General features: G+C 38.9%; 2 pseudogenes; both read left to right on the top strand.

The window, feature by feature from the left end:
- The first annotated feature begins 23,011 nt into the window (after positions 1-23,011).
- Positions 23,012-28,735, top strand: LOC150039575 (vomeronasal type-2 receptor 116-like; annotated as a pseudogene).
- Positions 28,736-28,822: 87 nt separating this feature from the next.
- On the top strand, positions 28,823-48,910 carry LOC150039574 (vomeronasal type-2 receptor 116-like; annotated as a pseudogene).
- Positions 48,911-72,089: the final 23,179 nt, after the last annotated feature.

Here is a 72,089-nt window from a genome sequence, read left to right as displayed (position 1 = left end):
AGTGGCTGTTTAGATGACTTCGAGTTAGGGCCAGCTCCCACAGTGTCTGTCCTAAGTGGTTGAAGTCCAGTCCTGACCCCTCTGGTCCAGGCTTAAGAGATTGTCATGGTGGCTGACAAGTCTTTCAAGAGTCGCTATCGGCATCACATCATTTCCTCAGCCTGGAGGAGAAAGGAGCCAACCGGGATCCCTGGTTACCCAGGCCAGAAAGCTCTTCAGGGGCTTGGTATCAGGCATCCACATCACAGTGGGCTCTGTGGTGGAGGCCTTTAGGCGACAGGCCCCCCCCCGCCTCTACCTGGGCAGGCTGCACACTCTTTTGGTGTTGGGCATCTGCAAAGATTTTGTTCTCCTTGCTCTCTTCAGTGGTGGAAGGGCCTGGCAGGTGTGAAGTGGCCTTAGCAGCAGGGGGCTCGGGGAGTGCTGGCATCTGGCCCTGGCACTCCTTGCCTTCACCCACAAACAGCACCAGGAGTTCCTGCAGCTCCTTCTCTTCTGCACTTTCTCCTGGGTCAGCTGCTTGACACACTCACCTTTCTCCTTACACAGCTGGTCCAGGACTTCAATCTGTTATTTGCACAGCACTATGAGGTCTTCCAGGGCTCTGATGGGTTTGTACAGCTGGGCGCACCAGCGCTGGAGGTCCCCCACTGGACTCTGGTGCTCCACCTGGTCAGGCATGGCCTGCAGGAAGCAGGTTTTCATCTTCTTCTCAGACACCCGCGTGTCCTGTTTGCTGTCCCCTGATGGACCATAGTTCCTGCTCTCTGGGAACAGGGCCTGCTGCTCCACCTTGGTCGGGCACTGGATTGCCAGGTTGTCCAGGCACTGGCAGCGGGCATGCTTCTCCTGCAGCTGCTGGCTGAGTTTAACTTTGGTCACCTCAGCACCTGATTGGGCTTTAACGTAAAGGGCCTGCGTGACTTGTGGGTTGTCCACAGCCTCTGGGATGGTCACAGCCACTGGAGTTGCCGCCTCAGCTGTTGCTTCTTCCTTGTCCCCTTCTCTGTCTTCTCTGGGGAAAGCCAGGAAGCTCAGCTGGGCCTGGACTTGTTCCTTCCCTTGCTTACTGGCTTCCAGACACTGGGTCAAGGTCAGGTCCTGCTCCTGCCGCTCCAGCAGCTGGGTGTGCCTCAGCAGGTGCTGCTGCAGCTCCTCCTTCTCTGCACTCAGCTGCTGAATGGAGGCCCTATTGTCTTCACAGGTGGCTCTGAGTTCCTGCAGCTGGGCCAGGTACTGGGCATTGAGCTCCTGTAGACTCTGGGCTGCTTGCCAACTTCCTTCAGCCACCTCCTTCCACTCTCCTAACTCCATGTCTCGCTGCTCCAGCTTCTCCTGGAGATGTTTCTTCTCCCGCTGCTCTGAGGTCAGGGGAATGGTGAGCTGGTCCTTCTCAGTGCTCAGCCTGTGGACAGCTTCCTGCAGCTGCTCCAGCTGCTCTTTTAGCTATCTGGTAGGCAGGGCAGTGCAACTCTGGGTGTCAGGGAAGTTGGGCTGAGCCTCGTCATGACGATCCCACTCCTCCACCTTCTTCTGCAGTATCAGCAGCCGTTCTCGCTGCTCCAGGTTCTGAACACTGAGGCTCTGGTTTTCCTGAGTATAATTGAACACCTAGATATTCAGTATTGCTCAACAGCCATCAAGTGTAGATCCATGCAGTATAAGGGTTGAAAGATGAACAGAGGAGTAGAGATAGTAAAATAGAATGAGAGAGATCAGGGGAAGTACAAGAGGATTAACATAGGAGTGTAAGATTATTATAGTAATGAAGAAAAGGTATAGCATAAGGATAACTGACATGAGTTGGTAAGTAGGTAGTATATTTGAGTATAAAGTTTGGAAAGTATTAGATAAAACTTATGTGTTGCTACACCACTAGCTCTCAGTCCAACCAGTGGCCTCACAGTAGGCCGTGGGATGGATCTGTGAGCTTCAGTCTGAGTGCGGTGGGCAGATGTTTTCCTGTGCTGCTTCCAGAGGCGGCCCCTGGCAAAGTGTCTGGGGTTTGAGAGTTTCCAGGGGCTCTCAACAGGACCAGCAGGAGACCTCTCTGTTCCCAGGATTGGGGCCCAGCTGAAGAAGTGGGCTCCAAGGGCCGAGCCAAGCCTTTCTGATTCTCAGAAGGCAAACTTGGCTGCTGGTTGGCCCTTCAGATCTCTGCTGTGTTTCCACTGCTTTGTCAGAGAGTCTGTGACTGTGGGGGGGGCCTCGGTGCTCTCTTGCTCAAGATTCCTAGATGGAGGATGCCCCGCTCTAGATTTGAGGGGGACAGATGCTGGCTTCTATTTTCCCACACACCTCACCCGCTGTTGTAAGGCATGGACTCAGCGCCATCCACTCTCCAGATCCAGTGGCCTGGGAGAGGGACCTATTGTGTGGTTGGGAGCTGGGACAGCTCTGCCTCCCCTGGTGGTGTGCTGAGTCTTAGTGTAGCCAGCCTGTCAGTCTCCAGTCAGAGGGCTGGGTGTTGAGCCTGTTGGGCTTGTGGGAGTTAGGACAACTCCGCCTCCCTTGGTGGGGTGCTGGTTCTTCGCACTGCCCGCCTGTCAGTCTCCAGTCAATGGCCTTGGGGAGGGGACTCAGAGCCAGTGGCGAGGGGTGCGGGAGGGGTCCTCGTGTTCCAAACACTTGGAGAAAGTTGGATGAGAGCTTTATCTGGATTTCTTTTCCAGTTTGAGTTCTTCTCCATTGCTTTTTGAGTTTGTTGTTGTGTTTTTCTTAAGGCTCTTGGGACTCCCTGGTTCTCTCTTTTTGTGAGAGAGAGCTAGGCAGCATCCCTATTGTCTCAGCACCATCTTCCATTCCCCCAGATATGGATGTCTTAAAAATAAATAAACGTGAAGAGACGTAGACATAAAGGCATAACAAATATATTTATGTGAAACTGTTTAAATCATATCTCAGGAAAAGTAGGACTAAAGGAATAAAGGGACTAATTACGATTACAGTTTTTTCGTAAAAATACACTGATCTTTAATAGGTTTTGTGATAAAAGGTATGCTAAAGTGACCATCAAATCACAAGAAAAAGAGAAAACAAAAATCAAGATCCATAACTCTATGTGGTGATTTTGAGGCATGTAGATTAGTAATAGATTAAAAAGTCTAGAATGTCAGAAATGACATTGCTGCAGTTCATAGAATATTCCATCTATTGGACTCATTTAACATGACAGAACATTTCATGACAACTGCAATGTACACAATCTATCAAACAACATGGTGCATTCACCACCAGATGATGCCGTATTCTACAAAATACATTATAGATTTTAACTTTCATAAATATTGTATTATATGCTCTGTATCTATAAAGCTATACTGAAATAAAACTAGAAAGCAGCAGGTTTAAATCCTCTAGAGAAGCAAACAAGTAATCACAAATTTTAAACTGCACACACAAAGGGAAGCCTTCAGGAAACTTAAAGGTTCAGAGGATACAGAGACAAGAATGTAGGTTACTAACAGTGAGCTCACTTAGTACCCAGTATGCTTGAGGAAATAGGGTCAACCTAGAACACCATACAAAAGTGTCCAAGTATATGATAACATATTTTAAGAAGAAAAGCATCTTTGTCCACATAGGACATTAGTGTCTATATAGTAACATGTGCAAACATTCCTGGAACTAATGGATTGTATCAGTATCATATCATACAAAACCAGAATAATACACAATAATGCATAATTTGTTTTCTTTTGTTAATTATATTAACTCAATTATCTTAGTTATATTATTACATTACATTATATTAACTTTTTATTAACTGTGGGGATTAATAATTATGCTAGATTTATATTGAAAAAATTCAGATAACATGCTATATAGTATATATGATATACTTTGTGGACACTATACAATTTTATAGTATATAATGTCTATTACATAATGAGTAATATGTATTACTATATAGTATGTCATATATACTCTATAATTGTATATACACTATAGAATGTGTATAGTATAGTATATACAATTGCATAGCATAGAATATGAATATTATATGATGTATGTGTATCATATAATTTTAGACAAAATTATTATGCATATGTATGCATTATTACATATTATATTATATAATATTAAAATAATATATTAATTAAATGTATTGTTGTATTAGCATTCCTTATACACTATATAATTTACATGTTATTTATAGATGTAAGTATAGATATATACTTCTCGGTGCGGGTCCCAGGCCTTGAACTCAGTGCCTGGATGCTAAGCCTGACCTTTATTGCTCAAGGTATTTCTCAACCAATTGAGCCACATCTCCACTTCTGAGATTTTGGGTTTGGTTTGGTTTCATTTTGAGGTGTGTGTGTGTGTGTGTGTGTGTGTGTGTGTGTGTGTGTGTGTGTGTGTGTGGTATGTAATTGGAAATTAGATTCACATGGCCTTTCCTACCCAGGCTGGATAGGAACTCTGATCCTTGGACCTTAGCCCCCTGAGTAGTTAGGATTATAAGCATGAACCACAAGTGGTTGGCTATAATAAATTATCTAACACAAATAATTACTGTATAAATATATAAACTCCTTCCTAAAATTAAAAGACAGTAATAATTCAATTTCCTCTTCTCTTCTTTAAGTCAGTAGATTGTAAGAAAAGGACAGTGTTCACTTCAAATCAGAAAGAGATACATTCAAATGTAGATTTGAGTCAAATGATATCATTTTGACTTAATTTATAGAAATGTAGAATAACTCATTGTCCTTGCCTTCATAGCTCTAGGGCCTGAGGTATAGAAATAGTTCATGAGAATATTTTTGCTACATTAGCAGGATCTAAGTATAATTCTGACTCATGTGGCCAGGTCATTGACATGAATGAAGATGTACCCATTTGAAGAGTATAATTCCAATGCCTACCAAAGCCACTCCCTCAAAGATAAATAGGTCTATCAGTAGTGTTCTTTTACAAATATCTGGATTCATAAATGTGCAAATATATATATATATATATATTTAAGAATAGTTAAGGACCTGATGGCAGATTGTGGTAGAAAAATGTATTTATCCTCATCATTTGTTCTGCAAAATAATGTGAGGCTTGGAGAAGTGTGTGTGTGTGTGTGTGTGTGTGTGTGTGTGTGTGTGTGTGTATGTTACCTGTGTCAGTATGTGTATCAGTGTTGGGAATTGAACTCACGGCCTGGAAACTGTTCCTGTAACAATTTGCTTAAGGCTAGTGCTCTAACACTTGAGCCATTGGTCCACTTCCAAATTTTTGTGGGTTACTTGGAGAAAAAGTGTCTCACAGACTATTCTGCTTGGCTGGTTTTGACCTTGATTCTCATATCTCAGCCTCCTGAGTAGTTAGGGTTACAATCATGAGCCACTGGGACCCAATTAGGAGTATGGAGAAGCTCTGTGCTAAAAATTGCAGAGCTGAAGAATGGTCTGACCAAATGTAACTTCTGCTTTCTTATGGCCAGAGCAAGCACCAACATTCTGTTTTAACATCCATCGTTCTGATTCTGTTCCAGCAGATCTCAAATTTCCCCATTTTAAGTAGAACAACTTGTTCTCCTTGTTCTTAATGGGGAAGAAATAGAAGTGTTTAGAAAATACACTATGAATCTAGGACAAAACAGCTTAGAAAGTGTGCATTTTACCAGGCATGCTGGCTAATGCTTGCAATCCCAGCTACTTAGGAGTTTGAGATCTGAGGATCAATGTTCAAAAACAGCCTAGGCACTAAAGACCATGAGATATTCCCTCCAATTAATCAGTAGAAAAAGGGAAGTAGGGCTTGGATCAAGGGTAGAGTGATAGCCCTGAACCGAAGAGCTCAGAGACAGCGCCCAGGTCCAGGGTTCAAGTCGCATGACCCTAAAAAATAAACTGTGCATTTCATATTATGGATAGCATATAGCCCCAGAAATTTTAATCATGTAAATGAACAAGGAAGGAGGATTCTGGGAGAGATGAGAATTAGGCTCATTCTAACCACAGCCATTACCTTTTATGTGTCGTGTGATCCCCAAGAGCACAGAACAACTAGGTCAACCAAACATAAGTAATGGGCAAAGATGTCCCTCTGGTGGCTTTCTCCAGACACTGTAGCCAATATCACAGGCAGCTTTCAAGTTCAAAAGAATTCATAAAGACAACCTGAGGGTCTTTGACCCTAGAAAGGAAACTGTTTCCTTGGCAACAAGATTTCATTTTGCAAGAATAGAGGGAGGAGTTATTGAAAACAAAAACTAAGACTTTTTTTCTGATAGTCATAGACTCCATCAACATATAATAAACTCTAAGAAAATGAAGATTGTGTGAGAATAATTTGTTCAATGTGGCAGCTAAGACAGAAGTGAATCAACAAACAAAATAACTTTTGTTTAACTTTTCCAAACATAGTGTACTCATGGACAGGATCAAGCTGTATTTGATACAAATTCAGCAAATATTCATTCAGTATTTTATATGATTTAACTGTGTGTGTATGTGTGTGTGTGTGTGTGTGTGTGTGTGTGTGTGCTCACGAGCCTTTTGTTTCTGGGGGTTGAACCTAGTGATCTTTGAACTTTTGTGCTCAAGGCTAGTGATGTATCACTTAAGCCAACCACTCCATTTTTAACATGTTTAATGCTACATTGGAGATAAGATTTTCAGAGGCTTTCTTCCAATCCTCAGATCTCAGCCTCCTGAGTAGCTAAGGTTGGCAGGTGTGACCAACTGGTTTCCACCTAAATACGATTGTATTCCCCAAAGCTCTGTCCTAAACGTTTTTGCCCTAAGATTGATAAATGCTATTTTAACTTTGAGAAGTATTGCCTAGTTGAATGTTACTTGAAAGTTACTGAAATAATATCCTCAAGATGGATTATAAATTCTCTCTCTGTCTCTCTCTGTCTCTCTCTGTCTGTCTGTCTCTCTCTCTCTCTCTCGCTCTCTCTCTCTCTCTTTCTCTTTCTCTTTCCTTCGATTCCTCTCTCTCCCTCTCCTTCCTGACTCAAAATGTAAATACTCAAATACATATTCCCATCTTTATATGACACCTTCATGATAGACCCAAATCTTGGAACTGTGATTCAAAAGAAAATTTTCAGGTATTTTATCATAGTCCTGTGAAACTAATATAGCACTTTATATAAAGCTCTGTACTAGGGATGGGGGAGGGAAATGGGGACCAAGACATGAGAAAGGGTATCAATGTTTGTGAAGTAATGCACTTTCTATCTTGTCAATATAATGTAACCCTCTATTAATTACAATATATATATATATGGATGAAAAAAGCACTTTACTAGTTAATTTCACAGAAATTCCCCCCTATTCATTCAAAGGAATATTAAACATAGAGACAACATTTAAGAGAGTCATTTTATTTTAGGAGAACTTTTAGTAAATTATCAATATCATTTTATGCTTTTCAATAAAATAACATTCTTTAAATGAGTCTAACTATTTTCTTTTTTATTTTTTCTCATAGCTTGTTATTCTTAAGAAATTACTGCTACTCAACTACTCACTTGTCTGGGATCTGAGGATCTCTATTCAAAGCTAGTGAGGGCAGGAAAGTCCATAATACTTACCTTCACTACCTGACAAATGTAACTGTAACCCCTCTATATATTACCCCTACAATAATATACAATTAGAAAAAAAGACTTACCTCCAATTACCTAGCCAAAACCTGGGGGTGAAGGTATGACTGAAGTGGTTGAGTACAATCCTTGAGAAAAATAGCCAAGGGACACTGCCCAGGCCCCAGTACTGACAGGACACAAAAACGATTTCAAAAATACCATTGGAGGTTATAGCTATGCAAATATTTATATTGTACTTTGTAGATTGTTCAGGTCAGGAAACTTTTTCAAAGAAACTTTGATTATAGGTCTTTCATAATTTGCTGGCTTACTTTAGATTCTAACGCCCTAAGGAGAATGTGCCTCTTCTCAATAAGTGCAAAACAGATCAGATTATAAATCACTGATCAGAATGAGAAGATAAGAAAACAAACCCAACAAACTAAAGATGTCTTGCTGGAAAAAAGGAAAGCATTTTATTTGAACCACTCATAGATGTCTGAAGGGTTTGTCATTTTAATAAATGAAACTTATGATCTCAATGCACCTCTGGAGTCTGTTACAAAAACTTCCCAGAACTCACTTGGGCAGGAAACTTTATTTTTATTTTATTTTTATTTTTTGTGCCAATCTTTGCTTGAACTCAAGCATGGGCACTGTCCTTATACTTCTTTTTGCCCAAGGCTAGAACTCTACCATTTGAGCCACAGTTGAACTTCTGGCTTTTTCGTGGATCTTTGCAGATATGAGTATCACGTACTTTCTTGCCTGTGCTGGTTTCAAATCATGATCCTTGGATCTTAGGCCCCTTGAGAAGAATTTTGACCATTAGCTACTGGCAACCCATTGGAAATTTTTATTCACACATAAGGCACCTATGTCATTTAAATTATGTTGAATTTAATGTAAAAATCTGGTGTATTTCTGAAAGAAAATTGTCTTCTAACCAAATAATTCTCAAGTCTTCACTTTAATTGTAACACATTTCCCATTATCCCTGACCTAAATTCTGTGATCAACAGCTTTCTTCCTCAGATATTTCAAGTACCAGATGTTGATTCATTTAGGTAGAAGAGAATGTATAAAGTCGGCATATAATCAAAGAAACACAGCCAAGACAGATTTTGCTCATCTAGGAAGAAACTGCCAGGGCTTCCCTGACTGGAACATGAATTATAAACAACACACCTCAATACATCTCACCTTTCAATGGCACGTCAGAAAAAACAATTTTAGAAATGAATCTGTCATTGTAACAGTAAGAGAAAGTGAGTTCCAGGATTTTACCTCATTTTTGGAAAGCTGGAGCAGTGGACCAGGAGGGAACATAACAGAGGCCATATTAAAGAAAAATGGATGAATTCATAGAATCCACAAATAAAAAGTTGACCAAACTCCAACAAATGTCCAAAGAAAATAAAGCCACTGAGCTAAAATCCCTTTATGTTAAAACCTCTGGAGAAAGTAGAAATCCATGGAACACTCCTCAATATAATGAGGGCTGTGTATGACAAACCCACAGCTAGTATTATAATTAATGGCGAAAAGCTAAAGCCACTCCCTCTAAAATCAGGAATGAGACAATGATGCCCACTCTCTCCACTCCTCTTTAACATAGTATTAGAAATCCTACCCAGTGCAATAAGGCAAAAAGCAAGCATAAAGGGGATCCAAATAGGGAAAGAGGAAGTAAAACTACCCCTCTTTGCAGATGACATGATCCTGTATTTAAAGAATTCTATACACTCTACTCCCAAGCTCCTTGAGCTGATTCAAAACTTTGGAAAAGTAGCAGGCTATAAAATTAACCCTCAAAAATCAACTGCCTTCCTCTAGCCAATAGTGACAGGAATGAGGCAACAATCAGGAAAGCAACTCCTTTTGAAATACCTCAAAGAAAATTAAATAGTAGGAATTACCTTAATTAAGAATGTAAAGGACATTTTTGATGAAAAATTTAAAATCATGAAAAAGGAAATTAAAGCAGAACTGAGGAAATGGAAAAACCTCCCATGCTCCAGGATTGGAAGAATCAATATTATCAAAATGACAATCTTCCTAAGGGCTATCTACAAATTCAACACAATACCCATCAATACGCCAATGTCATTGTTTAAAGAAATAGAAGATACAATTCAAAATTACATATGGAATAATAAAAGACCCCGTATAGCAAAAACACTTCTTAGCAGAAAGAACAGCGCTGGAGGAATTTTAATACCAAACTTTAGATTCTATTACAGAGATATAATTATCAAAAGAGCTTGGTACTGGCACAAGAACAGCCCGGAAGACCAATGGAATAGAACTGAAGACGCAGATATTAAACGACAGACCTATGGCCACCTAATCTTTGACAAGGGACCCAAATAAATAGAGTGGAAGAAAGATAGCCTCTTCAACAACTGGTGCTGGCAGAACTGTTTAAGCACCTGCAGAAAACTAAAATTGGATTCTTCTTTGTCACCTTGCACTAGAATTAGCTCCAAATGGATCAAAGACCTGGATGTAAAAGCCAATACATTGAAAACTTTACAAGAAGGAATAGGAGATACACTAGGCCTCCTTGGCACAGGTCGAAACTTTCTTAATAAGGACCAAGAATCACCACAAATCAGAGAAAAGCTGGATAAGTGGGACTGCATTAAATTTCAGAGCTTTTGTATGGCAAAGGACATAGCTAATAAAATAATTAGGAAGCCTACAGAGTGGGAGAAGATTTTCACCAACCAAACAATGGGCAAAGGCTTCATATCTGAAATATATCAACATCTCAAAAAATTCATTAAATCCAAAACTAATCTCCAAAGTAACACCATCCCATTAAAAGATGGACCAAAGACTTAAAGAGAGTCTTCTCAGAACAAGAAAACCCATGTCCTATAGACACATGAAGAAATGCTCAACATCTCTGGTCATAAAAGAAATGCAAATCTAAACAACTCTAAGAATCCACCTCACCCCAGTTAGAATGGCCAGGATCAAGAAACCTAATAACAACAGATGCTGGAAGTGATGTGGACAGGAGGGATCACTACTACACTGTTGGTTGGAGTGCAAATTCATTCAACCACTATGGAAAGCAATATGGCAGTTCCTCAAAAGACTAAACGTAGGGCTCCCCTATCACCCGGGAAATCCACTACTTGGCATTTACCCAATCATCCAGAAATAAGGACATACTAAATCCGCTAGCACAACAATGTTCATTGCATCACTATTTACCATAGCAAAGACATGGAACCAATCTAGATGTCCCTCAGTTGATGAATGGATCAACATGATGTGGTATTTGTACACAATGGAATTCTATGCTGCTGTCAGAAAGAATGACATTGCCACATTTGTTAGGAAATGGAAAGACTTAGAAAAAATCATATTAATGCAGTAAGCCAGACTCAAAGGAACTTAGGCTCAATGGTTTCCCTCATTCATCATAATCAGTAGAAACCTTGGGCTCTTCTAGCAGAGATTTGCAATAGAGCAAAACCTTGATACCTTTAGTGTCATATAGTATGACACTAAATGATGGGATCATTAGGATGTAGAAACATAAGCCATATAATGAATGATTGCTGTCCATAAGGTACTATGTTATCTCTCATCTCTTTTGTTGTCTCTTGGCTATCTCATATTGTTACAGTATCTCGCTTTGTTACCTGATATAATGGATATATTTGTATTTGGATATTTGAAATTGGATAGGGAAGGGGGAAAACAAGATAAGGGGTGGAGATGGGGGAAGGGAAATGGGGACTAAGAAAGGTGGAAGGGAATCAATGTATGTGAATTAATGCACCTGGTATCTGGCAAATATCATGCAACCCTTCTATTAGTTACAATAAAAATATATGAAAAAAAGAATCCCTCCTTGAATACTTGTTTATTAAACCTGAAAAAGCAATCCACTTTTAATTTGACTTCTATAACTGTAACCTCTCTGTATATCACCTTTACAATAAAAATATTTGTAGCATGACAAAACTTTAAAAAAAAGAAGGATTCATACCTACATCCTATTCTTAGTTTTAGATACATAACACACATCTGTGTGTGCAAGTGTGTTTGTGTGTGTGCATGTGTGTGTGTGTGTGTGTGTGTGTGTGTGTGTGTGTGTGTGTCAGTGTGTACCAGTACTGGAGCTTGAATTCAGAGCCTAAGTTCTGTCTCTTAGCTTTTTCACTCAAGGATGGTACTTCACTCTTGAGCCATAGCTCCACTTTAGGCTTTTTGATAGTTGTAAATAAGAGCCTCATGATCCTCTCTACCTGGGCTGGCTTTGTACTCAGATCCCAGTCTCCTGAATAACTATGATTACAAATATGAACCCCCAATGCCTAGCATTCAATGTACTTTCAAGGAAGTGAATTCATTAGTATTATGTCTTAAGAAATGTCTAGTATGAGGATGTCTTTTAAAAGAAACCACACTAAGGGATAGCAAAATTGATGAGTGATAACTTAGTACATTAAGGGCAACAATCACATGGCTTTTGTTTCTATATCCTGGAAGTCTTTCATTTAGCGTCATGCTGTATGGCTTTATGTACCTAGGTTTTGTTCTATAGTAAATATCTGATAGGAGAGTCCAAGGTTTCTACTGATTATGACAAATGAGGGAAACCATTGAACCTATGTTCCTTTGAGTCTGGCTTACTTCAATTACTATGATTTTTTTCTAAGCCTTTCCATTTCCTTACAAATGGAGGGATGTCATTCTTTCTGATAGCAGCATAGAATTCCATTGTGAATAAATAACACAGGTAGCATTGTACCACTTGAACCACATGTTCCTCCTTTCTTTTTGCTAGTGAATTAGAAATACATCTCCTGAGGAGCTAAAATTCCACTTGTGAGCCAAAAGCACCAGCTCAACATGCATTTATATTCTATTTTCATTTTTCATTTCCTGGTAGTTTAAAGAAAATAATTATTAAAGGTAAAAATCTCAAAAAACTCCATTTGTATACTCCACTTTTGCTTCATCTTTGCCAAGAAATTGGACAATATTTCCCATTATCTTGAGTTCTTTTGTTTTAATATTACCAATTTGATATGCTCATAAATCCAGTGTCTTTATATAATTTTCTAATACCAAACTTGACATTTAAACAATATCACTCCACTCCTCCCACCCTTATTTGTGGAAAACAGTAGAGGTCCAAAAGTGTCCCAACTTGAGTCGTTGTTAATCTCGATGGTCCTGTAAGTGCTGCTAGAGGTTTGATCTCTCTCTCTCTCTCATAAATTAGTAGTTTGGAATGTTATACTTCCCCAAGAGGCTGTTGAAGGGATTTTTAAATGCTTTCCAAGCCTCACATTGAACATTACATACATCAAACCCCAGACTCAAGCTATATAAAGATCAGGGTTTTCATTGATCTCTTCTTAGCAAAAGTCAAGGCCAAAGCAAATTGGTAGTTCTTAAAGCTAAATCTGTGAACAGAGCACTGAAATTTATAAGTACTTCAATATACATCTGAGAACGAAGTATAGAAATTTAGGAGTACTTCAAAGCTCATGATTTTTATGGATTGAATGCTTGCTCCTTTGCCAATGAGTATGTGTAAATATGAACCACAATGGGAATGGAACATTAATGCAGTGTATATAGGATTATGTAAGGACTTGAAGAGAATTTTTCATGAATGAGATTCAGAAACTTATTTCAGCAGAGAAAGTGCTCTATTAACAGATGCACACCTACAAAACCTGTCATCCATTAACAATAGAGTGGGCTTTCAGCAGATACCATATATTCTATTACCATTATCTTGGAGTCACTAGCTCTACCTGTGTGAAAAATCTTGTTTTGAGACACTCCAGTTTATGTTATGATGACATGAAGCCTATAAATATGAGGAGATATCATCTGAGCTGGAGTTGCATGCTAGACACAAGGTATTTAAATGCTGTTCTTCTGTTGTAGACTTTAAGGTATATATATTTCTGGTATAGTATTTAATTTTTAATTAAATACCTGCAACCTCAAGTGAAGAAATAACATTGTAAGGAGAGAACTTGCAGATTAGTACCTCAAAGAGTCCCATAGAGATAGTATGAGTTTACATTTTCATTGCTTATTTACATGGTGGTAAAGTTTGTCATGCAAATGCCATGAAAACTAGAAGCTTCTCATTTCATTGATAACATTAAAAATATATTCATAGGTAGATAATTTACAGTCCAACTAGTCATTTATGCACATTTGTATCTGGAATTATCTCCAAAAAATGAAATAGTCAGTGTTCATGCTAATGATCTGGATCACAGAGCTTGATTCTGAAAATCATTGCTTGATTTGTTTAATATAAAATATATGAAGGAGAATATAAATTTAGAAAATAAATTTATTCCAAATGTAGTAGGCACTTCTAAGGAAAAAAATCACAATGGAACCCTTTCAAAATATAATTTGTACTGTCACAGACAAAATAAAAATTATAAAAAAGAATAGCAGCGTTTTTTGATGGTAAAAATTACAAATTGGAGATACCTCAAAAAGTTAAAACTATTTGTTCCTGTAATCATAACTGACCAAAAGGATGATATCCAAAGAGCCTCAGTAAAGACAAGCTGGAGCAGAAAATTCCATGATACCCTTTTTTAAACTTTTAAAAAATTTTTCATATATTTTTATTGTAATTAATAGAAGGGATAAATTATATTGTACAGATAGAAGGTGCATTGATTCACATACATGGATATCCTTTCTCCTGTCTTGGTCCCCACTTCCCTCCCCCCGGCCCCCACTCCTCATCTTGTTTTTCCCCATTCCCTATCCAATTTCAAATAACCAAATACAAATATATCCAATATATCAAATAACAAAGTGAGATATTGTAACAATATGAGATAACCAAGGGACAGCAAAAGAGATGAGAGATAACATATTACATTAAGAACAACAATCACTCATTATATGGCTTTTGTTTCTATATCCTAGAGATCCTTTCATTTAGCATCATACTGTATGGTCTTATGTATCTAGGTTTTGCTCTATTGCAAATCTCTCCAAGACACTCATATATGCAGTTAACCAATGGTATGCCAGAAGTAGATGCGTGGCTCAAGTGATATGAGAGAGAAAAAAGGATGTGTGACAAGGTATAAATATGGCCATAAATACAATCAAATTACATGGCGTCTAAGGTAGAACAATATGAATCAGTTAGGTGGCAAAAGTACCCTACTGTATAACAATTGAGAAAAAATTTCGACAATCAGTGGATGTAGAGTTGAGTCAAATCCATAACTTACCAGTTTCTAGTTGCAGCAATGCACTTATCTATAGGAATAACTTCATGAATAAATATGTCTGTAATCAATACCAAACATAAAATTTTACCTAACCAAGACCATACTTTTCTTCATTTCTGCAGATAGATAAGAAACATCCATCTGTTGAAACTATACTGCTTAATATGTCTATCTTAGCACTAATGTGCAAAATGACTAAAACATGTTTGGGGAAATTTAAGATAAGGAAAATTAGAAAAACATAGGCAGATATTGGTGAAGAAACAAAATAAGGTAAGGCAAAGATGTGTTATGTCTGTAAACTTAACTACTCAGAAATCTGAGATTTGAGGACTATGTTTGAACCCATCCTCAGTAGGTGTGTCTAAGAGACTCAATCTCTAACATCCAAAATATGCCAGATGTGGAGCTGTGGTTCAAGTGGTAGAGCACTGGCCTTCATCCAAAAAGCTCAGAGAGATTGTGCAGGAGCTGGGATCCCAGGGCCAGCACAAAAGAAATAAAGATAAGAAAACATCAGTGACATATAAGATAAAGACATACATGTAATATATCAGGTTTATCACTGCCATTTTAGCTCCCAAATGTGGGCACATACCCAATGACCGACTTGTCACCCAAGCAGTTGAAAAATAATGAAAATGATAGAGGCAGTGACATTTTTTCTTACAATACATGTGGAGTAGGCTGTTAGAGTTTCTTAGAGTTCCAAATAACCATTTTCTTATGCCTCCCCCATCCCATTCCATACCCTCCCTTCCCCTTCTCTTCCCTTCCATTTTCTTTGTATAGGCATGTATTACTGAGGGCCTCTGTTCCAGGACAACAGCCATGGTTATATACGTACATGAGTAAACCAGAAGTTACTGAGGGCAGACAAAAGTCTATCATAAAAGATCTTTTACAATGCCTGGTCATGCCTGGATCGTGAAGTATATCTGACATAAAATAGTGTTACAGTGGTTAGTTCTTAAAAGTAAGTTTGTCTGCAGTAAAAGAGAATGTGTGTGTGTGTGTGTGTGTGTGTGTGTGTGTGTGTGTGTGTGTGTGTATGTGTATGTCTTAGGGCATGAAATCAGAGGCCAGATATTGTCTTTGAGCTTATATTCTCAAGGATAGAACTCGGACACATGACCCACAGCTCTCCTTCCAGATTTGGATGGTTAATTGGAGATAAAAGTCTCACAGATTTTTTTGCCAGTCCTGGGCTTTAGCTTAGGGCCTGAGCACTGTCCTTGGATTTTCTGAAGGCTAGAGCTCTACCACTTCAGCCTCAGCACCACTTCAGGCTTTTTCTATATATGTAGTACCAAGGAATCGAACCTAGGTCTTTCTGCATGCTAGGCAAGCACTTTAACCACTAGTCCAAACTCCAAGCCCCAAGTCTAACTGATTTTTATGTTGGTGCTTGCTTCAGACCTTAGTCCTCAAATACCAGCCTCCAGCATAGTGAAGAATAGACAGTCATGAGCTACCAGCCTACAATAAGAATTTTTGTTGATGTCCTCACAATACAAGGTACCAGAGAGATCTTCTCAGACAACTTGTCTGTGAGGAAGGAAATGTTTCTGAAGCCTTTTAGTATAGATCTCATACCACTGACTCTGGTTGGTAGTAATAACATCATTTAATCCCCTACAATGACAATTTGGATGGAGTGGATAAAGTAATGCTGGAAGTGAGGAGCTTACAAATATGGAAGGAAAGGAAAGCAGAGTGCTCTCCTACTAGCAGGCAGAATATTACCACAAACAGATTGAAAATAAAGCAATGAAAATAAACTGTTTCCAGGGCATAGGGAGAAGGATGTCATAGTAGTACAGATGGATAACATCATCTGTGTACCTAGACTTCCCTCACCTGCTTCCCATCTTGAGAACAAAATGGTATATGGAAATAAAATATTGACTTACTTATGGCTTGTATGTTCAGCCCCAGTAGCATCACTGCTACTGCCATCTGTTTCCCAAGTGTAAAGAAGGAAAAACCCAGGAATCATCACATTTCCATCCACATATGCTCAATATTTCATTGTAGAAAAGCAGCTAGTTCCAGCCAAGGACCTGACAGCAAGGGGAAGCTGGAGAAGACTGAATGTAAAAATCAAAGGACACATCTCTGAAATATCTGTCCAGCTGAAATTCTGGCTAGACGTTGCCCACAGTGTCAGGTATGTATGCTCATATATCTTTGTATAGGTGCAGTTTTGTCTTTGTATTGACACTGTAGCTCATCTTCCACCAAATCCTTTGGTGAAGCCACAGGCAGAATATGTAAAACTCTTTTGTTGAGGCTCTGCAGCTGTGGCTATGCATCCTGGAGAATACCACGACTTGGAAAACATGTTTTCAGATTCTCCTTGTTCATCTCAGGTGATATGGATTTCCTCCAAAATCACAGTGAGGCCCCAGGAAGGAAGTTAACTTTGATAAATTTGGTTCAACATCTGTGCCAAGGAACTACTTTTCACGAAAGCCATTTAGGATGATGCAACTGGATTGCATCAGATGATGCTACATCAGATGCACATAGAAATGGCTAGAAAAAATTCTTTCCCAGTGACATGTCAACTAAAGTTATTAGGCCATCATACACAGATGGTCAATTTGCACACCAAATTGCCATGAGATCCACAGATTACTATTTGATTCAAGCTATTGTACAGAGGCCTTCACAAAAGCAGCCATATGCTATTGCCTAATTCAGCAATGACGTTGGTGAACCAGCAATTTCATGTCAATAAAGTCATTGTCATAAATGTGTTGCATGTTTGTATTGTGAAATTGCTCCTTCAAACTGTGCCAGAGCCAGCTGACATCAAGGCAGGATTCCTGATTTAGGGGGTGAGGATGAAAAGAAAAACACAAGACACAGATGGGGTCGGGAGGTCTACAGCTTAAGACTGGAGCCTAAAGAGATTGCAGATTTATACTGTAACACCATTTATTTTTGGTTCTAGTCTTATATAATATCTTAGAAACAACAAACATCCAGGGGTTACTTTCATAAAAAACAACAAGTAAGTTTCAGACAGAGCACCCCAGCAAGAAGCAATAAAGCCAGAAAGTTTACAAAAACAGCTCAAAGTTGGTAAGCATGGCATCATTCATTATGATACAAGTTGTTTTTCGTGGCAGCTCATCTCCTGTGTGCTTAGCTCTAAGCAATACTGCAGGTGGAAGCTCAGTCTGACCCCACACTTAGCCCCCAACTAAACTTGTATCTTTTACTGAACTTTCTACACACAGAAATCAGTTTTTTCATGATATACTTGTCTGAGAACATGTGATAATAGAAGAAAAAGTTCTCTATTACAAGCCTTAATATTATAGCTAACTATGATTTCTACTTGTCAAAATATATTAGACACATTTTCAATGAAGACATCTCAATGGCCTTTGAAAACAGATTTACTTCAGGATTGTAATCCCATTCTGTACTTTCTAATGAGAATTTCATTCTATTGTAATAGCCTATTCATTACATTTTGTATGATCATATTTTAGAGTCAGAAATTTTTATGTCTATATAGTTGTGTTTATATTTCTAATACCTTGTCCATAGCATTGGGTATGGAAATATGAAGTCACTGCTCTTATACTGTTTGGATCAAATAGCCCAATATTAAGGACAGCATGCACTTTTCGTTCCTTTGGTCTTGTCTTATATCACTCAAAATGATTCGCTCTAGATTCATCCACATACCTGCAAATGCCATTATTTTATCTTGTCTGTTGGTTATGTAGTATTGCATTACATATATAGATATATATGTATATATAAATATATATACATATATATCTATATATGTATCACATTTTTTATCCATTCATCTGCAATAGAGCATCTGGATTGTTTCCATCCCTTGGCTATTGTGAATAGTGCAGAGATGAACATAGCTGAGCAGGTGTCCTTATCATATCCTGGGTTATGATGTTTAAGATAGAAAAGAGAGACTTATCAAAAGAAGAGGTTAAAATGGCAGAAAGCATATGAGAAAATTCTCATCATTCATGTTCATAAAGGAAATTCCAATAAAAACAACCCTAAGATACCATCTTACCCCAACAAGAATTTCCAAGATTTTGAACTCAGACAATGGCAGATGCTTGCGGGGTTGTGGAGATAAAGGAACCCTACTGCACTGTTGGTGGGATTGTAAGCTAATTCAGCCACTCTGGAAAGCAGTGTGGAGGTTTCTTATCTTTTTATCACTTAAAATTTTAAATTTTCATTATTGTAAGTTAACCGAACAAAGAGCTTATACAGAAAAAATACATATATACGTGCAATGGGCCTCATGCCAACAAGTTACTTGCCATGCTTAATATCATAAAGCTCTTTATACTTCCTTGTGTAACCTACTTGAATCATGTGTAATTGTTCCTTTGCCCTTAATGTCGGCAGCATTTGTTATTAGACTTCCTGAATGACATTGTGATCAGAGTGAGAAAAAATTCGATATCAAGTAGGAGAAGTTGATGGAAAGAGCAGGGAAGAAATTATGTCTCCAATGAGCAACTATTATCTCTCCATAGAAGAGTTTTAGGTGGGCATTAGGCTTTCCAGTCTATGGAGTCACATCAAGGAAGCTATAATGATACAGAGGTCTTCTCCAAAGAAACAGTGAGCCAAGCCAGAGGTGGCAACAGTAGCAGAGTCAGCCCAGCTGGAGGGCTTTGCATGAATTTAAATGGGTGGAATAGGAGCCCACTGCTCAGTCAGCCACAGTCCAACATAGAAACCGTTCAACTGTCCTGTGAGGACTAGTTCTACAGATCATGCAGGTCTCAATGTCAATCATGTGTATTTCCCTGATCAAGTGTTTTATCTTCCAAGTCTATTCTCCTACAATTCTCCACCCACTTCTGACACCTCTCCAAGTCCTGTGGGATCCTGAAAAAAGCCAGGTCAGAATGCAGGCTCTTACTTGAACAGTTGGGAGCCCTCCCAAAAATTCAGCATTGTTGTTGGCCTACTGCCAGCCTTGCTCTCCCCTCCCCACCATCATTGGGTCATTGGTCACCTGTTGGGGTCAGGGAGGGGAGCCAGGCTAGCTGGGGGGTGAGCAACCAACTGTATGGATGAGCTTTGGTCTCCCTTTTTTCTGGTTAAATTCAAACTGAAGGAACAGCTGAAGCCCACATGCTAGGCCAATGTTGTCATGGTTACTTTCCCTGAATCAGCTCACCTATTCTTTGGTTTATATCTGGAGAATTAAATCTTACTTGGTGTGAGTTCCTAGATGCATAAATCCTGAGGGGAAACTAAAACTCTGCTTCTGGGGAGAGAGTTTTACTTTTCCCTATTCTCTTTTGGCCATCATCTCCTACTCAGCATTGAAATTTGTTTATGCTAGTCTTGCAGCTTGAACTCAGGGCACTATCCTTGAGGTTTTCCAAAACTAGAAAGGCACTATTGTCATCTCTGGGTCTGATTTACTGATCATAATAAAAAACGTTCCCAGTCTTTCCATTTAATTATAAAATTTGCAAAGTATGTCTTTCTGATAGAAAAATAGAAATCTATGGTGTATAAATAATATACATAGCCAAAGCACTTCTATTTCCGTTGAAATGTCCAGATTGAGGTATCCTCAAAGAACATCAGAAGACCAGCACAGGTGCAAAAAGCAAAAGGGTCTTTATTGCAGGGCAAGCTCCCGCCTGGACTCACAAGAGCACATCCTAAATAGCAGGGCCAGCTGGGAGTGAATCTCAAATGGCGATGGTAGGAGGTTAGGGGAGATCCCATCACAGTATACCCTGGATGGATAGAATTTGAACAAAAAGATCATTTGTGTTTTGATTGGTTCCGAAGTCTTCCCCAAACCGTGTTTTATGCCCATATTCTCTGCCTTCCTGTGGTTGTTGCTGGGGGACCTAATATTATAGTATGGCAGAGGACTATAAGGGAACTGCAACTCATTGGCAGGGAAGCAAAACTTAGGCTTGGGCCTAGTTCTTTGTTCTTTGCAAATTTACAGCCTGTCATGGCAATACTTTTAGCAGCTATGTTCCTTTACAGGAAAGCTAGATGAATTAAAATAGTTCATCCTGATCCCTCACTGTGGCACCAAGGACTCAGATTCAGGGCTTTGTGCACACTAGGTAAGCACTCTACAACTAGGTCATCCTCCCAACACTCAACACTGTCTTTTATCTCACTCCAGTGACAATCTCTATGAAGAAGACTAAGAATATATGCTGCCAAAAATAAAGGTAAAGGGGAAACCAGCACATGATTAATTCAAGTTAATGCATGTGCTAAGGACATTGGTTCTGTTCTTCTGCTTTTGGGAACTGTTCTTGATCTTATTGGCTCAAGGATATTGCTCTACCACTTGAGCCACAGGTTCATATCTGGCACTTTTGGTTGTTAACTTTAAATTAAGAGTATCCCAGACATCAAGCCTAAGATGAGTTCAACGCATAATACTCAGATGTCAGATTCAAAGAAATTAGAAATACAGGCATGAAGTATCAGTACCCAGCTTAGCATATTTTCCTTACTCAACTCTATCTACCCATGTTTTGCTGATTTTCCTTCTCTTAATTGCCCAGAATATGCCTGACTATTTTTTATTAGTATTCTAAGAAACATTAAATGTTATACATTCAGCCGGTGGGTGTTTCTTAGAAATCAATAGATATGAAGAGAAGTGTAGTTTGGATTCAATACAATTTTATGTGTGGTATTGAGCACAGATGGCAATATTTTCTCAGGGAATACTTTCCTGTAGATAAGTGGACTACTGCAATTAGATATTAGTAGGCTAGATATGGGAGTCAATTCTACCCTCACTGATGTTCCAAAAATATTGTTATACTTTTATAAATTATGGTACTCTGCCAATTGCTTTGAAGACCCTATAGGATTCACCTGTGAATCCATCTGGCCCTGGGCTTTTCTTAGGTAGAAGTCTCTTTTGACATTTCTATTTCAGTGCTTAAAATAGGCCTGTTTAGTTGGGTTAGGTCTTCTTGCTTCAGTGTGGGTATGTTAATATTGGCTAGAAATTCATCCATTTCTTCTAGATTCTCAAATTTGTTGGGATAAAGGTTTGAGAAGTATGCCCTCATGATGTTCTGGATCTTGAAAAATTCTGTCGTGATACTACCATTTTCATCTGTGATTTTGTTTATTTTGGTATGCTCCCGTCTTTTTTTGGTAAGATTCGCTAAGGATATGTCAATTTTGTTAAATTTTTCAAAGAACCAACTCCTTGTTTTGTTGATTCTTTCTATCGTTTTTTTGGATTCCAATTCATTTAATTCTGCTTTGATTTTAATAATTTGCTTCCTTCTATTGGGATTAGGGTTGGTTTGTTGCTCTTTTTCCAGGAGCTTAAGGTGACACATTAAATTGTTGGTTTTCAATTTTTCCAATTTGTTATTGTAGGCACTCAGATTTATAAATTTTCCTTTGAATACTGCCTTTGTTGAGTCCCAAAGGAGCTGGTATTTTGTGTGCTCCTTTTTGTTAAATCTCATAAACTGTTTGATTTCTGTTCTGATATCCTCGATGACCCACTGGTGATTCAACAATGTGTTGTACAGTCTCTATGAGTTACATGGTTTTCGTTGGTGGAGATGGGTGTTCAGTTCCAATTCGATGCCCCTGTAGTCTGAGAGAGTGCAGGGAATAATTTCAGTGTTTCTGAATCTGCCCAGGTTTGTTTTATGCCCTAAAACGTGGTCTATTTTGGAAAATGTTCCACGAGCTGCTGAAGAAAAAAAACGTATATTGTGTTGTTGCTAGGTGGAATAATCTGCAGGTGTCTGTTAGATTTAGTTGGTCTACACAGTAGTTCAAATCTAAGGTTTCTTTGTTTAGTTTTTGCCTGGTTGATCTGTCCATCACTATGTATGGTTTCAGGGACAGTAAGGTTTGCTTGATGAAGTTCGGTGCTATTGAGCAATTTTTAATGAGGGGAAAGTTTTTTATTATAAACTCACAGCAGAATTTAACCATCCGAAGAAGGCATTTCATGGTAGGCTCATTCCAAATACCTCTCATTTTCTCACACCACCATGAAGATATTACCAGATTCACAGATTTTGTCAGGACAGTTAACCTTCCAAAATTCCCAGAGGATTTTTCTCTTGCAAGGCTGGGGTTTCTCTCATTTAATTGTTCAGTTTCTGAGCCAGACTGTGTTACATGGGAGAATTGTCTTCATGATCCTTCCTTATGGTGGTCGTGGCATATTTTTGACATGGCCATGTCTGAAGAGAGTTACAACATATATAATGCTGTGTATGCTGTGGCCCATGCCATCCATGAAACGTTTGTTGATAAAACAGAATTGAAACTGATGAGTAATGGGAAAGGGATGCTGCCTTCCCCTACACAGGTAATTCCCTTTGTTAGAACAGCAGTGTCACATTTTTTTTGTTTGTTTCTAGTCTGTTTTTTTTCTAGTAAATAATTTATGCCTTATTTTTATTTTTATATTTTTATTGTAAAGATCATGTATTAGTACATTTATTTTTAAAAGTATCACCCCACCCTCCTTTCCCCCTATTCCCCCATTCCTATTGTCCGCTCCCCAAATTGTAAACTTCATTTCTAACATAGAGTGTAGTGAGTATCATGTTTGTATTGGTTTAAACTATTCGCATCATTCTGTAAGGGGATTCTATAGAGAATTAAATGAAGTACTTTCAGATCATTTTTGTAAAGGTCAAGAGAAGCTTCTTGTCTTTTTATTTTCTTCGTCAGTATTGGGGCTTGAACTCTGGATACTTTCCCTGAGCAATTTTTCCTCAAGGCTAGAGCACTACCATTTTGAGCCACAGCATTCACTACCTGTTTTTTGAGTAGTTACTTGGAAATAGGTGTCTCAAAGGGTCTTTTTTGACTGGGTTGGCTTCAAGTTTCAATTCTCATATTTTAGTTTCTTGAGTAGCTAGAATGATACAAATGTGAGACACTTGCAACTGACAAAAGATACTTTTATTGGTTTACATATTTGAAGGTACTCTAACCTGTGTTCATGTGCACTTAAAGACAAAATTGAGACAAAAGAAATTGATGTCACATTCCATTCAATTTTTTGTGTTTCAAATGAATCAGCATGCTCACAGCTATTATATTGTAAATTAGTTATCTGATTGTAGTCTTTGAGTTTGTGTAATATTATCTGCAATTATAATCTGTAATTATATATACCTTTAATAAGCCCAACTTTTTTGTAGGTCATGGGGCTTGAACTCAGCCTGGATAGTGTTCCTGTGCTCTTCATCTCAAGGCTACCATCCTACCCCTGATCCAGGGTATTTCCCTTGAGCTCTTCAGCTCAAGTCTATCACCCTACCCTTCAGCCAAGCTCTACTTCCCATTTTCTGGGTTGATTGGAGATAAGAGTCTCTGGCTGGCTTTGAACCTTAATTCTCAGATCTTGGCCTCCTGAATAGCTAGGATTACAGATGTGAGCCACCACACCTGATTTAATAACTGCACCCTTTTTTTTAAAGAGTATCCAGTTTCACAATCTTGCTGGAAACAATCATATTTTGGATGAAGAAAGAAATTAAAGGCAGAGTATGATATTTTCAACATTTGATATTTTCCAGAAGATCTCCAATGCAAAGTGATTCCACACATGGTCATCAGCTGTCATTATCGGAATATAGGATAGAGTGGGCCTTAGAAAGTACCGAGGGGGGTTTGATAAAAATCATCATAATTTCAATTACACAGAAGTAAGCAAAAATCTGAAATTTATGCCCCTCTTTCTCATTTATGCCCTACCATTGTACATTTAAGTATATCTAACTTCAAAAATTTTCTATTCTTGAGTCTTGGATGGAAAGGACCAGTAAGCTTGAGAATGTTGATATATAATCAAAGATAAAGCCTGCTTTAACAAGTTTTCATCTTTGTGAAAATATTCCTGAGTATCAATTTATAAAGCTGAAAGATTCATTTGATCGCTTTTGTGGGCAAGTCATTCACTGGTTAGTTGGCCTGTAAAAGGGGTATCTGTGGTGACAGAAATTAATGTAATGGCAAGATATTGCTTGTCTTTGTACATATCTTCACCTGAATGGTATGTAGGGGGCTTGTTGGAATTCTTGAAAACAAATAAAATGAATTCCTCTGTCAAAAATGGAAGAACTCCTCAGTAGTAGGGCATATTGATGTTTTCCTTGACTGTTCATGGCAGAATGTGTTGGTGATGGCATTGGCTGACAACCACATATTCCCATCACATATGTCCATAGGGAAAGCAGTAGCCACCATTTTCATGCACACAGACAAAAAGTCCAGACTTGACAATTACATCCACTCAAAGCACAGACACTGATTTCTGAATTAGATTATAAATCAGTGCCAGTGTATGACTTCGAAAGTCCAGACTAAATCCAGCAAATGTGGCAATTCATTGTGCAGATGACGAGTCACTTAGAATCACCTTTCACCTGTGCATTTTTTAGCTAGCATGGGACATGGATTTGTATTTATATGTGATGCCAATTCAAACAAGACAGTTTATATACTTAAAGCACACAATTTCTAATGTTGACCTGAATAGTCAAATCAAAGCGCTATCTTGTGACTGCTTCAGCAGAGAAATACATGAAGATCACAGACCTCTTAGGAGACATGCCAAGTCTTATGCATTCCAGGAGCATGCAAATGGGAGTTCTATTCTTTATGTTGCCATATTCTAATGTTTATACTTTGTGAGGTCAGAAAGCAGGGTTTCACGTCTAGAATGTAACCATTATCTCCATAATATTTGAAACATCTGAATGATGTGAGAGGCTTAGAAATTCCCAAAGCTCATCAATTAGTAGACCTCTGAGAAGCATCAATTCACAGACACTAATGAAGTCTTTGTTAATGAAGATCACAGGATTTTCTTATGTTGAAGCTGGCCTAACAATGTCTCATCAGTACATAGAGATGACCAGAGGACCAGAAATAAAATTCATTTCCTACTGCCTGGTGTGTATTTATGGGGGAAGATACTGATAATATAGAGCTTGATTTTTTTTGCCATTACCTGGGTAGTATCTTAGAGTGTTTGTTGGATTTCTTGCCCAAAAAAGAACAATTTCATCACATGGTAACTGAGAAGCATAAAGAAATATTTGAAGGGCCTTGGTTTCATATACCACTATAAAAGTTATATCTGTGATTTAGAGCATGCTTTGAAAGCTTCAATTTGGGTTCTTCTTCATCGTCCTTCAGTATTTCACATATGAGCAAGACATAACATATAATGACAGAAAATCAAGGAAATCTCATAAGTGTTGGCTAGAAAGACATACTCTTTCACCCTTATCCATTATCTTTAAAAGCTCCACTTTCCTCAATAGTTCAATAAGCTGAATGTCAAGACTGTAGTATATGAATTATGTGGAATTTATATTTTGGAATCTATAGCAGAATTTAATGCAATGATTAGATTTAGGCACAAAGTATTATGATTGACAGTTGAATTATTTCACAACAGTGAACATTTGGGATTTCTAGAAAATTTCTAAATAGCTACTGAAATCTTTCTTCCTTTCTTTTTCTCAGATACCTCATTCAGTTTGCAGTGACAGTTGTGAATCTGGATTCAGGAAATCACCCCAGGAGGGAAAGGCTGCCTGTTGTTTTGATTGCATCCCTTGCCCATAGAATGAAATTCTAATGTGACTGGAAAGCATATGTCCTATGTAGTCATTTTCCAACTCTCTCCACATTTTTCTCAATTCATATAACTTGATAAAATAGTTCTAAATTACGATGGTAGGAAAAAAATAATTCTTTCCTTATGATATTTCTTGTCTGTGTGTGTGTGTGTTTGTATGTGTGTTGTGTGTGTGTGTGTGTGTTATGTGTGTGTGTGTGTGTGTGTGTGTGTGTTGTGCCCGGGCACTGTCCCTAATCTTTTTTATTCAAGGTTAATATTTTAACACTTGAGGCATAATTCTACTTACAGCCCTTTTGGTGGTTAATTGAGAATAATTCTCAGAGTATTTTCTGTCCCACAGAATTCAAAGTGAGATCTTGAAAATATCTTTCTAAGTTTCCGTAAGGCCTGAGCCACTGGAACTTGGGAAAACTGCTTTTTATAATAACGCAAACTGTGGGGTTTGAATGTATAGGTGTTTATTTCAAGAAATTCTCTCCTCTCTCTATTCAGCAAATTGATATGAACCTCTATCAAAAATAATGTGAAGTATTATTTAGAATAGTGTCTCCATGTTTTGTTAAATTAGGTTTCAACTACGATAAACATATAAAAATTTATTCCCACTGCTTACAACTGCTGTTTCCACAGAGCAAGTGATCAGAAAGCTGAGTTTACTTAACAAAGTAGATAAAACTGTTAAGCATACATAACATGACTACAGAGCTTTAATGAGTTCTTTGGTTCTTTTTCTACAGTATGTGAGGTGAGAAATAAACGTGCTAAATTCAAGTGAGGGCTAAAAGGCTTCTATTAATGTTAGCGAAAAACATAGGAAAGTATAAGTTTTATTATCGATAATTTTGAATGGTGTTCACTTGTTTGTGTATACAGTAAAGAACATTAATATTGTAGCATCATAAATTGTAATAATTATCGTCAAGATACTAGAAATTACAAAACTATCACAATATCACTGTGTATGATAAGAACTAAAGGTAAAAAGGAGTTGTATTCAGAAAGTAAAAAATAGAGCACGGTGTCTCTCTCCCTTTGACAACACCCAAACTCTGACAGAGTGTTTCCCTGCATTTCTGCTTATCCATGTGCTTCTTTGCTTACCTTCTTGCTTATTTATTCACTTAATAAAGATCTGGAAAGCTTTCTTAACACTAAAAAATAGAACACAGGAATCAAGGTGAATTATGGTGGTAGAGAGAGATAGAAATAGAATAGCAAATATTTCTTGAAGTATCTGAGAATTCTTGCTTTTACCATCACAAATACTGCCATGCTTAATTTACCTCTAAATGGTGATTGCCAAATTTCCTTTGAAGAAAGGAAAGTATGGAACACAGGTTAATGATAATTCATATTCCTCACTAGATATGGAGCAATATGTGAGGTGTCCAGATAATCAATATGCCAACCCAGAGAGAAACCATAGCCTCCTAAAATCTGTAAGTTTCATGGCTCATGGAGAAACCTTAGGGATGGCCCTGAACTGTATGACTGTTTGCTTCTCTATTCTCACTTTTATTGGTCTAAGAGTTTTAGAGAAACACCACAACACTCCAATTGTTAAGGCCAATAACCAGGTTCTCAGCTACATCCTGCTCATCTCCCTTATGTTCTGTTTCCTCTGCTCCCTTGTTTATTGGCCGTCCCAACCCAATCACCTGCATCCTGCAGCAGATCACATTTGGAATTGTGTTCACCTTAGCAATTTCCACAGTGCTTGCAAAAACTATGTCTGTGGTCCAAGTATTCAAGGTCACTTCTCTAGGAAAAAGAATAAAGTGGCTGTTGTTATCAGGGGTTCTTAATTTCATTATTCTCCTCTGCACCCTTACCCAGGTGGCAATCTGGATTGTGGGTCACAGCCTCTCCTCCTTCATTGACACAGATGCACACTATGAATATGGCCACATCCTCATCGTGTGCAATGAAGGTTTTTCACTGCTTTCTATTGTGTTCTGGGATACCTTGGCTCCCTGGCCCTGGCCAGCTTCATTGTTGCTTTCCTTGGCAGGAACCTACCTGCTGCTTCCAATGACCCCGAGTTCCTAACATTCAGCATGCTGGTGTTCTGCAGTGTCTGGGTAATTTTCTGCCTGTATGTCATAGCACCAAGTGGAAGAAAGTGGTAGCTATGAGATATTCTCTATTTTGGCTTCCAGTGCAGGGCTCTTGGGCTGCATCTTTGCCCCCAAATGTTACCTCATCATGTTAAGACCAGAATGTAATTCTGTCCATGGCTTCAGATATAAAACACATACTACAGGAACAAAGCCTACCCTACATGACTAATGTGAATGGTCATTTGATAGGAGATCTGAACTTAATCCGTATTTCTTTCCTGGAATTACATTAGATAACAATACAGAAATTACTTCAATGAGGAGGAGATTGGCGGAAGATGGCAGCAGTTCAGTGTAAGTTGTTCTGAGCTCCTACAAAGATACAACTTCTGGCTGCCTAGGGGACAGTTCTCTACCAAAAGTTGATTGGCGCAGAAATGCTTAATGCAGACAGAGGCACACAGAGCCTGCGGTAGCCAAGAACCGACACACGGCCGTGCACGGAGCTGCCAGCTTCATGGAACCTGAGAATCCGCAATTTGTGAGTACCTCCGAAAAGTTTCCACTTCTGCTCACAGAACGGCATTTGGAGAGTTCCCCCTCAGGCACTAGCTGAGAGCAGCACCATCTTGACTGCTGGCAAAGACCCGGCCAAAGCAATTGGAGCCTGAGAGGTGGTGCTGGCAGTGCCATCATTCTAACTGGCAAAGGATTTCCCAGAGTTACCTTAGCCGGAAATCTGACCCTGGTAATTGAGAAGTCAGTCCCCATTGCTGCACCACAGACCTGGTAAACAAAGCCACCCGCAAATATTTCAGCTTTGTTTTCCCAATCAAGCCATCTGATCCAAAAAACCACAAAGAAAAATCAGAAGAGAAAAAGACTTTGTGAAGTGTTTGGATCTCGAATTTAGTGGAGACACAAGTTTCCTACCCTGCCCAACCCCCCCACAAAAAAACTGAAGAATACCCTTTTTTGTTGTTTTTGTTGTTGTTCTACCCGTATTCATTTGCATTTTTAGGAGTTCTTATTTTCTGTTTGCCATTTTACCTGCACCTTTTATTAAAAGTTGTGTGATTCATTCCTTTTTTTTCTTTTTTTTCTCTTCTTTTTTCCCGCATATCTTCTGCCACTGTGGTCGTTCCTAGAAACACAATGACAGTGCTGGGTGTAGTCTAAATAAAAATTATATCTATATTGATACTGTCACCTGCTTTTTAATCTCCTGGTTCTCAACCCTAGAATCTCTTGGGTAAGAACTCACAATACTGAAGAATCTCCCCCAACCTTTTTTTTCCTTTTTTGTTGTGTTCTGTCTTGTTTTGTTTCCTTGTTGTTTTATTTCTTTTTTCTTTTTAAAATTTGTATCATTGATATCTCCAATATCTACCTCTCTCTTTTCTCTACATATTCTTCTAATTACTCTTCTAATTTTCTTAAATTTTATCTAAGTTCTTCTAAACTTTGAACAAAAATATTATACCTGTGTATCACCCTAGGTCAATTATCCTTACACTATACCTATTATTCATTACTATAATAACTTACGTTCCTGTATTATTCTTTTCCTACCTCCCTTATTGTATTTCATATTATTTTTCTATCTCTGGTCCTCTGCTCATCCTTCAACTCTTATGATGCATGGATCTGCATTTGATGGTTGTTGAGCAATGTTCTGTATCTAGGTGTTCAATTACATTCTAGGTTAAATGGGACTTAAATACAATAGAGATTGAATTGAGGGGCTTACTGTTTTGGTCATAAATCAGTAATTTGTGGTTATATTAGATTTGTATGTAAGTGCACAAAAAGGAAGAGAGAGTGATATTACCAATCTAAAAGTGTGAACATCTATTGTCAGCCAACTAAAAAGGTCTAGGTTGGGTATATATGTAAAATTATAACCTTGTTTAGTATTAATCTTGCTCCCATTTTCAAATGAGCAAAACAATAAACTCAATAAAATTGTCAAATCAAGGAATAGCATCTCGCACCCAATATAAACACGTAATGGAACCATCAGTGGCCAATCTAGAGGACAATATTCCAAGTGCTATACAAATGCAATTGATAAACATCATTAATGAAAAGTGTGAAAACATAAAGAAAGAGATAAGGGAGGAAGCCATGGCTAAACAAGAGGAAAGCATAAACAAGGTGATATGTGAAAAAAGGGGAAGCCATAAAGGAGGCCATAATAAAGGTTTTTCAAAGAAAAATTGATGAATTCATAGAATCCACAACAAAAAGGTGACCCAAATCCAACAAAGATCCAAAGAGAATAAAGCTGCTGAGATAACCACTCAAAGGAAAATCAAGGAGCAAAAGAAATCCATACATGATCAAAAACGAGAGATGCAATGCATCAAAAATGAGCAATTACAAGCAAGGGAGATGAAGAATAAAGTACAAAGCAGGTTATACCAGGGAGAAGAGAGAATTTTTGAGGTTGAATATAGTTTAGTTGTTATAGAGAAAGAAGAGAAAATGAGTCAATTCAAATCTAGGCAATATGAGAAAATGCTTTGGGAGGTTCAAAATACAATTAGGAAGCCTAATTTAAGGCTAATTCGTATTGAGGAGGGTCTAGACAAAAAGTTCAATTGTACTTGAAATGTACTTCAGGGAATAATCTTAGAGAACTTCCCAAATATCCAGAAGGGCAGGCCCATCCAGATACAAGAAGCTTTTAGAACCCCAAACAGACCTGATCAGAAAAGAACATCCCACCGCCACAGTAAAATCCAAACTGGATCAATAGAGACCAAAGAAAGGATCCAAAAGGCAGCCATGGTAAAGGGATCAATGAACTACCAAGGCAAACCAGTAAGAATAACCCCAGATTTCTCAGCAGAGACCATGCAAGCAAGAAGAGATTGGAAGGATATATGTCATGCCCTGACGTCAAATAACTACCAACCAAGAATACTGTACCCAGTTAAGCTCCCATTCAAAAATGGAGGGAACAATAAAAACATTCCATTCCAGGGAAAAGCTTCAACATTATATAGCAACAAAATCAACATGACAGAAAATTCTTAAAGATGTTCTACACATAGAAATCCAACGCAAATGTAATACAGAGAAAGAAATGGCACATAAAACTGATACCATCTAAGTACCACAAGAACTGTCAAGACACAGGGCCTAATGAAAGCTTTCTAAAATGGCAGGAACTAATAAATATTTCTCAATTCTGACTCTCAATATCAATGGACTAAACTCCCCAATTAAATGACATAGACTATCTAGTTGGATCAAAATCAAGGTCCATCGTTCTGGTGTCTTCAAGAGACACATCTTACCCAAAAAACAAACATTTTTGAAAGTGAGAGGTTGAAAGAAAGTTTATCAGGCTAATGGTCCCCATAAACAGGCTGGAGTTGCCATCCTCCTATCAGATAAAATGGACTTCAAACTTAAATTAGTGAGAAAAGACAAAGAAGGTTACTACATGCTACTAAAGGGGTCTTTCCTCCAGGAGAACATAACCATCCTAAATATCTACACACCTAATCTCGGAACACTGAACTTCATCAAGCAAACTTTACTTTCACTGAAAACATATGTGGATCAAATCACACAGATTGTTGGTGACTTAACACACCAATCTCACCTATGGACAGATCAACCAGGCAAAAACTCAACAGAGAAACCTTAGATTTGAACAACTGAATAGACCAACTAGATCTAACAGACATCTGCAGATTGTTCCACCCAGGAACAACACAATATACGTTTTTTTCAGCAGCACACGGAACATTTTCCAAAATAGACAACATTTTAGGGCATAAAATAAACCTGGGCTGAATCAGAAGCACTGAAATTATTCCCTCGACTCTCTCAAACCACATGGCCATCAAATTGGAACTAAACACCCATCTCCACCAGTGAAAACCCTATAACTCATGGAGACTGAACAACACATTGTTGAATCACCAATGAGTCACCGAGGATATCAGAAAAGAAATCCAACAGTTTATGAGATTTAATAAACAGGGGCACACAAAATACCAGCTCCTTTCAGAGACGGCAAAGGCAGTACTCAGAGGAAAATTTATTGCTCTGAGTGCCTACAATAACAAATTGAAAATATCGCGAACCAACAATTTATTGTGTCACTTTAATCTCCTGGGAAACGAGCAACAAACCAACCCTAATCCCAATAGAAAAAGGAAATTATTAAAATCAAAGTAGAATTAAATGGAGTACGGAAAAAGTTAAAGAAAGAATCAACAAAGCAAGGAGTTTGTTCTTTGAAAAAATTAACAAATTGATAGACCCTTAGCAAATCTTACCAAAAAAAAGAGTGGAGCATATCAAAATAAACAAATTCATAGACGAAAATGGTAATTTCCACAGCAGACATTACCAAGATCCAGAGTATCATGAGGGAATACTTCTCAAACCTTTTTGCCAACAGATTTGAGAATCTAGAAGAAATGGATGAATTCCTAGCCAATATTAACATACCCACACTGAACCAAGAAGAACTAACCCAACTAAACAGGCCTAATTCAATCACTGAAATAGAAATGGCAATAAGAGGCCTTCCACCTAAGAAAAGCCCAGGGCCACATGGATTCACAGCTGAATTCTATAAGGTCTTCAAAGCAGAGCTCACACCAATACTCTTCAAGCACTTCAATGAAATTAAAAAGGAAGGCTCTTTACCAAGCTCATTCTATGAAGCCAGTATAACCCTCATCCCCAAACGAGACAGAGATTCATCAAAGACAGAGAACTATAGACCCAATTCTTTGATGAACACTGATGCAATACTTCTCAAGAAAACACTGGCCAAACGTCTACAACAACTCATCAAAAAAAATTATACACTCTAATGGAGGAGCAAGGACAAAAATCACATGATTGTCTCCAAAGAATCAACCATCCCATTAAAAGATAAACCAAAGTTTTAAAGAGAGTCTTCTCTGAAGAATAAATAAAAAGGGCCTATAGAAACGAAGAAATGCTCAATATCTCTGGTCATAAAAGCAATGCAAATCAAAACAACTCTAAGATTCCACCTCACTCCTGTTAGAATGGCCAGGAACAAGAAAACTAATAACAACACACGCTGGAGGGGATGTGGTCAAGAGGGATCACTACTACACTCTTGGTGGGCGTGCAAATGCATTCAACCACTATAGAAATCATTATAGCAGTTCCTCAAAAGACTAAACACAGTGCTCACCTATGACCCAGCAATTCCACTACTAGGCATTTACGCAATTGTCCAGAAACAAGGACATACTAAATCCACTAACACAAGGATGTTCATTGCAGCACTATTTACCATAGCAAAGCTATGGATCCAACCCAGACGACCCTCAGTTGATGAGTGTATCAACAAGATGTAGTACTTGTACACAATGGAATTCTATGCTGCTATCAGAAAGAATGACATCACCCCATTTTTAGGAAATGGAAAGAGTTAGAAAAAAATCATATTAAGTGAAGTAAGCCAGATTCAAAGGAACATATGCTCAATGGGTCATAATCAGTAGAAACCTTGGGCTCTCTTCGCAGAGATTTACAATAGAACAAAACCTGAATACATAAGGCCATATAGTATGACGCTAAATGCAAGGGCCTCCTGGATGTAGATACAAAAGCCTTCTAATGAATGATTGTTGTCCTTAATGTACTATGTTACCTCTCATCTCTTTTGCTGTCCCTTGGTTTCTCCTGGTTATCTGATATATTATATATATGCACATTTGGATATTTGTAATTGGCTAGGAAAGGGAGGAAAACAAAATACAACATCCATTCATGTTGAAAGCACTAGAAAAAATAGGAATAAGAGGTACATTCCTCAAAATACTTAAAGCCATATATGAAAAACATACAGCCAGTATTATACTAAATGGTGAAAGACTGGAACCATTTACCATAAAATCAGGAACTAGACAGGGATACCCACGTTCTCCACTTCTCTTCAATATAGTGTTGGAACCCTCAGCCAGAGCAATAATGCAAGAAAAGGACATCAAAGGATCCACAAATGAAAGAAGAAATTAAACTATCCCTATTCACAAATACATTGATCCTCTACTTGAGTCACCCAACAAACTCCAGTCCCAAACTCCTAGAATTAATAAACTACTTTAGCAATGTGGCAGGATACAAAATTATCCTTCAGAAGTCAGTAGCCTTCTTGTACACCAACAATTCACAAACGGAAGGCCAAATCAAGAAAATGAACCCATTCACAATAGCCCCAAAAGAATAAAATACTTAGGAATAAACTTAACCAAAGATGTAAAGGAATGATTCAATGAAAATTATAAAAGCCTAACAGAAAACTTAAAGAGGACACTGGGAAACGGAAAGACATACTATGCTCATGGCTAGGGAGAACCAACATAGTAGAAATGGCTATATTGCCAAAACTGATAAACAAATTCAATGCAATTCCTATGAAAATCCACAAGACATTCTTTGCAGAAATAGAGGATTCTTAAAATTTTTATCTTATATTTAACTTACTACAAATGACATTACGAAGTAGTTCGTTCTGATCGTTCTATACATGTGCACACTACATTTGAACTAAATTTGCCTCCTCTTTCATAGATTTTCTACTAAAGAAATCTAGCAGTGATTTTGAGTATCTACCTCTTTTTACAGAACTTTTGCATGAAAATTGGCTGTTTTGTTTTATACAGATGTAGATTCAGCATAAATGTGAATGGATTACAAATACGAACGTTTGTTATCCAGGCTGGCACTCAGTCCCGACACCCAGCAGTGTGCATTTTTGGGGGAATATATTTTTTGCCAGTCGTAGGGACTGAACTCAGGGCCTGAGTACTGTCCTTGGCTTTTCTCAAGGCTAGAATCCCACCTCGTGAGCAACACCATCGCTACTGGCTTTTTTTCTATGTGTGTGGTGATTTCTGAATTGGGAATGTTAATTTCTACGTTATAGATGTTCTGGTAATTAGGGGTCTTAAAAAGAGTACAGAAAATTATTTTTGAATAATTATAATAATCTGAGGTAGTAATGGGGATGAGAGAAAAAGAGAAAACAATCACAAAAGTAATCAAAATACATAATTAAATAACAGAGATGTTACAGTGAAAATTTTTCATTTAAGATATTACGATGAAATATTAAAGGCAAACAAATCTGCAATGGCATTATAATCCTCCCATCATTTGTAATATTGGACATCTAATTTTATGCAGTTCTATAAAAATGTCCAAATAATTATATTTGTATTTACCCCTTGCAAAAAATTGCGTATGATTTTCTAGCATATTTACAATGTTAAAGTATTCTCAGCTCTCTTGTATACAAACTCTTACTAGTAAGTTTGATGCATTCTTGTATATTCTTCTTGTTCATAAATGGTTCTGCCATTGGATAGGATAATTTCATATATCTTGTACAGGTCTGGTGAAATATATTCTCTTTACTTTTCTTGTCTGGGAATATAATTATCCATTTAACCTTCATATTGAAATGATATTTCTGCTAGGTCCAGGAATTGTGGTGAATAGTTTGTAATTTTACCTTAGAGTTTTGCCTTATAGTTTTTTTAATTTTTATCTGAATACATGTCTTACAATGCTCTTCTGCTTCTGTGGTTTCTAGTGAAGAACCAGCTGTTACAGACATAGGTGCATGTAATTGTTATCGCTCTCTTTACTCTTCTAATCTAGAAAAGCTTCTCATATTGTTACAGTATCTCACTTTGTTATCTGATATATTGAATTTATTTGTATTTGGTTATTTGAAATTTGATAGGGAAGGGGGCAAAACCAAGACGGGTGGGGGGTAATGGGTACCAAGACATGTGAAAGGGTATCAATGTATGTGAATTAATGCACCTTCTATCTGGCAAACATCATTTAACCCTTTTACTAATTACAAGAAAAAAAGAAAAAAAGAGAAGCTTCTATAAACATGTATACATATAATACACCTTGCTGTAGATGTGTAGATGTTTTGGATAAATACTTTATGACCTTTCAGCTTTAGACAGGTTATATAAGCATCTTCCTCTACATTTGGAATTTCAAATTTTGTCATTACTTATAATAAAAATCATTTCAACTTTTGCTTTCATAACCATTTACTGAATCTCCAAAACAGAAATGTTTGCTTTTGGAAATAATGTTGTCAGGTTGCTGCTCCACATGTGTATGTTCAATTAGTTTTTCTGCACACTCACTATTCTTATTGGAATATATCATGAGAATGATAATCATTCATTTTGAAATGTGACTTATACATACCCATTTTTAGAGCAAATTCATCCTCTCTCTTGCATTTCTATCTTGCCTCCATTGTTTCCTCTTTAAAAATGTGTTTTGATTTAATATTAATTTCTCCATAATGTGTGTGTATTCACACAAACCCTTGCACAGACGAAGGAAAGAAAAATGATATTTACATCATCTTTACTCATCTATTGCTTTCATTCCAGTTTCTCAATTGATAAATATATTAGGAAGACAGTAGTTATCATTGCATTTTACCATGGTGACCATGGCACTTGGATTTCAATGTAAAGCTTACTTACAATTCTCTCTTCTTCCCACATGTTGGAGGCTCCTTTCTCTATAAGGAAATACTCAAAGTTGGATGAAAGTGTTTTGTTTCATTAGATAAATAAAAATAAAATTCACTGTCCTGATATATAACTCCTTTTTCTGGTTGATCTGGCAGGTAGAGCTGTTCAATAATTTGGGTCTGCTAGTACAGCTTTGTATAGACTCTTGCTTAAGGGATACTTTATATTCAAAAGATGTTCTAAAAGTGAAGATTTGTTAATTAGCCTGGCCTGCCATATAACCACATAACATAAACTTTGATTCAAAACACAAGATTTTCCATAGACTTGAGTTACTTATTACAAGGGAAAGACAAAAGAATATTTGGTGTCTCTGGTGAATTATATAGTATTCTAAACATTCACACACAGAGGTTAAAAGATCATACCTAATGGAATGTTTGAAAAAGCCTTAGGAGATATGTTCAATTGATCATATAAAATAATATTTTATGAAATTAACTCCAAAAAATGAGACAACAAATATTTCAGTTGCCATTGTTGCTATTTTTTGTTTTCATTTCCTTTAACCTTGTTTATTCTACATAACCATGTTCATTCTGTATAAATGGTAGAACAAAGTTGAAAAGTAAACTGTGGTACTCACTAAACACTATGTGTGAAATGAAGTGTATATCTTGTGGGTGGTGACAGGAAGGAAAACCAGGAGAGAGCAACATAATGGGAGAGATGGTTCAAAAAGAATTATACTTGCTATTCACTTCCAGATTCATGTAACTAATCCCACCACATATCAACTCCATAATAACAATAAAAGGTAAAAATCATTAAATAAGTAAAAATGTATTATGTGCAGGGCAAAACTGCTGTTCATGAAAGACTATTTTATGTTTAATACACAGCAGGTTTATTGTGAAATATAAGGTAGCAGGGACTAAGCAAGCTGTCTTTCTAGACTCACGTTTTTTTCTGAATCCCGTTAATAACAAATTCTCTTCATGTCCTTATCTAATCATATATACAAGGAGAAGACACAACATTCCCATTTGATCTTATTTGGGAGTAATGTTTTAATATTCCTTGGCAGAGAAGCAAGAATTCTATTCATCAAAATAATACGTTGTGAAATAATTTTCCTAAATTTCTATACTAATCACACAGGTTAATCTTCAAGAACTACCAGTTTGTTTTGGCCTTGACATTTGGTATAGAAGAGATCAACCAAAACCCTGTTCTACTACATAATTTGACTCTGGGATTTCATATCTGCAATATTTAACTTGGATTTCCAATGGCATTTAAAAATCCCTTCATTTGCCTCTTTGGGAAGTACAATAGTGCAAACTACTCCTATATGAGCAACAGCAAGTATATAGCAGTACTTACAGGACAATCAGGATTAACATCTTCACAGATAGGAACACTGCTGGGTCTCTAAATATTTCCACAGGTGAGGGTGGGAAGAGTGGGGCAATATTTAAAGGTGTCTAATTTGGTGCCATTTCAGGTGTTAGAAGAGAATTAAAATACGGGACCAGATTTACAAATCTAGCAAATTTTATGATACCGAAGAGTGAGTATTCAAGAAAATGGGCTGAATATGGTCCCATTATTTGGAAACAATAAGACAATAAAGCCATTGTCTGATGCAAATCAAGGTACAATTTGATTGCACTCTGGCTCCCAACATATCCCCCGTTTTTATTTTAAAAGAAACACAAGTGCAATTTTTACTCTTTCCTATACCTCTAATTTATCCTGTCTCATCATAACTTTCCTCCTTGATATTCAAATCTAAATTCTGATACTCAATATCTACTGGTTGTTGTTCCCTTTTCAAGATCTCGCTTACACTCTCTTGGGCTGTGGCATATGGCTCAGCCCCAGGTTTTTTAGAAGGGTCCTTTAATTCATAAATTTCCCTTAATTCGATCTATGTATGGTTTCAGTGTAAGTAAAGTTTGCTTGATGAAGTTCGGAGCTCGGGGATTGGGTCCCTCAGTTGATGAGTGGATCAACAAGTTGTGGTATTTGTATACAATGGAATTCTATGCTGCTGTCAGAAAGAATGACATCACCCCATTTGTTAGGAAATGGAAAGACTTAGAAAAAGTCATATTAAGTGAAGTAAGCCAGACTCAAAGGAACTTAGGCTCAATGGTTTCCCTCATTCGTCATAATCAGTAGAAACCTTGGGCTCTACTAGCAGAGATCTGCAATAGAGTAAAATCTGTATACATAAGGCCATATAATGTGAAGCTAATTGAAAGGACCTCCAGGATATTGAAACCAAAGCCATATAATGAATAATTGTTGTCCTTAATGTACTATGTTGTCTCTCATCTCCTTTGCTATCCCTTGGTTATCTCATATTGGTATAGTATCTCACTTTGTTATCTGATATATTGAATTTATTTGTATTTGGATATTTGAAATTTGATAGAGAAGGGGGGAAAACCAAGACGGGAGGGGGGTATGGGGGGGAGGGAAATGGGTACTAAGACATGTGAAAGGGTATCAATGTATGTGAATTAATGCACCTTCTATCTGTCAAATATCATGTAACCCTTTTACTAACTACAATAAAAAAAATAAAAAAAATTTCCCTTAATTCAAGATTAAGTTCAGCATTCTCATGTTGAGGATTTATGTATTCACTTACTAAATTCCATACATTAATAGCCTCTACTGGGGTCTTTTCGGGGCCATATACATTATAATAATCTTGAATTCCTTTTCCTATCCGCTGCCAGGTTTTTAGGAATTCCTCCTCTATAGACCTCGGGCATGCCTCCTCGACAAACTGTAGGAAGCTCTGAAGCACCCCTTTTTCCACCCACGTTCCATGGGCTTCAAGTAGGCCTGTTAAAATCGGTACATATAACCTATGGCTATGAGTTTGACCCATAAATTTTACTCCTGACTATACACTCTCTTAAGGTCTTCTCTTAATAGTCCTACGATGTGTTACTCACCACAGCGGAGTCCTCCACCGTCGTCCCAGATTTTCAGGGTCCCTGTTCGGGCACCAGTTGCCGGGGCCTACCAGCAGCAAATTGGTGTTCCTGAAACAGGGGGCAGGGACTGGAAAAAACAGAAGAGAGACAAACACATCGGGTCCAGGAGGTCTGCCGCCCAGGTAAAAACTGCAGCCTCATTTATTGTCAACTCCAGGCTTATATCCCTTCTTGAAACCAGGGAACTTCCAGCTGTTACATTCATATGGTAAATCTCAGGTCATTTAAACAGAATAAGGCCATAAACAATAAGACAATAAAGCCATTGTCTGATGCAAATCAAGGTACAATTTGATTCCACTCTGGCTCCCAACAATTTGGAATCTTATGTCTTATCAATAATTTTCTTTAAAAAGAAAATGGCTTGAAAGTATAAAGAAATGCTGGTTTCTTACACCTGTAATCATAGCTACAAAGGAATTATCTAATTAACTAACAAAAGGCAGGTAATAAAGTGTGGTATACCCTTGGAATGTGTTCTAACCTTGAGGGAAAAAGCAAAGAAACTGCATGAGGTTCTGAGGGTCAGTGGAGCTGTGCTAGCAAACACAATCACACATGTGTGCACACATGCACACATTCACACACACACACACAGGCACAGAGGCACATGCACAAGTCATTATGTTGAATGAAGTAAGTCAGGCTCCTATTATGTAAATATTAAATAAAAACCATGAGCATAAATTAGTATATACATGAAGAACAGGGCCAGAGGGTGGCCTAGTGGTAGAATGCTTGCCTAGCATGCATGAACACCTGGGTTCTCTTCCTCAGTATCATATACACTGAAAATAGACAGAGTAGTGCTGTTTTTCAAATGGTAGAGTGCTAGCCTTGAGAAAGCTCAAGGACAGTGCCCAGGCCCAGAGTTCAAGCCCCAGGACTAGAAAAATTCAGAGAAACATAAAATTTACATTAATAGGTATACACAAACACACACACACACATGTATGTATATGATTAATGTGGAAAGTATGTTACATATGGACTGAAATTCCAGGGCATAATCTCTCCAATCAAATAACAAACAATATAAAAACAAACCAACACCATATAAATGAGTCATATCTTATCTGAGTTTAGTTGGGGCTCATGGGTTGTGCATGGGGTCAGAAGAATAGGGAATATATATGTTGGAAAATACAACATAATATTCAATGCACATATGAGACAATGGAACTAGGATAGTCAGGGAATAGGTTGGGTTGACATACAAGGAAAGAGTTGACAGAATCAGTGACAAAGTTCAAGAGACAATTTACATGCAAAGTAAAATGTTGTAGAACTAAAACAGTTTTCCATGTTTTTTGAAACCTGAAAGCAAAATCCAACTTTTGCTTACTTTAACTCATTACTTAACATGTATCTTCACTGAGATTGTGTTGTATAGAAATTTTTTTCATTCATTTACAATCCAATTTTCATTCCCTTTAACTTACCTTTGGGTCTTTTGATCATGCCCTGAGTGACCATCAAAAGTTTCCTGCTCTCTATCAGATGGCCTCAAAGGATACATGGATAGCTATTGCCCTGGTCTCCTTATTACTTCACTTCACCTGGAACTGGGTGGGATTGTTAACTTTACAAGATGAGAATGATTTGCGGATTGTTCCTGAGTTGAAAGAACAGATGGCCAACAACAGAGTTTGTGTAGCCTTTGAGCTAACAATCCTAAACTATACGCTGTCATTTAAAGTTATGGCACTTTATAACCAAATTAATAATACTTTAGCAAATGTCCTCATCATATATGCTGTTAATGAATCGCTACTAAATTTAATGATGTGTATTGAGCAGTATTTAATAAAAGGCAAACTTTGTATCATGAACTCACAGTTGGATTTAACCACAAGGAGAACATATTTCATGCAAGGTTCATTTCATGTGCCATACATTTTTTCCCAGATTTCGTCAAGGCAGTTAGCCCTTCCAAATACCCAAAAGACTTCTTCCTTGCTAGTCTGTGATCTCTCTCTTTTAATTGTTCACATTCTGAGTCTGACTGTGTAACATGGAAAAACTGTCCTCACGAAGCTTTCTTGGGTTGGTTGCCTAGGCACCTTTTTGTCATGACTATGTCTGAACACAGTAACAATATATATAACGCTGTGTATGCTGTGGCCCAGGCTCTGCATGAACTCCTTCTTCATCAAACAGAAGTTCAAACAATGGGAAATTGGAAAGGGATAGTATCTTCCTCTGTACAGGTAAGGCCTTCTCTCCTGGATGACGCAAACTATGAGCCAAGTCACTTCCTTGAGATATTTCTTACCATATCACAGTAAATAGTTCAGATATTTTTCCAAAACTGAAGAAATTATACTTCTGTAAATGTTTGTTAGGCAATCTAAACATGTGTTCATGTGCTCTTAAGGAAAACATGCCAATAACAAGGACCAAATGAATTCCATGTTTTACAAATTTTTTTTTAAGTTACAAATAGACTCAGTTATTTGTAAGTAATGTTTTTAAAAAGAACAAATTTAAACACTTCCCTATTAGTTTTTACGGTCTGCTGAACAAAAGTAACTATATATATATATATATATGTATGTGTGTGTATGCATATATATTTATACTTGACCTAGTTGCATTCTATTGTAGGTATTACAATTTTCAGCAACTCAAAGTATAGACTCTGATAGAGTTTTTGTTGTGGCAAACTGGAAATAGCTATATGAGAAATGTCTCATTTATGATTATTTATGTGAAATAAGAGTCTCATGAGAAAATGCTTTCTACTCCCTTGCCAATTTATCAAGGTTCAGAAACATTATTTTTACTCCATCAAAGATTTTCCTCTGGAGTACTTCATTAGATGTTTCTTCTATCCTTGAATTCTGAATCAGAGATTAAAAGCAACCATGAACTTTTCTCAGTTCAGGTTTTCTATCTGAACCTTGGAATATACTTCACCATAAGATAATGTATCTCTTTCTGATACACTATTTTCTGAAAAACATCATTATTTTACAATCCTGGTGGAGATCAGGTGATTCTAGATGACAAGAGAAAATTGGTGGCAGAATATAACATTGTGAACATTTGGAGTTTTCCCGAAGGTCTTGATCTTGATGTGAAAATAGGAAAATTTTCTCCAAATGTTCTACATGGTCATCAACTGTCTTTATCTGGAGCTATGATAGAGTGGGCCATAGAATCAACAGAGGTGGCTTGCATTTAACAGTAATATTTTATGTATATAGAGGTTTAACTTTACCCTAAAAATGTATAGCTGTTTCGATGGGAACAAGTGATTCCAATAACGGTAGCTATTCAGGTCTGACTATCGCAGGTTTGAAGTCAATACAAGCAGGAATACCTGGACAACTGTTATCTTAATTTCACCACCACAAAATCAGGCCTGTGTGCTGGTGACTGATTCCTGTAATCCTATCTAATCAGGAAGCTGCCTTGCTCAGATATAAAACTACAGACGAATTTTAAGCCTAAAAGGATAGCTCCTGGATTGGAAGAATCAACATTGTGAAAATGACAATCTTGCCACGAGCTACCTACAAATTCAATGCAATACCCATCAACATCCCAATGTTATTCTTTAAAGAAATAGAAGAGGCAATCCAAAATTTCATATGAAATAATAAAAGACCCCGTATAGCAAAAACACTTCTTAGCAGAAAGAGCAGCGCTGGAGGAATTTCAATTCCAAACTTTAGACTCTATTACAGAGCTATAATTCTCAAAACAGCTTGGTACTGGCACAGGAACAGGCCTGAAGACCAATGGAAGAGAACTGAGCACCCAGATATTAAACCACAGACCTATGGCCACCTAATCTTTGACAAGGGAGCCAAAAAAAATAGAATGGAAGGAAGACAGCCTCTTCAACAAGTTGTGCTGGCAGAACTGGTTAAGCACCTGCAGAAAACTAAAGCTGGATCCTTCTTTGTCACCATGCACTAAAATTAACTCCAAATGGATCAAAGACCTGGAGGTAAAAGCTGACACACTGAAAACTTTACAGGAAGGAATAGGAGATACACTAGGCCTCCTTGGCACGGGTCGAAACTTTCTTAATAAGGACCAACAAATCAGAGAAAGGCTGGATAAGTGGGACTGCATTAACTGCAGAGCTTTTGTATGGCAAAGGACATAGCTAGTAAACTAATCAGGAAGCCTACAGAGTGGGAGAAGATCTTCACCAACCAAACAACGGACAAAAACCTCATATCTCAAAAAATTGAATCACTCCAAAACTAATCTCCAAAGTAACAACCATCCCATTAAAAAATGGGCCAAAGACTTAAAGAGAGTCGTCTCTGAAGAAGAAACAAAAATGGCCTATAGACACATGAAGAAATGCTCAACATCTCTGGTCATAAAAGAAATGCAAATCAAAACAACTCTAAGATTCCACCTCTCTCCAGTTAGAATGGCCAGGATCAGGAAAATGAATAATAACAGATGCTGGAGGGGATGTGGCCAGGAGGGATCACTACTGTTGGTGGGAGTGCAAACTCATTCAACCACTATGGAAAGCAGTGTGGCAGTGCCTCAAAAGGCTAAACATAGAACTCCCCTATGACCCAGCAATTCCACTACTTGGCATTTACCCAACCATCCATAAACAAGGACATACAAAATCCACTAGCACAAAAATGTTCATTGCAGCACTATTCACCATAGCAAAGATATGGAACCAACCTAGATGTCCCTCAGTTGCTGAGTGGATCAACAAGTTGTGGTATATGTACACAATGCAATTCTATGCTGCTGTCAGAAAGAATGACATCGCCCCATTTGTTAGGAAATGGCAAGACTTAGAAAAAATCATATTAAGTGAAGTAAGCCAGACTCAAAGGAACTTAGGCTCAATGGTTTACCTCATTCATCATAATCAGTAGAAATCTTGGGCTCTAATGCAGAGATCTGCAATAGAGCAAAATCTGTATACATAAGGCCATATAATGTGAAGCTAATTGAAAGGACCTCCAGGATAGTGAAACAAAAGCCATATAATGAATGATTGTTGTCCTTAATATACTATGTTGTCTCTCATCTCCTTTGCTGTCCCTTGGTTATCTCATATTGGTATAGTATCTCACTTGGTTATCTGATATATTGAATTTATTTGTATTTGGATATTTGAAATTTGATAGGGAAGGGGGGAAAATCAAGACGGGTTGGTGGGTGTGGGGGGGAGGGTAATGGGTACAAAGACATGTGAAATGGTATGAATGTATATGAATTAATGCACCTTCTATCTGGTAAATATCATGTAACCCTTTTACTAATTACAATAAAAAAATAGAAAAAAAAGGATAGCAAGGTCTGTGAGACTCTGTCAATATATAACCAATAAAATAAGCTTGAGCTCTTGGTCAAATGGTACAGTGCTAAATTTGAGTAAGAAAAGGTTAATTATAGTGTCTGGACCCTGAATTCAAGCTCCAGAATCAGCATCCCCCTAAGAAAGTGTAAATTTGTTTCTAAATATTTATTTATCAGAAATACAATTTGCATATTTCTTAGCATGTTCTAACCTTGTTATAAGTTATCTGAGGGATCACTTTATGTGTTTGAATGGTTTATTTTGATCTCTTCTGGGGGGTTCATTTAATTGTAGGTTGGTCTGATACACAGTTATTTTTTTAATTTTTTTATTTTATTTTTATTTATTTATTTTTTATTGTAATTAGTAAAAGGGTTACATGATATTTGCCAGATAGAAGGTGCGTTAATTCACGTACATTGATACCCTTTCACATGTCTTGGTACCCATTTCCCTCTCCCCACACATCCCCCAAACCATCTTGGTTTTCCCCCCTTCCCTATCAAATTTCAAATAACCAAATACAAATAAATTCAATATATCAGATAACAAAGTGAGATACTATAACAATATGAGATAACCAAGGGACAGCAAAGGAGATGAAAGATAACATAGTAAATTAAGGACAACAATCATTCGTTATATAGCTTTAGTGAAAATCATATTAAGTGAAGTAAGCCAGACTCAAAGGAACTTAGACTCAATGGTTTCCCTCATTCGTCATAATCAGTAGAAACCTGGGCTCTACTAGCAGAGATCTGTAATAGAGCAAAATCTTGATACATAAGGCCATATAGTATGAAGCCAATTTAAAGGACCTCCAGGATATTGAAACAAAAGCCATATAACGAATGATTGTTGTCCTTAATATACTATGTTGTCTCTCATCTCCTTTGCTGTCCCTTGGTTACACAGATATTCTTAAGAAAGGAATCACTGAATGAAAACATTGAATTTGTGAGAGAAACATTCTCCCAGTACAGATACTGGAAAAGTAAGAACATAATATATATATGTGGTTCACATGATCCTAAATAGGGAGCTCTGTGCTTTACCTTATAGCATATTTTTTAATTCTTCCTCCTTCTCCTTTACCACTTCACAGATGAGTAGGAGACATGAAATGACATGAATTCAAGGATGCTCCACAAAGATTTACATTCTCAATATTAATCCCTGTATTTTAAAAAATTTCATGTTTATCAGTACTTCAACAGACTAGAGAACAACCTGATAGCACATAAGCATATTTGTTCACATGATGGGCAAACCATAACATTATTTAATTAATGGACTAGATTTATATGTGTAGAAATACTGTGTTTCATAATCCAGTTATATCAAATAATAGTACTTTGGGAGAATTAGGAAAAAGGCTAAACAGATACTCATTTGATTTTTTTAGCCTACTCACTCTGCCTGCAGTGAGATTTGTGCTCCTGGATTCAGGAAATCCTCTCAGAAGGAAAAGGCTGCCTGTTGCTTTGACTGTAATCCTTGCTCAGAGAATGAGACTGCTAATGAGACAGGTATGTTCTCGATTTGGGAGAAATTTATACTCCTGCCTAGTGCCCCCCGAAATCCATGCAAATGTGTGAGAATGTTGTGCATTAAGAGTCAGTCTTTCTTCTTTTACTTATTATTTTAATTGTGACAATGGATGGAGGATACTGCTTTTTTTTGCCGGTCCTGGGCTTAAGCTCAGGGCCTGAGCACTATCCTTGGGTTTTCCAAGGCTAGAGCTCTTGAGCCTCAGCACCACTTCTGGCTTTTTGCTATGTATGTAGGGTACCAAGGAATGGAACCCGGGTCTTCGTGCACGCTAGGCAAGCACTCTACCACTAGGCCAAACTCCTGGCCCCTAATACTGCTTTTTGAAAAACATACAGTGGGTGCTGAATTACATATATGATTACCTTTTCTGGAGTCTATTGTATTCGGGTTTATTCAACTATTCTGTAATTTAAATTTGATCTCTGTCATATTATGTGAAAAACCCTTTTAATTACAAGGTCTCAGTTCTCTCCAAATTATTTTTATATTATAAAGGAAACACAGATATTCCACAGCTTTGTTTCTTGTGGGCAGATATGTTCTTAAAACAGAGCAAGTGTTGGGTCAGGTTTGATGTAAGAAGGAGCTACAAATATTGTACATATCATGAATTTATACCTTCAATAAATGATTTGGTTCTGGGTTCCTTACTGCATGACAGGTGTGTAGCAGAGACACATATAACTGCAAGGAAGGGCCACAGGGCAAGTATTCATGTTGCACATAGACATACAGGAGAGTACAAGCTTTCCTATTCACCTTGTTGAGTACATTGAGTTGTGCATGAAAGGATGAGAATTATGATGGAAACATGAAGAAATATAGAGAATTATTGTTAGGTTATTAGATATGCAAGACACAACATGCATGCTAGTCATCTCAAGTAAACAACTTCAACTTGGATTGTGGCAATCAATATGAGAACATATTAGATATAAAAATAGTAATGAGCATACCTAATAATATTTAGTAAAAATATTGTTTTTGCTAGTAATTATTGACATGTCAAATATATATCTACATAAGGATTTATTAATTTCCCTATAAATTCTTTAAGTGGGCCTAATTGTTATTTGAGTTCTGCACCGTATGTGGAACAATGTGTGAGTTGCCCAGATCATCAGTATGCCAAGAGAGAGAAACAAGTTCTTCCAAAGAGCAACAAGTATCTTGGGTTATGGAGAGCCTTTAGGGATGGCTTAACATGTATATCTCTTGTTTTTTCTACACTCACAGCAGTTGTTCTTGGGGTGTTTGTGAAACATCAGAAGACCCATATTGTCAAGGGTAATAACCAGGCTCTCAACTACATCCTGTTCATCTCCCTCATCTTCTGATTTCTCTGTCCTTTGCTCTTTATTGGCTATCCCAACACAGTCACCTGCATTCTACAACAAACCTCATTTGGAGTTGCATTCACTGTAACTGTTTCTGCAGTCTTGGCTAAAATTCTAACTGTAGTTCTGGCTTTCAGTGCCACTTCTTCTGGGAGAAGGATGAGGTAGCCGCTGGTATCAGGGGCACCTAACTTCACTATTCCAATCTGCACCCTGATCCAAGTGACTCTTTGTAGAATCTGGCTGGGAACCTCTCCTCCATTCGTTCACAGAGATATACACTCTGAACGTGGCTACAACATTATCTTGTGTAACAAATACTCCCTCACTGTTTTCTACTGTGCTTTGGGATACCTAAACTCCCTGGCCATGGCCAGCTTCACTGTGGTTTTCATGGCCAGGAACCTGCTGAACACCTTCAATGAAGCCAAGTTCCTTACCTCCAGCATGCTCGTGGTTTGCCGTATCTGGCTCACTTTCCTGCCTATCTACCACAGTGACAAGGGGAAGCTTATGGTGGCTGTAGAGGTCTTCTCCATCTTGGTCACTAGTGCAGGGCTCCTGGACTGCATCGTTGCCCCCAAATGCTACATCAACTTGTGAAGACCAGATAGAAATTGTCTGCATGGATTCCAGGAGAGAACACGGACAGGGAGTAACAAACCCTCTTAATATGAAACCAACATGATTATTCAAATGTATAGAATATTTCGAATAAATCTACTCTGAATTTTTCTATCAAATATCCCATCATATGTTTGGAATCACTTCATTTACTAAGTGACTCTTATGCCTTTCTCTAGTAATGTTACACTCAATAGTTCTAGCCATAACTAGCAAAATTTCAATTTAAATTTGTGTATTTTGATGCTTTTTAATTAGTCTGGACTTATCTCATCATTTCCACTACTATATTTTTACTGTTGCCTCTTCTTTTACTTTTTTTTCCTAATTCTTTGCTAAAATTTGTGTTTTGATTACTTGCCCTGGAGCTTGAACTTAAAACCTGGCTATCATTCCTGGGTGTTTGATTAAGGCTGGGCTTTACCACTTCAACCACCAACATCACATTTGGCTATTTGCTGGGCAATTAGAGATAAGAATTTTTCTTCAGGGTGAATTCAACCGTGATCACCAATCACCAGCTTCCTGAGTATCTAGAATTATAGATATTATTCTATATTTTAAATTACACTAACTTTCTGCCTATTCTTCACTATGCTGTTCAATTCTTACATACATTTTGTTAGCATTTTCCCCTTAAGAATACTCCTATATGGACTTATATATCTAGGATATAGAAACAAGAGCCATAAAATGAGTGATTGTTGTCCTTAATGTAATATGTTATCGCTCTTCTCTTTTGTTCTCCCTTGCTTATCTCATACTGTTACAGTATCTTAGCTTGTTATCTGATATATTGTACATGCGCTTATTTGGTTATTTGAAATAGGAAAGGGAAGGGGGTAAACAAGATGAGGGGCAGGGGTGGAGGGAGGGGACCAAGACATGAGAAAGGGTATCAATGTTTGTGAAGTAAGGCTCCTACAATTTCATGTATATAATGTAACCCTTCTATTAATTACAATAAAAATATATGGTAAAAAATATGTTCCATATTTTCATATGCTCAGAATGTATTACATTTATGGATTAATAGCCGAGGAAAGAATAGACAAAAAAAATAGCTTGTTTAACATGGCTGAATGCTTCCTGAAGTACATTTCCAATACCATTGATCTCTTTCTCCAGACCGTCATCAATACCAATTAGCCTTAAATTAGGCTTCCTAATTGTATCTTGGACCTCCTGTAGCGTTTTCTCATATTTCCTAGATTTGAATTTACTCATTTTCTGTTCTTTCTCTATAACAACTAAATTATCTTCAGCTTCAGAAATTCTCTCTACTGCATTGTCTAACCTGCTATCAAAGCTATTTACTTTATTCTTCATCTCCCTTGCTTCTAATTACTCATTTTTGTTGCCTTGTATCTCTTATTTTAGATCATGTATGGATTTCTGTAGCTCCTTGATTTCCATTTGAGTGGTTAGCTCAGTAGCTTTATACTCTGGACATTTGCTGGAGTTCGGTCACCTTTTTGTTTGTGGATTCTATGAATTCATCCATTTTACTTTGATAAACCTTTATTACGGCCTCCTTTATGGCTTTCCCTTTTTCACATATCACCTTGTTTATGGTTTCCTCTTGTTTAGCTATGGCTTGCTCCTTTAACCCTTTCTTTATATTTTCACAATTTTCATTAAGAATATTTATCAATTGCATTTGTATAGCACTTGGAAGACTCTCCTCTAGGTTTGCCAGTTACTGTTCCATTGTCTGTTTATATTGGTTGGGGGATTTTATTCCTTGATTTGTCATTTTTCTTGAGTTTCTTCTTCTGCCCATTTGAAAATGGGAACAAGATTAATACTAAACAAGTTTATAATTTTTCAGATATAACCAACCTAGACCTCTTTACCTGGCAGACACTCGATGTTCACAAATTTTGATCGGTATTATCACTCTTTTTGTGCACTTACAGACCAGTCTAATACAACCACTTATAACCGATTTATGACCAAAATAATAAGTCGCTCCATCCAATATCTATTGTATTTATATCCCTCTGGACCTAGAATATAATTGAACACCTATAAATGCAGTATTGCTCAACAACCATCAAGTGTAAATGCATGCATTATAAGGGTTGAAAAATGAAAAGACGACCACAGATAAAAAAGTAGTATTAGAGAGAACAGGGGAGGTATGAGGGGAATAACGTAGGAGTGTAAGATTATTATAATAATGAAGAAAAGGTGTAGCATAAGGATAACTGACCTAAGTGGTTAAGCAGGTAGTGTATTTGAGTACAAAGTTTGGAAAGATTAGATAAAACTTATGAAAGTAAGAAGGGTAATAAGAAGAATATATTGAGAAAAGAGAGAGGTAGATATAGGAGATTTCAATGATGAAAAATTTTAAAAAGAAAGAAAGAAAGAAAAAGCAAATTAAGACAAAAAAACAACAAGCACAGAAAAACAAAAAACATACAGAACGAAAAACAGAGAAAAAAAAACAAAGAAGCCAAATCAACAACAAAAACAACAAGAAAAAAACAAAATCAAAAACAGAAAAGAAAAAGAAAAATGTCGGGGGAGATTCCTCACTATTGTGAGCTCTTACTTAAGAAATACTAGAGTTGAGACTAGGAGATTAAAAAGCAGGTGACTGTATCAATATAGATACCATTTGTATTCAGACTGTACCCAGAGCTCTCACTATGATTCCAGGAACAACCACAGTGACAGAGGGATGCGAGAGAGGAAAGAGGGGGAAAAAAGGTGTATGTAGGATAGTAAAGAGAAAATAAGAACACCTAAAAATGCAAATTAAAAAGGGATGGAAGAGAGGGAAGGAAGATGGCGCCGAGACAATAGGGACGCAGCCTCGCTCTCTCTGACAAAAAGAGGAACCAGGGAGTCCCACGAGCCAACTACCTAAAGAAATCCACAAGAACAAACTCAAAAAGCAAAGGAGAAGGACTCAAACCGGAAAAGAAATCCAGATAAAGCTCACATCCAACTTTCTAAAAGAATTCGAAACACGAAGACCCCTCCCCCACCTCTCGCCGCCGGATCCAAGCCGCAAAAGCCACAGAAAGCTGAGAAAAGCGGCAGCTGGCGCTGGACCAAGCGGCGAAAAGCGGCTTGAGCGGGTGAGGGCTCCACGCTGGGAAAGCGGCGGCAGTCGCAGGATCTAATCCACGAAAAGCAACGGCAGTGGAGGGCGCCAGGCTGGGAGCCCAACGGCTGCAGAAACCAGCACATAACCGGGCCAGCGAATGGCGGAAGCAGCAGAACCCAGACGCGGAACCAGAACAACAAGCAGTGGAACCCAGACACAGAACACAGGCAACGACAGAGACCCGAGGGGAGTGAAAGACTCCCCACCACTGTGGAGCACCCGCAGATGGACGCAGAGGCGTGAGTAATACAGTGCATCCCCAAAGACATTGGGAAAGCAAAGCGGGTGCCAAGCAATAGAACTTAAATCAGACCCCTCCACCCCGCCTGAGAAAAACTGGCAGGAGCAGGGGGGCAAGGAATTTAGAATCCTGTCCCTTCCCTCAACAGCCCCCTCCCTCAGGCCATTGACTGGAGATTGACAGGCTGGCTACCCATAAGGTCCAGCACCCCACCAAGGGAGGCGGGGCTGTCCCAACTCCAACCCGCCCAACGGGCTCAACCCCCAGCCCTCTGACTGGAGACTGACAAGCGGGCAGATCATAAGACTCAGAACCCCACCAGGGGAGGCGGAGCTGTCCCAGCTCCCACCCGCCCACCAGGCTCCTCTCCCAGGCCACTGGATCTGGAGAGTGGAGGGCGTTGGGACCCTGCCTTACAACAGTGGGTAGGGGGTGCAGGAAAATAGGAGCCAGCATCTGCCCACTCTAAATTCCTGAGCGGGGCATCCACCAGCTGGGAATCCTGAGCAAGACACCACCGAGGGGCCCCCCACAGTCACAGACTCTGACAAAGCAGTGGAAACACAGCAGGGATCTGAAGTGCCAACCAGCAGCCAAGCTCCCCTTCTGAGAATCAAAAAGGCGTGCCTCCACCCTTGGAGCCCATGTGCCCAGCTGGGCCCCGCCCCTGGGAACAGAGGGGTCTACTGCTGGTCCTGCTGAGAGCCCCTGAAACTCTCAATCCCCAGACCCTTGGCTTGGGGCCGCCTGTGGAAGCAGCACAGGAAAACGTCAGACAACCACGCTCAGACGGAAGCTCCCAGAGCCATCCCATGGTCCACTGTGAGGCCACTGCTTGGGATAAGAGCTAGTCGTGCACAAACACAAAAGTTTTATTCTAATACTTTCCAAACTTTGTACTCAAATACGCTACCTACTTACCCCCTGACCTCTCTCATTCTATTTTTCTATCTCTGGACCTTTGCTCCCCTTTCAACACTTATACTGCATGGATCTACACTTGATGGCTATTGAGCAACACTGTATATCTAGGTGTTTAATTATTCTCTAGGCTCAGAGGGACTTAAAGACAACAGAGATTGGATTGAGAGGCTTATTGTTTTGGGTATAAATCGCTTATCAGTGGATTATTAGACTGGTTGGTAACTGCACAAAAAGAAAGAGTGATAACACCAATCAAAACTTGTGAACATCTAGAGTCTGCCAACTACAGAGGTCTAGGTTGGTTATATCTGAAAAACTATAATCGTGTTTAGTATTAATCTTGCTCCCATGTTCAAATGGGCAGAACAAGAAACTCAAGAAAAATGTCAAATCAAGAAACAACATCCCCCACCCCCCTCACCCAATGTAAACAGCCAATGGAACAGTCACTGGCAAACCTAGAGGAGAGTCTTCCAAGTGCTGTACAAATGCAATTGATAAACATCACGAATGAAAAATGTGAAAATATAAAGAAAGAGATAAGGGAGGAAGACATAGCTGAACAAGAGGAAACCATAAACAAGGTGATAAGTGAAAAAGAAGAAGCCATAAAGGAGGCCATAATAAAAGTTTTTCAAAGAAAGATGGATGAATTCATAGAATCCACAAATAAAAAGGTGATCGAACTCCAGCAAATATTCAAAGAAAATAAAACTACTGAGAATATCACTCAAACAGAAATCAAGGAGCTAAAGAAATCCATACATGATCTAAAAGAAGAGAAGCAAGGCATCAAAATGAGCAATTAGAAGCAAGGGAGATGAAAAATAAAGTAGATAGCTTTGATAGTAGGTTAGACAATGCAGAGGAGAGAATTTCCAGGGCTGAAGATAATTTAGTTATTATAGAGAAAGAACAGAAAATGAGTCAATCCAAATCTAGGAAAAATGAGAGAGTGCTTCAGGAGGTGCAAGATACAATTAGGAAGCCTAATTTAAGGCTAATTGTTATTGAGGAGGGCCTGGAGAAAGAGGTCAATGGTATTGGAAATATACTTCAGGGAATCATCTCAGGGAATTTCCCAAACATCCGGAAGGGGAGGCCCATCCAGATACAAGCTTTTAGAACCCCAAACAGACCTGACCAGAAAAGAACATCCCACCGTTACATCGTAATCCGAACTGGATCAATAGAAACCAAAAAAAGGATCCTAAAGCCAGCCATGGAAAAGGAAAACGAATCAGAATAACCCCAGATTTCTCAGCAGAGACCATGCAAGCAAGAAGTGACTGGAAGCATATATGTCATGCCCTTAAGTCAAATAACTACCAACCAAGAATACTGTACCCAGCTAAGCTCTCATTCTTAACAGAGGGAACAATAAAAACATTCCATTCCAGGGAAAACCTGCAACAATTTGTCGCAACAAAACCAACACTACAGAGAATTCTCAAAGATGTTCTATACATAGAAAACCAAAATAAATGCAATATAGGGAAAGAAATGGCACCTAAACAGCATACCACCTAAGGACCACAAGAACTGTCAAGACACAGGCTCAAATAAAAGCTTTTAAAAATGGTAGGACCTAATAAATATCTCTCAATCCTACTCTCTATATCAATGGACTTAACTCTCCAATTAAATGGCACAGGCTGTCTAGTTGGATCAAAAAGCAAGAGCCATCGTTCTGCTGTCTTCAAGAGACACATCTTACCCAAAAAAACAATCATCTTTTGAAAGTGGGAGGTTGGAATAAACTCTATCACGCTAACAGCCCCCATAAACAGGCTGGAGTTGCCATCCTCATATCAGATAAAATAGACTTCAAACTAAAATTAGTAAGAAAAGACAAAGAAGGTTACTACATACTACTAAAGGGATCTTTCCTCCAGGAAGACATAACGATTCTAAATATTTACACATCCAATCCCGGAGCTCCAAACTTCATCAAGCAAACTTTACTTACACTGAAACATACATAGATCGAAACACAGTGGTTGTCGGTGACTTTAACACACCACTCTCACCTATGGACAGATCAACAAGGCAAAAACTCAACAGAGAAACCTTAGAACTGAACAACTATAAGACCAACTAGATCTAGCAGACATCTGCAGAATATTCCACCCAGCAACAACACAATATACGTTTTTCTCAGCAACACATGGAACATTTTCCAAAATAGATCACATCTTAGGCCATAAAACAAACCTGGACAGATTCAGAAACACTGAAATTATTCCATGCACACTCTCAGACCACAAAGGCATCAAACTGGAACTGAACACGCAAATCCACCAACGAAAACCTTGTAACTCATGGAGACTGAACAACACATTGTTGAATCACCAATGGGTCATCGAAGAGATCAGAACAGAAATCCAGCAGTTTATGAAATTTAACAGTAAGAAGCACACAAAATACCAACTTCTTTGGGACACAGCAAAGGCAGTACTCAGAGGAAAATTTATAGCGCTGAGTGCCTACAAAAACAAGTTGGAAAAATTGCAAACCAACAAGTTAATGTCTCACCTTAAGATCCTGGAAAAAGAGCAACAAACCAACCTTAATCCAGTAGAAGAAAGCAAATTATTAAAATCAAAGCAGAATTAAATGATTTGGAATCCAAAAAATACTATAGAACGAATTAACAAAACAAGGAGTTAGTTCTTTGAAAGAATTAACAAAATTGACAAGCCCTTAGCAAATCTCACCAAAAAAAGAAGAGAGCATATCGAAATAAACAAAATCGCAGATGAAAATGGTAATATCACGACAGAAATTACCAAGATCCAGAACATCATGAGGGAATACTTCTCAAACCTTTATGCCAACAAATATGAGAATCTAGATGAAATGGATGAATTCCTAGCCAATATTAACATACCCACACTGAACCAAGAAGGACTAAGCCAACTCAACAGGCCTATTTTAAGCTCTGAAATAGAAATGGCAATTAGAGAACTTCCACCTAAGAAAAGTCCAGGGCCAGATGGATTCACAGATGAATTCTATAAGGTCTTCAAAGCAGAGCTCACACCAATACTCCTCAAGCTCTTCAATGAAATTGAAAATGAAGGTTCTTTACCAAACTCATTCTATGAAGCCAGTATAACCCTCATCCCCAAACCAGACATAGATTCATCAAAGAAAGAGAACTACAGACCTATATCTTTGATGAACATCGATGCAAAACTTCTCAACAAAATACTGGCCAACCGTCTACAACAACTCATCAAAAAAATTATACACTATGATCAAACTGGATTCATCACGGGCAGGCAAAGCTGATTCAACACACGCAAATCAATTAATATAATTCAACACATCAACAGGAGCAAGGACAAAAATCACATGATTGTCTCAATAGACGCGGAAAAGGCATTTGACAAGATCCAACACCCCTTTATGTTAAAAGCTCTGGAGAAACTAGGAATCCATGGAACATTCCTCAATGTAATAAAGGCTGTGTATGAGAAACCTACTGCTAGTATTACACTTAATGGTGAAAATCTCAAGCCATTCCCTCTAAAATCAGGAATGAGACAATGATGCCCACTCTCTCCACTCCTCTTTAACATAGTACTAGAATTCCTAGCCAGTGCAATAAGGCAACAAGCAAGCATAAAGGGGATCCAAGTAGGGAAAGCGGAAATAAAACTATCCGTCTTTGCAGATGACATGATTCTGTATTTAAAGAATCCTATAGACTCTACTCCCAAGCTCCTTGAGCTGATCCAAAGCTTTGCAAGAGTAGCAGGCTATACAATCAACCCTCAAAAATCAACTGCCTTCCTTTAAGCCAACAGTGAGAGGAACGAGGCAATAATCAGGAAAGAAACTCCTTTCACAATAGCCTCAAAGAAAATAAAGTACCTAGGAATTAGCTTAACTAAGAATGTAAAGAACCTTTTTGACGAAAACTTTAAAACCCTGAAAAAGGAAATTAAAGCAGAACTAAGGAAATGGAAAATCCTCCCATGCTCCTGGATTGGAAGAATCAACATTGTGAAAATGACAATCTTGCCAATAGCTATATACAAATTCAATGCAATACCCATCAATATCCCAATGTCATTCTTTAAAGAAATAGAAGAGGCAATCCAAAATTTCATATGGAATAATAAAAAACCCCGTATAGCAAAAACACTACTTAGCAGAAAGAACAGCGCTGGAGGAATTTCAATTCCAAACTTTAGACTCTATTACAGAGCTATAATTCTCAAAACAGCTTGGTACTGGCACAGGAACAGGCCTGAAGACCAATGGAAGAGAACTGAGGACCCAGATATTAAACCACAGACCTATGGCCACCTAATCTTTGACAAGGGAGCCAAAAAATAGAATGGAGGGAAGACAGCCTCTTCTACAAGTTGTGCTGGCAGAACTGGTTAAGCACCTGCAGAAAACTAAACTTGGATCCTTCTTTGTCACCTTGCACTAGAATTAACTCCAAATGGATCAAAGACCTGGAGGTAAAAGCTGACACACTGAAAACATTACAGGAAGAAATAGCAGATACACTAGGCCTCCCTGGCACTGGTCGAAACTTTCTTAATAAGGACCAAGATTCACAACATATCAGAGAAAGGCTGGAGAAGTGGGACTGCATTAAACTGCAGAGCATTTGTATGGCAAAGACATAGCCAGTAAACTAATCAGGAAGCCTACAGAGTGGGAGAAGATCTTCACCAACCAAACAACGGACAAAGGCCTCACATCTAAAATATATCAACAACTCAAAAAATTGAATCACTCCAAAACTAACCTCCAAAGTAACAACCATCCCATTAAAAAATGGGCCAAAGACTTAAAGAGAGTCTTCTCTGAAGAAGAAACAAAAATGGCCTATAGACACATGAAGAAATGCCCAACATCTCTGGTCATAAAAGAAATGCAAATCAAAACAACTCTAAGATTCCACCTCTCTCCAGTTATAATGGCCAGGATCAGGAAAACGAATAATAACAGATGCTGGAGGGGATGTGGCCAGGAGGGATCACTACTACACTGTTGGTGGGAGTGCAAACTCGTTCGACCAGTATGGAAAGCAGTGTGGCAGTGCCTCAAAAGGCTACACATAGAACTCCCCTATGACCCAGCAATTCCACTACTTGGCATTTACCCAACCATCCAGAAACAAGGACATACTAAATCCACTAGCACAACAATGTCCATTGCAGCACTATTCACCATAGCAAAGATATGGAACCAACCTAGATGTCCCTCAGTTGATGAGTGGATCAACAAGTTGTGGTATATGTACACAATGCAATTCTATGCTGCTGTCAGAAAGAATGACATCACCCCATTTGTTAGGAAATGGCAAGACTTAGAAAAAATCATATTAAGTGAAGTAAGCCAGACTCAAAGGAACTTAGGCTCAATGGTTTCCCTCATTCGTCATAATCAGTAGAAACCTTGGGCTCTACTAGCAGAGATCGGCAATATAGCAAAATCTTGATACATAAGGCCATATAATGTGAAGCTAATTGAAAGGACCTCCAGGATATTGAAACCAAAGCCATATAATGAATGATTGTTGTCCTTAATGTACTATGTTGTCTGTCATCTCCTTTGCTGTCCCTTGGTTATCTCATATTGGTATAGTATCTCACTTTGTTATCTGATATATTGAATTTATTTGTATTTGGATATTTGAAATTTGATAGGGAAGGGGGGAAAACCAAGACGGGTGGGGGGTGTGGTGGGGAGGGAAATGGGTACCAAGACATGTGAAATGGTATCAATGTATGTGAATTAATGGGGATGGAAGGATTATATCTAACAGACATGTACAAAATATTCGACCCATCAACAACAAAATATGTGTTTTTTTCAGCAGCACATGGAACATTTTCCAAAATAGACCACATCTTAGGCCATAAAACAAACCTGGACAGATTCAGAAACACTGAAATTATTCCGTGCATGCTCTCAGACCACAAAGGCATCAGATTGGAACTTATCACCCATTTCCACCAACGAAATACCTGTAACTCATGGAGATTGAACAACGCATTGTTGGATCACCAATGGGTCATCAAAGAGATCAGAACAGAAATTCAACGGTTCATAAAATTAAACAATAAGGAGCACACAAAATTTCAGATCCTTTGGGACATGGCAAAGGCAGTACTCAGAAGAAAATTTATAGCTCTGAGTGCCTACAACAAAAAGTTGGAAAAATCGCAATCCAACAAGTTAATGTGTAACCTTAAGCTCCTGGCAAAAGAGCAAGACACCAACCCTAATCCCAGTGGAACGAAGCAAATTATTAAAATCAAAGCAGAATTAAATGATTTGGAATCCAAAAAAACTATAGAAAGAGTCAACAAGGAGTTGGTTTTTTGAAAGAATTAACAAATTGACAAACTCTTAGCAAATCTTACCAAAAAAAGAAGAGAGCATACCGAAATAAAATCGCAGACGAAAATGGTAATATCACAACAGAAATTACCCAGATCCACAGTATCATGAGGGACTATTTCTCAAACCGTTACGCCAACAATTTTGAAAACCTAGAACAATGGGTGAATTCCTAGCCAATATTAACATACCCACACTGAACCAAGAGGAACTAACTAAACAGGCCTATTTCAAGCACTGAAATAGAAATGACAATAAGAGACCTTCCACCTAAGAAAAGCCCAGGGCCAGATAGATTCACAGCTGATTTGTATAAGGTCTTCAAAGCAGAGCTCACACCAATACTCCTAAAGCTCTTCAACGAAATTGAAAATGAAGGTTCTTTACCAAAATCATTCTATGAAGTTAGTATAACCCTCATTCCCAAACCAGACAGAGATTCATCAAAGAAAGAGAACAATAAACCAATTTCTTTGAGGAATATCAATACAAAACTTCTCAACAAAACACTGGCCAACCATCTACAAAAACTCATAAAAAAGATTATACACTATGATAAAACAGGATTCATCACAGGGAAGCAAATCTGGTACAACATACACAAATCAATTAATATAATTTGACACATCAACAGGAGCAGGGACAAGATCACATGATTGTCTCAATAGATGCAGAAAAGGCATTTCACAATATTCAACATCCCTTTATGAAAAGCTCTGGAGAATGTAGGAATCCATGGAACATTCCTCAATATATTAAAGGCTGTGTATGACAAAACCACAGCTAGTATTACACTTAATGGCGAAAAGCTGAAGCCATCCCCTCTAAAATCAGGAATGAGACAAGGATGCCCACCCTCTGCACTCCTCTTTAACATAGTATTAGAATTCCTACCCAGTGCAACAAGGCAGGATGCAAGCATAAATGGATCGAAACAGGGAAAATGGAAGTAAAAACTTCGCTCTTTGCACATGAAATGATTCTGTATTTAAAGAATCCTATAGATTCTACTCCCAAGCTCCTTGCGCTGATTCAAAACTTTGGAAGGGTAGAAGGCTATAAAATTAACCCTCAAAAATCAACTGCCTTCCTTTACGCCAACAGTGAGAGGAAGGACGCAACTCCTTTTGCAACAGCCTCAAAGAAAATAAAGTTCCTAGGAATTACCTTAACTAAGAATGTAAAGGACATTTTTGATGAAATCTTTAAAACCCTGAAAAAGGAAATTAAAGCAGAACTGAGGAATGCTCCTGGATTGGAAGAATCAGCATGGTGAAAATCACAATCTTGCCAAGGGCTATCTACAAATTCAACGCAATACCCATCAATATCAAATCAGAGAAAGCCTGGAAAAGTGGGACTGCATTAAACTTCAGACGTTTGTATGATAAATGACATAGCTAGTAAACTAATTAGGAAGCCTACAGAGTGGGAGAAGATCTTCACCAACCATACAAGGGACAAAGGCCTCATATCTAAAATATATCAACAGCTCAAAAAATTGAATGACTCCAAAATAATCTCCAAAGTAACACCCAGCATATTAAGAAATGAGCCAAAGAGAGGAAGGAAGATGGCGCCGAGACAATAGGGACGCAGCCTAGCTCTCTCTGACAAAAAGAGAGAACCAGGGAGTCCCACGAGCCAACTACCTAAAGAAATCCACAACAACAAACTCAAAAGGCAACGGAGGAGGACTCAAATCGGAAAAGAAATCCAGATAAAGCTCATCAAACTTTCTCAAAGAATTCGGAATGTGAGGACCCCTCCCCCACCTCTCGCTGCCGGATCCAAGCCGCGAAAGCCGCAGAAAGCCGCGGATAGCGGCAGCTGGCACCGGACCAAGCCGCAAAAAGCGGCTTGAGCGGGTGCCGGCTCCTCGCTGGTAAAGGAGTGTGGCAGTGCCTCAAAAGGCTACACATAGAACTCCCCTATGACCCAGCAATTCCACTACTTGGCATTTACCCAACCACCCAGAAACAAGGCTATACTAAATCCACTAGCACAACAATGTTCGTTGCAGCACTATTCACCATAGCAAAGACATGGAACCAACCTAAATGTCCCTCAGTTGATGAGTGGATCAACAAGTTGTGGTATTTGTATACAATGGAATTCTGTGCTGCTGTCAGAAAGAACGACATCGCGCCATTTCTTAGGAAATGGCAAGACTTAGAAAAAATCATATTAAGTGAAGTAAGCCAGACTCAAAGGAACTTAGGCTCAATGGTTTCCCTCATTCGTCATAATCAGTAGAAACCTTGGGCTCTACTAGCAGAGATCGGCAATATAGCAAAATCTTGATACATAAGGCCATGTAGTATGAAGCTAATTGAAAGGACCTCCAGGATATTGAAACAAAAGCCATATAATGAATGATTGTTGTCCTTAATGTACTATGTTGTCTCTCATCTCCTTTACTGTCCTTTGGGTATCTAATATGGTTACAGTATCTCACTTTGTTAACTGATATATTGAATTTATCTGTATTCAGTTATTTGCAATTTGATAGGGAAGGGGGGAAACCAAGATGGGTGGGGGGGTGGGGGAGAGGGTAATGGGTACAAAGACATGTGAAAGGTATCAATGTATGTGAATTAATGCACCTTCTATCTGGCAAATATCATGTAACCCCTTTTATTAATTACAATAAAAAATTTAAAAAAATAAAAAAATATAATTGAGATATGAGGAGAAAAAAAAACAAATAAATGGCTGGGTGCATTTTCAAATTGTTCTTAATCACTTTACATTTTGTATATATACAGTTATATGTTTTATTTATACATATTTTTTGTTTTTATGTTATCAATTTTTGTTGTTACAGTTTATACCAAGAAGATATTATATTTCCAGTACTTTATCATTCATTATTTTAAACAGATTGAATTACTGTGTTCTACTTACTAAAAGAAACATATGACTCTTTAACACATATAATTACATAATGTCTGTCTTTCACATTCATTTTCACATTGTACTACACATTTTTTCACATTGTACTTTTCCTCTCACCTTTGTGTTTCCAATAGACATCTATTACATTAGTTTTATACTGGAAATATAATAATGTATTTTTCAAAAAAACCTATTGTGTTTATGTTTGTTTTAAATGGCACACTACTGAGCAAATATTTCTAAATTGTTAGCATTTTCCTTAAATATATGGTGACAATATTTCAGTTTCTATTGAAGTTCATATTTTACTTTCTGATTTATGCTAATAATTTATTAAATGTGGTTGGATTATTATTCACAAGTAATATAGTGATGTCCCATTTAGTAACAATCAATTCATACTCATCAGAACACATGAATTCCCAAATACCCAGTATTCATATGTCAATATGCATGTTGGCCATCAGAAAGGAAGGAAGGTTATCAAGTCTAATTAAGAGAATGACACGAGAGATGGTGCTTTAGATATCCCGTCAATGAGGTGCAAATGTTATAGTCATTAGAGAGAGGTGAAGTTCTGATGTTGACATTGGTGATAAGCATCAAAAAATGACAGACTATTCAAAAGTTTACTGCTCACTAAGATGAGGGCTCCCTGGCCAATCAATCTTGTAACATATATTCCAGGCTTTGTCTCACCTTGTTTTCATAAGAGGCACAAAAATAGAGCAAAACTCTGGTACTTTTAGGGTTAAATGATGTCACACAATTTTACTTTATACTGCCTGCTGTGAGGATACAGAAAGCCATATGCTCATGCACACTAGGAAAACAAATGAAATAAAAATAAAAGAAACTCTCTTAGACACAGAGTGTTAAGCTCAAATGAAATCCCTAGTATCAAGGTTGACGGAAATTACTAGAATCAGCAGAGCTCTATGGCTCACAACACTAATCCTAGTTATTCAGGGGACTGAGATCTGAGGTTCAAATACAGCCCTTGCAGGAGGTCCTGAGAAACTTACCTTCACTTAACCACCAGAGAACCAGATGTAGAGCTGTGGCTCAAAGTGGTAGGATACAAGCCTTAAGCCAAAAACCATTCAGGTAAAGGGTGTCTATTCCCTGATGACAAGCCTCAACCCAGAGAAAAGACTCAGAGAAGCAGTATGTTTCTTAAGCTAAAATTCCTGAAAACAAACAAGTCAGTGAAATGCTGGAGGCAGAGAGAAACAAATTTCAAAATATTCCATGAAAATTGCTGGTACTTCCAATAGACTCTACAAACTAAAACTTCACTCTAGAGATTAGCCTTGGTTGAGGTTAACCTGGCTACTGAGATTTGGGCTGCATAAATTCTAATATGGATGCTTGTAAATCATGCCTCTATTTGCTTGTTATGAAGCCAATGTCAAAGAAAAACCCTGGAATGAAAATCATGTAGCTTCAGATCTCTAAGCACATGTGTGCTATAGCATTGGCAGCTTTTCATTCACTCTAACCTGTATCCTAATCCAAATACAAAGCCTAACCCTAACCCTAAATAGAAACCTACACCGAGTCCTAACCCGATCCAAACTTGAACACAATTCCTAATCATACCCCTAAACCTAATTCTAAGCATAAACCTAATCCAAAGGCAAAACCTAACCCTAATCTAACCCAAACATGAACCCTAACTCGAACCCAAAACCAAACTTAAACCAAAACCAAAATCTAACTCTAACCTAAGACGAAAGTGAAAATTAACCCCAACCATAAGCCAAACTCTAATCCTAACGCTAACCTTAAACCTTACCCAAACCCTAAACCTATCACTAACCCTAACATAGACCCTAACCCTAACCCTAAAACAAACCTAATATAAAATCCTAACCCTCACTGGAACTTGAACCCAAACTCAACCCTAACCATAACCCTAACTGTAGTCCTAAACCTAACCCTAACCAGAACCCTAACCTTACCTGAATCCTAACCCAAACCCTAAAACAAACACTAACACAAACCTTAAACCTAACCCTAAGCCTAAGCAGTCACCTACCGCTAACCAGAACCTGAAAACGAACCTCACCCTCATCATAACCATAATCTGAACCCGAAATTAACCCTACCCTAACAATAATCCTAACCCTAACCCTAGCCTAAGCGTTATCCTAACCAGAGTCCTAACCCTAACCCCAACTAGAACTCAAATATGAAACCTAACCCTAACCCTAACTGTAATCCTAACCTGCATCCTACCACAGCATCCTAACTCTAACACAAACCCTAATCTGGCCCGAAACCAAAACCAAACCCTAACTTGAAACCTAACCCTAACCTGAATTCTAACCTGAAACCTAATGCGAACACAAAATCTAACTCTAACCTGAACACTAACCCAACCTTAACCCAAGCCTTAACCTAAACCCTAATCATCAGTGGAAACCTTACTCTAAACCTAACCCAAACTTGAACCCTAACTCTAAAGAGAACCCTAAAACAAACCCTAAACCTAAACCAAACCATAAAACAAACTGTAACCCTAAACATACCCATAACTATAAACCAAACCCTAACCCTAACTCTAACCCAACCCTAAACATAACCCCCATCCCAAACTCTAACCCGAATCCAAACCCTGACCCTAACACTAACCATAAGTCTAACCTGAATCCTAACACTAAAACAAACTCTAAACCTAGCCCTATCCCTTACAGAAACCTAACCTTAACTTGAAACATATTCTGAAACAGAACCATAACCCTAACCCGAAAGACAAACCTAAACCTAACCTAAACCCTACCCCTAAACAGAACCCAAAACCTAACTCTAACCCAAATCCTAAATCAAAACCTAACCCTAACCCGAAACCTAACCTTAACCATAATCCTAACCCCAACTTGACCCTAACCCGAAGGCTAACCGAATCCTAACCCTAACTGTAACCTGAACTTAACCCTAAACCTAAACCCAAAGCCTAACCATAAGCTGAACCAGGAATATATGCCAAACCTGATCCCTCACCCTAACCCTAACCCTATCCTGAACCCTAAACCAAACCCTAACAATAACCCAATGCCAAACTGTAAATCTTCCTCTAACCCTAACCCAAAGAGTAATCCTAAACCTAAACCTAACCCTAATCCGAACACTTACCCTAAGCAGAATCTGAACCCTAACCCTAAGTCTAACCCTAGCACTACCCCGAAAACTAAGCCTAAACCAAACCCTAATCGTAAACATAACCCTAACCCTAAACCTAACCCAAACCCTAACTCTACACCTAATTCTAAACCTAACCATAACCGTAACTCGAACCCAAACTGAACCCTAACCCATACACTAACGCTAACCTAACATGAAACCTATCCTTAACCTGAACTCAAAACCTAACCCAAACCATAACCCAACCTTTAAACCCTAAACCTAACCCTACCCCTAAACCAAAATCACCAAATCCTAACCATAACCCAAACGTGAACCCGAACTCTAATCCTATCCCTAAGCCTATGGCTAACCCTAATCCAACCTGAACCCAAAATCTAACCCTAACCATATCACTAACCAAAACCAAATCCTTACCCTAATCCTAACCATAACCTAACCGTAAACTGTACCTGAAACCTATCCTGAATCCTAACCTGAACCAAAATCCTAAACCTAACCATAACCCTAACCTGAGTTGTAACCCTAACTATAAACTGAAACATACACCAAATCCTAATTCTAGCCCCAAACTTAATCAGACCTGAACCCGAACCAAAACTTAACCAGAACAGTAACCCTAACTGTAATCCTAAACCTAAACAAAACCCTAACCCTAACCCAAACTGTAATTCTATCCCTAACCTGAACCCTTCACCACACACTAAAGCGAACCCTAAACCTGACCCGAAACCTAACCCTAACATTAACCCTAACACTTACCGTAATATGAACCTTAGCGTGAACCCTAACCCAAAGCCGAACCCTAAAGTGAACCGCAACATGAAAACTGTCTATAACCCTAATCTGAACCCGAACCATAACATTTACCTGAAGCCTAACCCTATCCCAAATGCTACCTCTAACCTGAACATGAATCCAGACCTGAAAACCAATCCTAACCTAAACGCTAGTCTTAACCCTAACGATATACCTAACCCAAACCCCAACACGAAAACTATCAGTAACTGTAACCCTAACACAAACCCTAACCCAAACATGAACCCAAACCCCAAACCCAACCTTAACCTGAACCCTAACACGAGCCCTAACCCTAACCTGAAACTGAAATCTAAACCCAAACCTAACCCGAATCCTACCCCTAACCATAACCCTAACACGAACCCAAAAACTAACCCTATCCAGAAACAAACCCTAACCCTAACCCTAAACCAAACTGTAATTCTATCACAAACCAGAACTCAAACCCTAACCCTATCAGTAACCCAAAACCTAAACCTAAACCAACCCTGAACCCTAACCCTAAACAGAACCCGAACCCTAACTCTAACTTAAATCTGAACCCAAAGCCGAATAATAACCCTAACCTAAAACCTACCTATAACCACAACATAACCATAATCTGAAACCTAAACTTAAGCCCTAACACTAACCTGAACACTAAACCTAAACCACCCGAATCTGAACCTAAAATCTAACGCTGACCCTAACCCTAACCTGAAACCTAATTTAAAACCTAACCATAATTCTAAACTGTAACCTATATCACATCCTAACCATAACCATAACCCTAAGGGGAACCTGAAACTAACCACCCGAATACGAATTAAAACCCTAAAGCGAATCCTAACGCTAACCGAACCCTAACCCTAACCCGAACCCGAACGGTAAACCTAACCCTAACAATAACCCTACCCCAAACCGAACTTGAATCCTAACCCTAAAACTAACCCCCTTCCTGAACCCCAACCTTAACACTAACCAGAACCCTAATTGGAATCTACCTCTAACCCTTAACCTAAGACTAAACCAAACCTCCACTTTAATAACCCTAAACCTAAACCAAACTCTAATCCTAACAATAGCCAGAACCCAAATATGAAACCGTAACTTAACTAGAAGCTGAAGCATATCCCTAACCCGAATGATAACACTAATCCTAACCCGATCCCTAACCCAAAACCTAAACCTTGTCTGAACCCAATCCTGAACCCCTATAGTAACCCTAACCCTAAATCTAAACCTAATCATACCCCAAACACTAGCCATAATCAAAACTAACCTGAACCCTAAACATGACCCTAACCTGAACTTTAACCCAAAAACTAACATGAACCCAAACCCGAACCCGAAAAGGAACACTAACAAATCCTAAACTTAAACCTAACCCTAACTCTAACCCAAAATCTAACCCTAACCCTAAAATTAACCGTTACTCAAACTCTAACCCAAAATCTATCCCTAACTATAACCCAAACCCCAGACCTAACCTGAAAGCTAACCCGAACGGGAACCATAATCCTAACGCTTAACATATCCTGAAACCTAACCCTAACCCTAACCCTTAACCAAAACCTACACTGAATCCTAACCCTATCCCTAACTTAAATACAAACCCTAATCCTATCCCTACACCTAACTGTAAATTTAACCATAAATCTAATATTAATCCTTATCTAATACCTATCCCAAACCCAAACCCTAACCCTAACACTAACCTCAACCCAAAACCTAACCAGAACGTAACCCAAAACTTAAACCCAACCTTAATATTAAGGTAAACTGAACACTAAACAAAAACCTATACATAACCGTAACATTGATTCGAACAGTACTCCACTCCTGAAATCTAATCCTAACCCTACCCTAAACCTAACACGAAACTAACCCTAACCCTAATCTGCATCCGAACTTATCTCAAATACAAACCCTTACCCAATAACTAAACTGAACCTGAAAACTCAGAATAACCCTAAACCTAATGTGAATACTAACCTGAACTCTCAATCTAACCCAGACCCGAACACTGTCCCTAACCTTAACCAAACAGGAAACTGAAACCACAAATTCTACATTATTCTGAAGAGCCTGGTGGCCCTTGCCAAAAAAGCCAGCCTCTGGCGATTCCTGAGCTCAAAGGAACACAACTGTGGCCCACACACGGAGACAAGGCACATCTTCTGCCAGGTGGACAAGGATCTGCTCTATGCCCAGTGCTCCCGCTCTCAGGAGCATGAGTCTCACAGCCAACAGCCTGAGGAAAGGGCTGCTGAAGAGCAGCAGGAGGACATTTCCAAGCTGATTCCAACCATCTGCAACAAGATACAAGAAAACCAGAGGAACATTCACAAGAACAGGAGACTCATCATCCAGTGGGTTCGCTATGTGAACCTGTACCACCAAGGAGGTTTTTACAATGCTAGATCAGGAATGCTACGAGGAGGAAAAACAGCATTCAGAGAGACTTCTCAGCCAAGGAAGACAGGGTTTATGGCAACTCTGCCAAATGGAGACCCAGATGACTCAGAAGAGGCGCCAGCTCAGAGAAACCTACCAGGAGCTGATCCAGATGTACCAAAGCCAGACCTGGAACTTCTCCAGGCTGTCGACTTGACACTGGAGAGTTGTAAGGGAGTACTGGCCTTCGTGCCTGGCCCTCTGAGGCCACAGCTCCGTGCTCTTCCAGTCTCTGAAATACTGGAGACACTCAACCAGTACCGAATGGGCATTTCCTTGTGAGAGGCTGCCCTCAATCAAGATGAGCTGCAGGCTCCTCCGCAAGAGGTTGGAGCCGCCCTCACCCTCAACCTCACCCTCACACTCACTTTAACCCTCACCCTAACCCTAATCCTCATGCTCACCCTCACCATCACCCTCACCCTCACCCTAACCCTATGCCTAACCCTCACTTTCACCCTCACCCTCACCCTAACCCTATCCCTAAACCTCATTTTCACCCTCACCCTCACCCTCACACTCACACTCACACTAACCCAAACACTAACCCTAACCCTCACCTTCACCATCACCCTCACCCTCAACCTCACCCTCACCCTCACCCTAACCCTAACCGTAACCCTAACCCTAACCCTCTAACCCTAACCCTAACACTAACACTCTAACCCTAAGCCTAACCCTAACCCTAACCCTGACGCTCACCCAACGCTCACCCTCACCGTCACGGTCACCGTCACATTAACCCTAACCCTAACACTAACCCCATCCTCACCTTAACCCTCACCCTCACCCTCATCTTCACCCTCACCCTCACCTAACCCTAAGAAAAACCCTAACCCTCACCCTCACCCTAACCGAGAGTCACACCCTAACACTAACCCTAAATCTAACCCTAAACCTAACCCTAAACCTAACCCCTACCCTCACCCTCACCCTCACCATCACACTCATCCCTCAACATCAGCCTCACCCTCACCCTCACACTCAACCTAACCCTCACTTAATCCTAACCCTAACCCTAACCTTAACCCTCACCCTCACTCTACCCTCACCCTCACCCTCAACATCACCCTAAACCTCACCCTATCCCTAACCCTAACCCTAATGCTAACCCTAACCCTAACTCCAACCCTCACCCTCACCCTAACCCTAAACCTAACCTTAACTCTACCTAACCCTCACACTCACCCTCATGCTCACACTTACCCTACCCCTCACGACACCCTCAACCTCAAACTCACCCTTACCCCAACCCTAACCTTCAACCTCACCCTCACCCTCACACTAACACTCACCCTATCCCTAACCCTAACCCTAAACCTAACACTAACCCTAAATGACACGGTCAGCCTCACCCTCAACCTCACCGTAAAACTAACCCTAACCATAACCATAACCCTAACGCTAGCCCAAACCCTCTAACCCTAACCCTAACCCTCAATCCCTAACCCTAACCCTAACCCTAACCCCCTAGGCCTAATCCTAAACCACTTACCCTAATACTTACCCTCTAACCCTAACCCTCACCATAACCTTAACCCTAACCCTAACCATAACCCTAACCCTAATCCTAACCCTAACCCTCACCCTCACCGTAAACCCATCCTAACCCTAAACCTAACCCTAACCCTAACCCCTAAACCTACCCCTAACCTTAACCCTAACCCTAACCCTCACAATCTACCTCTCCCTCAACCTAACCCTAACCCTAACACTAAACCTAACCCCAAACCCTAACACTAACACTAACCCTAACCCCATCCCTCTAACCCTAACCCTAACCCTAACCCTAACCATACCCCTAACCCTAACCCAAACCCTAACCATAACCACACCCTAATCCTACCCCTAAATCTAACCCTCTAACCATAACTCCAACCCTTCTTTCACCCTCACCCTCACCCTAGCCCTAACACCTAACCCTAAGCCTAACCCTAACCCTAACCCAAACCCCAAATCTGACCCTAAACCTAACCTTCTAACGCTAAACATAACCCTAACCCTAACCCTCTAAACCTAACCCTAACCATAACCACAACCCTAAACATAACCATGACCCTAACCATATCTATAACCCTGTAAACCTAACCCTAACCATAACCGTAACCCTAACCCTCACCCTCACTCTCACCCTAAACCTAACCCTAACCGTAACCCTAACCCTCTAACCCTAACCCTAACCCTCTAACCCTAAGCCTAACCCTAACCATAACCCTCACGCTCACCCAACCCTCACCCTCACCGTCACCGTCACCCTAACCCTAACCCTAACACTAACCCCACCCTCACCCTAACCCTCACCCTCACCCTCATCCTCACCCTCACCCTCACCCTAACCCTAACCCTAAAACTAACGCTAAACCTCACACTCACCATCACCATCATCATCACCCTCACCCTCACCATCACCCTCATCCTCACCCTAACACTAACCCTAAATCTAAACCCTAACCCTAACTCTATCTCTCTAACCATAACCCTAAACCTAACCGTAACCCTAACGCTCACCCTCAACCTCACCCTCACACTAACACTAACCCTAACCATAACCCTGAAGCTAACCCTCACCCTCACCCTAAACCTAAACTTAACCCTATCCCTCTAACCCTAACCCTAATACTAACCCTAACCCTCACCCTCACCCTCACCGTCACCCTCAACCTAACACTAACCCTTAACCTAACCCTAAACCTAACCCTAAACCTAACCTTACCCTCAGCCTCACTCTCACCCTCACACTCATCCCTCAACATCACCCTCATGCTCACCCTAAACCTAACCCTAATCCTAACCCCTAAACTTAACCCTATCCCTGTAAACCTAATCCTAACCCTAAGCCTAACCCTAAACTTCACCCTCACCCTCACCCTCACATTCACACTCACCCTAACCCTCACCCTAATCCTAACCCTAACCCTAACCCTCACCCTACCCTCACCCTTACCCTCACCATCACGGTAAACCTCACCCTATCCCTAACCCTAACCCTAACGCTAACCCCAACCCTAACTCCAACCCTCACCCTCACCCTAACCCTAAACCTAACCTTAACTCTAAACCTAACACTCACACTCACCCTCACGCTCACTCTCACCCTAACCCTCACGGTCACCCTCACCCTCAAACTCACCCTCACCCTAACCCTAACCCTCAACCTCACCCTCACCCTCACCCTCACACTAACACTCACCCTATCCCTAACCCTAACCCTAAACCTAACACTAACCCTAAACCTCACGGTCAGCCTCACCCTCAACCTCACCCAAAAACTAACCCTAACCCTAACC

This window comes from Megascapheus bottae, unplaced genomic scaffold (genome assembly GCF_031878675.1).
Source record: "Megascapheus bottae isolate mThoBot1 unplaced genomic scaffold, mThoBot2.hap1 HAP1_SCAFFOLD_152, whole genome shotgun sequence".
In the NCBI taxonomy this organism is placed as follows: Eukaryota; Metazoa; Chordata; class Mammalia; order Rodentia; family Geomyidae; genus Megascapheus; species Megascapheus bottae.
The sequence above is the reverse complement of the archived record's forward strand: the minus strand, read 5'-3'. Positions and strand labels throughout refer to the sequence as shown.